The following is a 62,711-nucleotide window of genomic DNA, read 5'->3' as shown; positions in this document are numbered from 1 at the left end:
CAACTCTCCTTCTGTGGCCTCCAACTACTCTTAAATGCAAGTAAAACTAAATGCATGCTCTTCAACCGATCTCTGCCAGCACCTGCCCACCCATCCAGCATCACTACTCTGGACGGTTCTGACTTAGAATATGTGCACAACTACAAATACCTAGGACTAATACCTAGGACTCTCCTTCCAGACCCACATTAAGCATATCCAATCTAAAATTAAATCTCGAATTGGCTTCCTATTTCGCAACAAAGCATCCTTCACTCATGCTGCCAAACATACCCTTGTAAAACTGACTATCCTACCGATCCTCGACTTCGGCGATGTCATTTACAAAATACCTTCAACACTCTACTCAACAAATTGGATGCAGTCTGTTTTGTCACCAAACCCCCATATACTACCCACCACTGCGACCTGTACTCTCTCGTTGGCTGGCCCTCACTTCATACTCGTCGCCAAACCCACTGGCTCCAGGTCATCTACAAGTCTTTGCTAGGTAAAGCCCTAAGCCTTATGTCAGTTCACTGGTCACCATAGCAGCACCCACCTGCAGCACGCGCTCCAGCAGGTATATTTCACTGGTCACCCCCAAAGCCAATTCCTCCTTTGGCCGCCTTTCCTTCCAGTTCTCTGCTGCCAATGACTGGAACGAACTGCAAAAATCACTGAAGCTGGAGACTCATATCTCCCTCACTAACTTTAAGCACCAGCTGTCAGAGCAGCTCACAGATCATTGCACCTGTACATAGCCCATCTGTAAATAGCCCATCCAACTACCTCATCCCCATACTGCACCCAGTACCTCTACTTGCACATTCATCTTTTGCACATCTATCACCCCAATGTTTAATTGCTATATCGTAATTATCTCACCACTACGGCCTATTTATTGCCTTACCTCCCTTATCCTACCTCATTTGCACACTTTTTTTTCTACTGTATTATTTTTGTTTGTTTATTCCATGTGAAACTCTCTGTTGTTGTATGTGTCGAACTGCTTTTCTTTATCTTGGCCAGGTCGCAGTTGTAAATTAGAACTTGTTCTCAACTAGCCTACCTGGTTAAATAAAGGTGAAATAAAAATAAAAAATAAACATGGCCTATCTTCCCTGTAGGCCTACATTAAAATGCAGTTCTAAAAATGTAATACATTTTAGTTTCAATGCTGATGCTACATGTCAGTGTGAATAATTTATCATATTTCCCCCCTTTCAGAGGTATAACATTACAATTGTATAGCTAATAGGCTATGTGTTTGTAGATCGACTGAGGTGAATAAGCCTACAGCAGCCAAGGTGATAATGTCTGGGGTCATTTTTTCTTGTTTTTGATGTTCTCTAAATACAATTTTAAAGTTTTTTAATTGTATAGAAATGCAGTAAATGAGCTTCAACTTAAAAAATCCTCCCCCATCCCCTTCCAGACCTCATTAAAACTCAAACCCTGGTTACGGCCCTGCACCTGTTGTTGACAATGGATGCCACGTGAGGAGGAGGGTGTCACACAGCTTCTCCAGTCAAAACAAACAGTACTCATTACTATCTACCCGTAGGAACTGATTTAGGATCAGTTTTCCCCTCTCTGGTCCTGATCTTTCCACTGTAAGCTTCACAATAGCACTGGCCCTTTTCCAGCAGCTCAGGACATTTCTCGAAGCAGGGACACTGGCCAACTAACTTTTCCAGTTTTCCCAAATATTTGGAAAAAACTCCAGCAGCGTTAGTATTGTCCTAAAGCACTCAGACACAGTTATATTTACACACGCACACACTATTTCATTTAGTGATGTCTTAATTGCTTTTGCTGTTATACTCTCTCTTTGATCCGGCCCAAAGCGGAGAGTAGAATGTGGGTCTTGAATAGTTTCATGGAGGCAGTCTTGACAATACGGTAGGGGCAGTAGTGTTATATGGTGCCCCCAAGTGGCATAATATTGCCACACCACCACAAAGTTGGGGAAAGTGAAATGAAAGATGATACATTTCTTCCATTGCAGAATAATCCTTAATTTGACTCTACACGCTTTCTTTATATCTTAACAAACCTGGATAGATTCAAACTCTAGAGATGTGATTTAACAACTAAGACATTTGATCTTACTAAGCTAGTCAAGATCAAATTGTTCCATTAAACGAAAGATTAGTTGATCAAGCTATGTTTTTATTTAAGGTGTGGATAAGGTAGTACTTGAGTGATTAAAAACAGTACAAAATGTAATTCAAACTGAAAAACACAGATATGAGACATGAATGAGACATGTGAAACACACTTCAGTCCCACAACAATTCAGCATTGTGAAAAGCATGCTAATTCAATGTAAAGGCCATTCCAAGAAATATATCTTCGACCAAACTATAAACCTTTTCAAATAGAGCTGTTGTCCTTAGTAAAGCCAATGTGAGCTCAGTATCAGAGTCATTGTCAGTACTGTACTGTGCTGAGCTGAGAGAGCAAAGGGATGCAGGTGATTCTCTAACTGTCCATCAGAGGAAGTCAGAAAACTGAGATAGCAAGTTCACACTTGGATTCCACAGCTTTTATGTTCCATTCTCCAGGTGACAGTTAGATGTAATCCAGCCCCCAGGGTCCTCTTTCCTAAACATAACATAGAGGGAGACTTGTCACTGCACTATAAGGAAGTCTTCACATCACAAGATAGCTCAGCTCAGAAGAGCGGGGACCTGGAGGACAATCTCCATCTGCCTCCGTTCCATCTCTGTCTCAGCTCCTGTTTTGAGTGTTCCCCTCTCAGAAAAAAATCCCACACAGTGTGTGGCTTAGTCTAAATGAGAGTTCCCCCTGCTGGGCTGGAGTGTGAGGCGCTGTGGCGTTTTCTGCAGAGCTGCCTTGGCCGCGTGAAGACGCATAATGGCCGGCCTCCCTGGTGGTCTGCACAAGACGATTGGTTGAAGACCGTTGACAGACTGCACAGAAGCCCCACCTGTTGGTGACCTGAGCCCTCTGACCAGTGGGCCACTGGAGGCTGGCCTGTGGGGCATGTGGTAAGTAGCCTTGGGCAGCAGAGGAACTTTGGGCCTCACAGCCTCCTGGAGCCCCTGGTTCTCCAAGATGGGGACTCCTGTGATCATCTCTGAGTCTGTATGGTCTTCAGCAGGCCTTACAGCAGCCCCAGCCACCCCACCACTGAGCCTCAGTCTGTGTGCTCGCAGCACTGACAGCCTCCGGCTACCAGGGGTTGATGTGGCACTTTGAGGGGGAGAGGGCGACAGAGTGCAGTCAGGGGACAGGGAGAGCCGGGCCACTTCAGGGGATTTGGCTTCTCTCTGAAACACATCTATAAATTAAACATAGTTTATTAGAGAACATTTCAGACTGTGTTGTGGTAGTGTGATCTCAAGTTATTCTGTGTTCAAATCCCTGGATTTATATTTAGGTTTCTTGGTTTTAGATTTCATATACTGAGTAGGTTTGGCATGTTTGATGGCCTTCTTAACCAGAGATGAGAGAGACTCGCCTGGAGAGGGAGACTGGGAAGACGAGTCTGTCGAGTTAGTGTTTAACCAGTGACTCAAACCAGCACTATCTTTTTTCCCCTCCTCTTCTTCCTCCTTGCCACTGAAAATGCTGAGACTTTCATCATCTTCATCATCCTCCTCTTCATCTCCATTGAGAATGGTCAGTATCTGAGGCCCATCCCTCTCCATGGCTAATAGACGTCTGGAACACAAAGCAACAGAAAACAGTGAAAAGTCGGTTCAGTAATCTCTCACACAGACAGTGAGAGAGTAAGTGAGTGAGTGAGTGAGTGAGTAGGTGGATTAGGTGGTCAGTACTTGTTATGCTGTTCCCTCCAGGCCCTGAGCTCAGAGAACACATCACTGCGCTGGCATCCTTCTTGCTCCTCAAGGTCATAAGTGTGCTCTGGAACATGGAGGGGCGGGGTGCTAGGAGTGGACACAGGGGAGGGAGCCGCATTCTGCATAAGGAGGCAGTAAGGGAATTTGATTAAGCTGGCCCGGGCGCCTAGGTAGGTGGACTTTGCACCGGTTGAAAAGTGATTGCATTCATTTTTGAACCAGGCTGCCTTCCGGGCATGAGCCAGGTGCCCCGTTATGGCCAGCGGCGAAGTCGGCTCAAAACAAAATTGACGTAGTTTAAGCATATGGAGTAATCAGTAGCATTCTGTGTTTTCACATTCAAAAGTTATTGCTTTTCATGAAAATGTATTATCTGCATTCCCAATGAAAACTAGTTAGAAAATTCTAACATATATTTTATACTGTATGTTTCTCGGCTAAACCTGGTTGAATTAATGTTGTTTCCACATCATTTAACCAAAAAATACAATGTGTTGACGTTGAATCAACATGGAAAACTGATTGGATTTGCAAAAAGTCATCAACGTAAGGGAATTTTGTCTTTTTTTCAGATAACTTTTAACCTAAATCCAATGACATAGTGAAGTATTTTGTTGATTTTCCCTTGAATTCATGTTAGTTGACAACTCAACCAAATATAAATCAAAACTCGACGTTGAACAGACGTCTGTACCCAGTGGGATGCTACCTTGTTGACCAAATGACAGAGATAACTGTTCGATTTCCGCAGGGCGTGCCTGCCTCACCGGCTTTGCCCGATCACGTGACTGGCTATAGCCCGGGTCAACCCTGGCTTGCTTAATAAAATCCCCTCAGTGAGAGAGAAAGATGGATGAGGTTCGCGATAGAAGAGGGATAGAGAGACGGAGGGAGTCAGAGACTAATAGAGGGACTTCCTGACGAGCCGCCCCCAGGTGGTGAGGGTAGGTAACAACATCTCCACCCCGCTGATCCTCAACACTGGGTCCCCAACAAGGGTGCGCAGCAGAGCAGCGCCTCTTCAACCTCAGGAGGCTGAAGAAATTCGGCTTGTCACCAAAATCACTCACAAACTTTTACAGATGCACAATCGAGAGCATCCTGTCGGGCTGTATCACCGCCTGGTACAGCAGCTGCTCTGACCACAACCATAAGGCTCTCCAGAGGGTAGTGAAGTCTGCACAACGCATCACCCGGGGCAAACTACCTGCCCTCCAGGACACCTACACCACCCGATGTCACAGGAAGGCCAAAAAGATCATCAAGGACAACAACCACCCGAGCCACTGCCTGTTCACCCCGCTATCATTCAGAAGGTGAGGTCAGTACAGGTGCATCAAAGCGGGGACCGAGAGAGTGAAAAACAGCTTCTATCTCAAGGCCATCAGACTGTTAAACAGCCATCACTAACATTGAGTGGCTGCTGCCAACATACTGACTCAACTCTAGCCACTTAATAATGGAAAGATTGATGTAATCAATTTAACACTAGCCACTTTATATAATGCTTACATACCCTACATTACTCATCTCATATGTATATACTGTACTCTATACCATCTACTGCATCTTGCCTATGCCGTTTGGGCATCACTCATTCTTATATCTTTATGAACATATTCGTATTCATTCCTTTACACTTGTGTGCATAAGGTGTTGTTGTGAAATTGTTAGGTTATATTACTTGTTAGATATTACTGCATGGTCGGAACTAGGAGCACAAGCATTTCGCTACACTTGCATTAACATCTGCTAACCATGTATATGTGACAAATACATTTGAATTTGATTTGATTTGGATAGAGGGACAGGAATAGTAAGAGGGATGGAGAGATAGAAAAATGATACAGAGGGAGGCAAAATACAGAGAAGATCTGAAAGAGAAATTAGGGATAAAGATTACAGAGAGAGCATGATAGCTCAAGCGAGAGAAGAGTGTGACAGCAGTTTGAGAGTGAGTGACGGATGGCAGGTCTATAGAGATGACAGGGTGACAGATCGCCTGGCATTGGCAGTGCTCCATCTGTCATGTCACCATGGCAACAGCTGCATCCCTCTCACCCTCCCCTCCTCTCCCTGATAATTATCTCCTTCTGTTCATCCTGACATCACATTAGAGAGACGGGGAGATGTCACGTCACCCAGTCATAATGGCCTGTCACAAAGAGGGGTAACCGCAGGTAGCCTAATGGTTCAAGACAGTGTTGGGACAGTGCCATTCTAACCTTGATCAAGTGTGAGAGAAAAAGTACGTATTTACTTGATTTATTTGATATTAATGGTTAACAATTAATATTGAACTAATAGTATGACATTTCTGTCCTGCTAATGCTGTGTTTTTATGGTCTCCACTCTAGTTCCATGCAGCTAATCTGGGCATATGGTCACCAGAGATGGCTTGAGCTGACAAACGAGTTAAAAACTGCATTACATAGACAAGAATGTGTTTTACTAGAGATAGCTTAGGAGTAGAACAATCCCTCACTGGGGGGGGGGGGGGACGACGACGACGACGACGACGACGACCAACCACGACTAAGCATTTTTAGTGTCAGCTATATAAAGTCAGCTATATAAAGAACTCTGCATTTGTGTAAGGGTTAGGTTACTCGGTCCAACACTCGAGGGTTTTGGGTCAACCAGCCTCATTATTGCAATAATTCATCGATATTGAATAAAGATAATTGTTTGAAGAAATGACAAAGTCTCTTTCACTTGATTAGAATATTCCACGACACAAGGTAGTTGACCCCAACAACAACTGCTCCTCGGGTGACGCGGACGTCGATTAAGGCAGCTCCCAGCACTTCTCTGATTCAGAGGGATTTGGTTAAATGGGAAAGACAAATTTCGGTTGAATGCATTCAGTTGTGCAACTGACTACATATCCCCTTTCCCCAACACATAACTACTCCCCTTCACTCTGGGCCACTTTCCCCTGACGCTGGAAAACTGTGTCAAATCTCTGCTGTGGTCAATGTGCCAGAGAGGACTCAAGTTTGTCAAATAAGGATTGAGATGCTGCAGTTAATACGTTTTATGCTAATGATGGGTCAACAAACCCTCATCTTCTGTCGCCTGGCTCTGAGGGCCTGGACAGGGCTCCCACAGAACAAGACCTTCCCTGCACCTGGAGAGAAACAAAACCATTTCATTACTATGGAGGATAGCTAATCAGGGATGAGATTGTCACAATATAGGAATTTAGAAAAATTGCTAAAGGTATAAGGCATAGTATGCCTGTATTCTGGGGTTGGAAAATCAAAGATCTCTGATTTAAAAATACATAGTGAATCTTCAGACATTGTTACAAGATGTCCTCATGGTGGCAGTGTTGAATAATTATACAGGTGAATGGTACTTTTTCAAAATAAGTAAAAAATAAATCAGAAACTGCTAATTAACACAAAAAGGATACAAAACAATAAGCCTGATTCATTATATGGACCTATTCATGGACTTAAACTGAAACTGTATATGTGGAGATGGTAGGGCTTTCAGTGCCAAGGACACCAATACAGTGTCTCACCGTGTGTCAGAATGCTAGCGTCTGGGTCCACAGAGACTGGATCTGCATCAGCAGAACCAGATCTGGACCCGGGAGGGGAGAGGGCTCTGTACCCAGCCGCTGATAAGGGTCGCAACCCAGAGAGGGGTCTGGAGCCAGCTGCTGAGAGGGGCCTGGCAGTGACCGGTCGGCTGGAGGGACGGGAACTGGAGAGGCTGCTAGCTAGGCGCTGGCCAGAGCTGGGTCTGGAATAGGCACACACACTGGCTGCTCTCTTCTCTATGGCCAGACAGGGAAGAGGGAAAATAATGCATATCAAAACACAGAGTAGCAGAACTGGCCTGGTGGATCTACTGTCTTTGATGTTCAGATACAGTGCATTTGGAAAGTATTCAGACCCCTTGACCTTTTCCACATTCTGTTATGTTACAGCCTTATTCTAAAAATGATTCAACTGTTTTTATCCCTCATCAATCTACACACAATACCCCATAAGCAAAAGCAAAAACGTTTTAATTTTAAATGTTTGCAACAAATGTATAAAAAAAAAAAATGAAAATATTGCATTTACATAAGTATTCAGACCATTTACTCAGTACTTTGTTGATGCACCTTTGGCAGTGATTACAGCCTCGAGTCTTCTTGGGTATGACGCGACAAGCTTGGCACACCTGTATTTGGGGAGTTTCTCCCATTCTTCTCTGCACATCCTCTCAAGCTCTGTCAGGTTGGATGGGGAGCGTCGCTGCACAGCTATTTTCAGATCTCTCCAGAGATGTTAGATCGGGTTCAAGTCCGGGCTCTGGCTGGGCCACTCAAGGACATTCAAAGACTTGTCCCAAAGCCACTCCTGCATTGTCTTGGCTGTGTGTTTAGGGTCATTGTCCTGTTGAAAGGTGGAACTTCGCCCCAGTCTGAGGTCCATTCTGTACTTTGCCCCGTTCAGCTTTCCTTTGATCCTGACAAGTCTCCTAGTCCCTAACGCTGAAAAACATCCCCACAGCATGATGCTGCCACCACCATGCTTAGGGATGGTGCCAGGTTTCCTCCAGATGTGGTCAACTCAGGCCAAACAGGTCATTCAACAGAGAACCTTGTTTCTCATGGTCTGAAAGTCCTTTGGGTGCCTTTTGGCAAACTCCAAGCGGGCTGTCATGTGCCTTTTACTGAGGAGTGGCTTCCGTCTGGCCACTCTACCATAAAAGCCTGATTGGTGGAGTGCTGCAGAGATGGTTGTCCTTCTGCAAGGTTCTCCCATCTCCACAGAGGAACTCTGGATCTCTCAGAGTGACCATCGGGTATTTGGTCACCCCCTGACCAAGGCCCTTCTCCCCCAATTGCTCAGTTGGCCGGGCGACCAGCTCTAGGAAGAGTCTTGGTGGTTCCAAACTTCTTCCATTTAAGAATGATGGAGGCCACTGTGTTCTTGGGGACGTTCCATGCTGCAGACATTTTTTTGTACCCTTCCCCAGATCTGTGCCTCGACACAATCCTGTCTCGGAGCTCTACGGACAATTACTTCAACCTCATGGCTTTGTTTTTGCTCTGACATGCACTGTCAACTGTGGAACCTTATATAGACAGGTGTGTGCCTTTCCAAATATAATGTTTTCATAACCTACATTACTCATCTCATATGTATATACTGTACTCTATACCATTTACTGCATCTTGCCATCCTGATGTAATGTATCACTAGCCACCTTAAACAATGCTGCTTTATATGTTGTCATACCCTACAATACTCATCTCATATGTATATACTGTACTCCATACCATCTATTACATCTTGCCTATGCCGTTCGGCCATCACTCATTTATATATTTTTATGTACATATTCGTATTCCTTCTTTTACACTTGTGTGTACAAGGTAGTTGTTGTGGAATCGGTAGATTACTTGTTAGATATTACTGCATGGTCGGAACTAGAAGTACAAGCATTTCGCTACACTTGCATTAACACCTGCTAACCATGTGTATGTGACAAATACATTTGATTTGATTTGATTTGAAATCATGTCCAATCAATTACATTTACCACAGGTGGAATCCAATCAAGTTGTAGAAACATCTCAATGATGATCAATGGAAACAGGATGTACTTGAGCTCAATTTTGAGTCTCATAGCAAAGGGTCTGAATACTATGTAAATAACATTCTTCTGTTTTTTATTTTAAATACATTTGCAAACATTTCTAAAAACCTGTTTTCGCTTTTTCATTATGGGGTATTCCATGTAGATTGATGAGGGAAAAATATAATTTACTCTATTTTAGAATAAGGCTGTAACGTAACAAATGTGGAAAAAGTCAAGGGGTCTGAATACTGAATAGAAATGCACTGTACACACACAGACAGATATGGACACAAGCAGATGCAAGCACATAGAACCATAAACACACACACACACTTACACATGGGCACACACACACAGATGCACAGACGCGCACACACACACACACCCTCTGCTGTCTCTGTAGAGCTGCAGTCTTTAAAAGACTCTCTGAGCAGGGCCCAGTCTTCCCCCATGGAGCTGCTGCAGCGAGACCCCGCCTCCTCCCTGGCATGCATGTCGTCTAAGTAACGTAGCTGTGGGACCAGCTCCCTCACCGATGACCGGTAGCAGTACCCCTCCTCCTCCTCCTGGGAAAAGGAGAAGACAGCATCCACAAAAGAAAGGGGGAGGGGGGTGGTTGTATCTGGAAGGAAGAAAGCCCAGCCCACACCTCATTCAACAAATCATGTTTCAGATGAGAAGTTGAATTAGGCTAGGTTTGATAAAACAGGACCCACCCCTGGACGACTGTGATCAAGAACGATAGGTGATACAGTAATAGGACTGCATAAAAGGGTTCAAGGTTGTACCTTTAGTTGTGATTTGAATGGTTAATAAAGGCCAAGGTAAGTCCAACCTTTCAAAGTTAGCCTTTCAATGCCAAATACACAACACTTAACACCAGTATACCATAACACAGCATAACATAACATAACATAGAGCTTTAAGGCACAATGAATGTGTAACTTCTGTTCAAAGGAGGAGACAAAGAACTTGGTTCTGAGTGGGCCGATAACAGAGTACTAATAAAGGCAATAATCTGCACTTGTACTGTGCTTTGATCATTTATAAGCACTGAGAGACAGCTCAGAGAAGAAAGAGGAGAGATAGAGACCAGTAAGAGCACTATGCTGCTGCTGCTGCTGCTGCTGAGAGATCAAACCCACAGAGAGAGGGAAAGAGATGGGGGAAGAAGGGGTTAGAGAAGGGGGGAGAGAGGGAGAGAGAGAGAGAGAGAGAGAGAGAGAGAGAAACCCAAGGACCCCTCTCTCAGTGCTTGGACCAGGCCTAATGCATATTCAGATCAGCCTTCCCTCCCTCACTGCCCCAGTTTCCTAAGTCCTGCTGCTGGCTGGGTAGGTGAAAATAAACACATTCACTCTGTCCCAAAAACCCTACAAAGCACTGCGGCACATAGCCTCACAGGCCAAGCTCCTGGGCTCTCCCAAAAACCCACAATTGGTAAACAAGATAATATGTGGCACAGGAACTAGACTAAAACATGGAATGATATGGGCAGGAAGCATCGTCCAGTCATACCACTTCATCGTGTGATAGTAAAACCTTAATAAACCACTTTAATATGGGCTCAATCCCATCACTCAAAACATATATGCTAAAACCTTCCTACAGTATATTCTCCACCCTGCCCAGTTGAGCAAGGTTTATACTAACCATCACCACAGCTGGTACCATCCCTACTTACACAAGCAAAACAAAGTTAAGCCTAAATTAAATACAGTGTAGGATAAGAAACCCCAGGTGCATAGGCTCCCTAGGCCTTGACTTTGTCAAATGAGAGCAGCCTGTTTTGGTGTTTGTTTTGCTTTGAACAGCACTTCCCTGTTGCCTGCTCTCCAGTCCCATTCCATTCTGCCTGATGCAGACAGACAGATAGACAGACAGGGACAGACACACCGGTAGGTTTGTCAAACATTTGCCTGCCGATAGTACTAAGCACCTCTGAACAGAGTGTCGGCAATCTCTTTTGTTTACACACAGCAAAGACCTTGAAAGTTGTCAGCATCTCAGCCTTGTTAAAATACTACAAACCAGAAGGTGGCAGTAGCGTTGTTTGGCAATGCATATCTGTGCATATGGTCTAGATTCCAAGCTTTCTACACTATTGTTGCTATTTTGCAGAAAGCCCTTGATGATACTAGTCAGATGGCCTCAGCTAGTTAACTACCTAGCAAGAAGACGAAGGAACAATTTCATTCATAATCCCATACTGCCAGTGCCAGCCCATAGCCATAATGTTTAGCTAGCTAGCTAAGGTTAGCATATTCGCTAGCAAGCAAAACAGAGCTAGCTAGCTAAGGACACTGCACTAACTCAGCAGCTAACACAGGGTTCTGTTTTAAGGAAACTATCTAACCCGTTGTGATTTAATTATTATGTCAATACTAGCTATAGTGGTTAGCTAACTTGGTGGAAGTATTTTGTGTTGTGTGCATTGCGTCTGTGAACTTACAGTGCATTCGGAAAGTATTCAGAGCCCTTTCCTTTTTCCACATTTTGTTACGTTACAGCCTTATTCTAAAATGGATAAAATAAAAACTGAGCAATTGGGGGGAGAAGGGCCTTGATCAGGGAGGTAACCAAGAACACGATGGTCACTCTGACAGAGCTTCAGAGTTCCTCTGTGGAGATGGGAGAACCTTCCAGAAGGACAAGCGTCTCTGCAGCACTCCACCAATTAAGTCTTTATGGTAGAGTGGCCAGATGGAAGCCACTCCTCAGTAAAAGGCACATGACAGCCCGCTTGGAGTTTGCCAAAAGGCACCTAAAAGATTCTTAGACCACGAGAAACAAGATTCTCTGTTCTGATAAAACCAAGATTGAACTCTTTGGCCTGAATGCCAAGCGTCACATCTGGAGGAAACCTGGCACCATCCCTACAGTGAAGCATGGTGGTGGCAGCATCATGCTGCGGGGATGTTTTTCAGTGGCATCGACTCGGAGACTAGTCAGGATCAAGGGAAAGATGAACGGAGCAAAGTACAGAGAGATCCTTGATGAAAACCTGCTCCAGAGCACACAGGGCCTCAGACTGGGGCAAAGGTTCACCTTCCAACAGGACAACGACCCTAAGCACACAGCCAAGACAATGCAGGAGTGGCTTCAGAACAAGTCTTTTAATGTCCTTGAGTGGCCCAGCCAGAGCCCGGACTTGAACCCGATCGAACATCTCTGGAGAGACCTGAAAATAGCTGTGCAGCGACGCTCCCCATCCAACCTGACCGAGCTTGAGAGGATCTGCAAAGAAGAATGGGAGAACTCCCCAAATACAGGTGTGCCAAGCTTGTAGAGTCATACCCAAGAAGACTCGAGGCTGTAATCACTGCCAAAGGTGCTTCAACAAAGTACTGAATAAAGAGTCTGAATACTTATGTAAATATGATATTTCCATTTTTTTTATATACATTTGCAAAAATGTTGAAAAACCTGTTTTTGCTTTGTCATTATGGGGTATTGTGTGTAGATTGATGAGGGGGAAAAAAACTATTTTAACAATTTTAGAATAAGGCTGTAATGTAACATAATGTAGTTAGGCCCTACACCCAAACAAGGGCACTACGTTCATCCACCACTGGCCTGCTGGCCCCCCTACCTCTGAGGAAGCACAGTTCCCGCTCAGCCCAGTCAAAACTGTTCGCTGCTCTGGCACCCCAATGGTGGAACAAGCTCCCTCACGACGCCAGGACAGCGGAGTCAATCACCACCTTCCGGAGACACCTGAAACCCCACCTCTTTAAGGAATACCTAGGATAGGATAAAGTAATCCTTCGAACCCCCCCCCCCCCCTTAAAAGATTTAGATGCACTATTGTAAAGTGGTTGTTCCACTGGATATCATAAGGTGAATGCACCATTTTGTAAGTCGCTCTGGATAAGAGCGTCTGCTAAATGACTTAAATGTAATGTAAATGTAATGTGAAAAAAGTAACGGGTTCTGAATACTTCCCAATGCACTGTATCTAGCTACCATCCCATAGCCTGCATTGCACATGAAGTGTGACTAAGCTCATCCGTGGACATGCAGAGAAAATTACCATTTGTGCTCGCTGATTGGCTAAAAGTCAAGTTGTTGGCCACTGACGAGCATTGGTACACTGCTCAAAAAAATAAAGGGAACACTTAAACAACACAATGTAACTCCAAGTCAATCACACTTCTGTGAAATCAAACTGTCCACTTAGGAAGCAACACTGATTGACAATACATTTCACATGCTGTTGTGCAAATGGAATAGACAACAGGTGGAAATTATAGGCAATTAGCAAGACACCCCCAATAAAGGAGTGGTTCTGCAGGTGGTGACCACAGACCACTTCTCAGTTCCTATGCTTCCTGGCTGATGTTTTGGTCACTTTTGAATGCTGGCGGTGCTTTCACTCCAGTGGTAGAATGAGACGGAGTCTACAACCCACACAAGTGGCTCAGGTAGTGCAGCTCATCCAGGATGGCACATCAATGCGAGCTGTGGCAAGAAGGTTTGCTGTGTCTGTCAGCGTAGTGTCCAGAGCATGCAGGTGCTACCAGGAGACAGGCCAGTACATCAGGAGACGTGGAGGATGCCGTAGGAGGGCAACAACCCAACAGCAGGACCGCTACCTCCGCCTTTGTGCAAGGAGGACCAGGAGGAGCACTGCCAGAGCCCTGCAAAATGACCTCCAGCAGGCCACAAATGTGCATGTGTCTGCTCAAACGGTCAGAAACAGACTCCATGAGGGTGGTATGAGGGCCCGACGTCCACAGGTGGGGGTTGTGCTTACTGCTTAACACCGTGCAGGACATTTGGCATTTGCCAGAGAACACCAAGATTGGCAAATTCGCCACTGGCGCCCTGTGCTCTTCACAGATGAAAGCAGGTTCACACTGAGCACATGTGACAGACGTGACAGAGTCTGGAGACGCCGTGGAGAACGTTCTGCTGCCTGCAACATCCTCCAGCATGACCGGTTTGGCGGTGGGTCAGTCATGGTGTGGGGTGGAATTTCTTTGGGGGGCCGCACAGCCCTCCATGTGCTCGCCAGAGGTAGCCTGACTGCCATTAGGTACCAAGATGAGATCCTCAGACCCCTTGTGAGACCATATGCTGGTGCGGTTGGCCCTGGGTTCCTCCTAATGCAAGACAATGCTAGACCTCATGTGGCTGGAGTGTGTCAGCAGTTCCTGCAAGAGGAAGGCATTGATGCTATGGACTGGCCCGCCCGTTCCCCAGACCTGAATCCAATTGAGCACATCTGGGACATCATGTTTCGCTCCATCCACCAACGCCACGTTGCACCACAGACTGTCCAGTAGTTGGCGGATGCTTTAGTCCAGATCTGGGAGGAGATCCCTCAGGAGACCATCCGCCACCTCATCAGGAGCTGCCCAGGCATTGTAGGGAGGTCATACAGGCACGTGGAGGCCACACACACTACTGAGCCTCATTTTGACTTGTTTTAAGGACATTACATCAAAGTTGGATCAGCCTGTAGTGTGGTTTTCCACTTTAATTTTGAGTGTGACTCCAAATCCAGACCTCCATGGGTTGATAAATTGGATTTCCATTGATTATTTTTGTGTGATTTTGTTGTCAGCACATTCAACTATGTAAAGAAAAAAGTATTTAATAAGATTATTTCATTCATTCAGATCTAGGATGTGTTATTTTAGTGTTCCCTTTATTTTTTTGAGCAGTGTATATTCGTTGCTACCGGGTTGCATGCAGGTACCGCTTTTGTTCTAGCAAGAGAAGGAACGGCTTCCCACTGTGATAAGCAGCTATCGGCAGTGAGATTCTTGGTGTGTTTCATGCTTTAAAGCAGCCTGGGATCACAGTCAGACTCACTGCATTTTGGCCAATATCATCTGGGCCCATCGGAGAGAGCATGGCTCACAGCCTGAGCCAGGCATGGCTCACAGCCCCCCATACACACACATACACAACTTGGAGTATCTATGAGGATTCAGTAATGAATTCAATAATATACACGATTGTGGAATTGTGGTGAGGGTTAGGGTAAGAAGATACAGTAGGAGTGTGTATACGTACCTGTGTGCCTTTGGGGTGGGGGCACATACAGACGGGGTTTCCCTCCAGGGTAAGTGTGTGGAGCTGGGAGCAGAGGCCCAGGTACTGCACCTGCACCAGGTCATTCACATCATTCCCTTCCAGGTCCAACAGCTGTAGATTCTCCAGCATGCTCACCTGACTCAGGTCCGACACACTGTTGTAGGCCACATACAGCTCCTAGCGCAGGGAGAGGACATACCAACACAGGCTCAGGTTTAGTGTCGCTCAACTGTTATTTGCACATAGTCAAATGCATAAAACTTCAACTTTTGTTGAATTGTGAGATTTTCACAGGTGAGCAAGGTGGGTAGAAGCCAGGTGAATTAGGCAGGTGGAACAAGTCTATCCTCTAGTTGATGATGGTCCACTGCAAAAGTTTTCCAGTACCAACTCTACCTTGAGAGAGGAGAAGGAGGGAATCCCATCCAGGTCTGCTAGGTTGCAGCGAGACATCCACAGCACCTGCAGATGGGACAGCGTGGTTCCCAGGTCCCTGGGAGACATAGACAGCCATGATCCAGAGGCAAGGGTGGAATTGTATCAACAGAACCTTAGGTGCTGCGACATATGGTTTATGAATTTATAAAATGTGAACCGCAAATCCAGGATGGAAAGAAAATAAATTGCCCCGTAACATGAGTCCTAACTTTTGAACGGTTTAGGCTAGAGACGAGCAGTTTCCTGCAATGTAAAGGTACATCGTGGCGGTTTTTTTATGGTACACTACATGGCCGAAAGTATTTGGACACCTGCTCTTCGAACATCTCATTCCACAATCATGGGCATTAATATGGAGTTGGTCTTGTTGAATAGGTGGCACGTTGAAAGCCACTGAGCTCTTCAGTACAGGCCATTCTACTGCCAATGTTTGTCTATGGAGTTTGATTGGCTGTGTGCTCGATTTTATACACCTGTCAGCAACGGATGTGGCTGAAATAGCCGAATCCACATACTATTGGCAATGTTGTGTATCAAGAGGCTGTGGTACAGCGAATCCTAATCATACTTGCCCGAGCTCAGGGTTGGGTAGGTTACTTTCGAAATGTAATCCATTACAGTTACCTGTCCAAAATTGTAATCAGTAACGTAACTTTTGGATTACCCAAACTCAGTAATGTAATCTGATTCTATTCAGTTACTTTTAGATTACTTTCCCCTTAAGAGGCATTAGAAGAAGACAAAAATGTATGTTACCAGTTGAACGACATCTATTGCAGGATAAATCAATGTTAAAGTTTACATAGTTGGCCATATATGGATGTTAAATTTTGCTTTATGGGTTGGTTACGTAGGCTTCTTCAAAGTCATCGCTTAGTACTACATATAATAATACGATTAAATAATATATATTATATATATTAATGTAAAGATAAGTCACAAAATGGATGTAGCATCTACAGATTACCCCTTTAAGTCTATCAAAAGTTTACGAGTTTGAGCATGTGTCCATTAGGCCTATGGAAAAATTTTATCAGCATGAATTAGATTGAGCAATAAAAGCCTTAATTTTATTCCATAGTCTGGGATCTGCACTATGCAGCTTTTGCATTTTTCACTGGCTGTCCACTGGTTTCAAAAACAATGATTGATTGGCAGCATGTTGAATTCAACCATTATTGGGTTTAAATACACATTTAGATTTGTGAACAGCCATCCACAACAACCACAATATGTCAGGCGCAAATAGCTAAATGAGAGAGCAGCAGTGTGATTCACATCAATGTGCTATGTATATATCAATAATAAGTGATATCCGTATCGCCATAGACTACACTACTGCTGTCATCCTTACCTCTAAGCGTTTATTCAAGTTGGATAATCTTTGGATGCCGACAGCAGTCGCAGCATTGGAAGACATACAAAACGCATATTCTTGCTCTTTTCCCGCGATCCATCAATCACATTTGGTGTGTCATCATAGTGGTCTCTGACTTGTGGTCAGACTCGCTAAGGTGGAACAAACTTAAACATGCGCCTTTTTACAACGCCGATTTTAATGTCATTGAGAAAACAAAGAAGTGTCAAAGATTTCTTTTTCGCAAACATCCTTTCTGAATTTAAAAGTAATCCTCAAAGTAATCATCTAGTTTTTCAAAAGTATCTGTAATCTGAGTACAATATTTTAGCTGGTAACGTAACAGGTTTCAGTTACAGTTTTTTGTAATCCTTTACTGTACATGTAACGGATTACATGTCATCCGTTAGTCCCCAACCCTGCCCGCATCTCATGGTTGTCACAGGTGAAGTGCAAAGGAAAGTTACAGATGAAGGATGATTTTATATGAATTGAAATGGGTTCACTTGTTGTGATACTGATGGTTTCTTGGAACTGATGGCTTCTACAGTTGTGGCTAGTTGGTGGCTAGTTGGAGTACAGCTTCATGTAGTTGTCGCGTCAGGGATAGTGTTGTTAAGAAGGCAGAGCATCGCTTTATTATAGACAGACTTCTCTCCATCTTAGCTACTACTGCATCAATATGTTTTGACCATGACCGTTTACAATCTAGGGTTCCTCCAAGCAGTTTAGTCCTCTCAACTTACTTAATTTCCACATTATTTATTACAAGATTTATTTGAGGTTTAGGGTTTAGTAAGTGTTTTGTTCCAAATACAATGCTTTTAGTTTTAGAAATATTTAGGGCTAACTTATTCCTTGCCATCCACTCTGAAACTAACTGCAGCTCTTTGTTGAGTGTTGCAGTCATTTCAGTCGCTGTAGTAGCTGACATGTATAGTGTTGAGTCATCCGCATACATAGAAACTCTGGCTTTACTCAAAATCAGTGGCATGTCATTGGTAAAGATTGAAAAAAGCAAGGGGCCTAAACAGCTACCCTTGTGGATTCCTGACTCTAACTGGAATATATTTGATAGGCTTCCATTAAAGAACACCCTCTGTGTTCTGTTAGACAGGTAACTCTTTATCCACATTATAGCAGGGGGTGTAAAGCCATAACACATACGTTTTTCCAGCAGCAGACTATGATCGATAATGTCAAAAGCTGCACTGAAGTCTAACAAGACAGCCCCCACAATCATTTTATCATCAATTTCTCTCAGCCAATCATCAGTCATTTGTGTAAGTGCTGTGCTTGTTGAGTGTCCTTCCCTATAAGCATGCTGAAATTCTGTTGTCAATTTGTTTACTGTAAAATAGCATTGTATCTGGTCAAACAAAATTTTCCCCAGAAGTTTACTAAGGGTTGGTAACAGGCTGATTGGTCAGCTATTTGAGCCAGTAAAGGAGGGTAGCAGAATGACTTTAGCTTCCCTCCAGGCCTGAGGGCACACGCTCTCTAGTAGGCTTAAATTGAAGATGTGGCAAATAGGAGTGGCAATATCGTCTGCTATTATCCTCAGTAATTTTCCATCTAGACTGTCAGACCCTGGTGGCTTGTCATTGTTGATAGACAACAACCATTTTTTCACCTCTACCACACTGACTTTACGGAATTCAAAAGTACAATTCTTGTCTTTCATAATTTGGTCTGATATACTCGGATGTGTAGTGTCAGTGTTTGTTGCTGGCATGTCATCCCTAAGTTTGCTTATCTTGCTAATGAAGAAGTCATTAAAGTAGTTTTCAATATCAGTGGGCTTTGTGATGAATGAGCCATCTGATTCAATGAATGAAGGAGCCGAGTTGGCATTTTTCCCAAAATGTCATTTAAGGTGCCCCAAAGCTTTTTACTATGATTCTTTATATATTTTCTCATTGTTTCATAGTGTAGTTTATTTTTTATTTGTATTTAGTTTAGTCACATGATTTCTTAATTTGCAGTACATTTGCCAATAAATTGGGCTGCCAGACTTAACTGCCATACCTTTTGCCTCATCCCACTCAACCATACAATTTTTCAATTCCTCATCAATCCATGGGGATTTAACAGTTTTTACATATTCTTAATGGGTGCATGCTTATTAGTAACTGGAATAAGTAGTTTCATAAATGTGTCAAGTGCAGCGTCTGGTTGCTCCTCATTGCACACCACAGACCAGCAAATATTCATAAACATAAACATATGAATCACTACAAAACTTATTGCATGACCTCTTATACAGTATATTAGGCCCAGCCTTTGGAAGTTTGGTTTTCCTAGATATGGCTATTATATTGTGATCACTATATCCTATGGATTTGGAGACTGCTTTAATTAAAGCAAATATCTGCAGCGTTAGTAAAAATGTGATCAATACATGTTGATGATTTAATTCCTGTGCTGTTGGCCCCTCCATCTGCCACTGTCCCATCTCTCTCTCCCCTGCACTCTTTTCCCGCTCTACCCAGCCTCTGTTATCAGTCCCCCTGGACCTCCACTCAGCACACTCCTCACAGTCCCCCCCGACTGGCCTCCAGAACCCAGTCAGCACACGGCACTCTCAATAACCCCTCCAGCATTCCAATCCCAACTCTTCCCAGCCACCGCATTCACTCCCAGGGCCATAGATTACATTTCAATTGATCTGACTTCTGGTCAGTCCCCAACTTCAGCATACTCTCAAAAGCTCCCCAACCTTAGCCTCAGGAGGCACACTCCCCACTTTCTCACCTGACTTCTCACAACACCAGCAGCCCCAGTATCCAGTTGTCCCTGACCACCACCCTCCCTCCCCAACACTCTCTCCTCCTCAGCCCCCGCAGCCCAGAGCAGGAAATGCTATCAGGGGCTGTTCACGTCCAGCCGGCCCTTAGCTGCTCATCACAGGGTGGGTCACACAGTTCTCTATCTCCACTCTGCTCCTCTCCTCTCTTATCCCTTGTTCATGTACAGCTCTCTATCTTCCCTCTCCTCTCTTATACTTCACTCCCTCTACAGGACTCCCAGGGTGTGTTACACAGGTATATTTCTTCCCTCTGCTCCTGTTGTGTCCTCTTGCGTTCTCTGCTTCCTGTTCCCCAGATGCATCTGACTTCATCTTCATCCTACAACGACAGGCTTGTCCAGCAGCACCTTGTCAGTCTTGCCTGGTTCCCCGATCTGTGTGCATTGTACCACCATACATACGAATGAAAAAGGTTCTGGCTAAAGCAAAAACTGTTCTGGCAAGCAGGCTACTGTCTGTCTGCTGTGCAATTTACAGGTGGGGTGCATCCGCTCCACAGACAGAGGACCTCAGTCAAATTTGCTGCTCCCCCTCGTCCTACTGTTACAGCTCCCTACGGCCTGCCTAAGTGGAAATAAAGACCCTGCACCTGTACTGTGTGATGTTCCCATCCCATGCCCAACCAACAGGGTCTCAGTCTTCAAAGCACAGCTCTTAACCATATCCCTGTCCTCTAGAGCCTCCTGCTCCAGGGTGTTTCCTGATGCAGACAACCAGACCAGGCTGAAGCGTGACAGGGATCCCCATGGGGCGACACTAGCTCTGGTTCCAATTACGGCTCTCTTTGTGGGAGGCTGGGATTGTACCATCTGAGCCACTGGCTTAATCCTATTCTTTAACTTTTATTGTTGGTGACGCCTGCTGCTACAGTCTAGTTCCGCCCTCAACTTCTGGACTTGTCTCTGTGCTACTGTGCTGTTTGTTGCTCCTTGGCTATCTGCCAAACTTTTAGTTTTTTACTTTTAATACATTTACCTACGTTTTTTCCTCACTCTAATTTTGTTATTAAACTTTTTCACCCCGGACGCTTTATCTAGACATGGTTCTACAGGACCTCCACCAGGCAAAAAAGCTAAGTAGTAACATTAACACTATGCCATCTAATTGCAGTTGCTGTACTCATAATATACACGAGAACTATTGCCTTATGGTGAGGATAGCCGTGTTGCAAGCACAGCTTCATATGCAACCGTTAGGCAAGGGCAATTTAAGTTTAGGAAAGGATGAAACAGCGTCTGTGCCACCAGTAAATTCAGATTGTAGTATAAATCCCCCCGCACGGTCCCCGCAGCCGGAACATATTCTCTAGGCTTCTGGAAAGAAATGCTGTCGGCATGCTCAACCGGTGTTGCTCATTCAGCCGACAAACTTTCAATCGGTTCTCCCCATTAAGCAGCGAGTCGGACTCTGACAAATTGAAAACCTTAGTCTTTGGCGACTCCATTACCCACAATATTATTTAAAATAATTATCCAGCGATCATACACAGGGGGCAGTGCTACCGACAAAAAGACTAATCTGAAGATGGTGCTGGCTAAGGCTATTGTAGAGAGTATAGGGATATTGTTATCCACGTCAGCACCAACGATGTTAGGATGAAACAGTCAGAGGTCACCAAGCGCAACATAGCTAGAAAGATGTGTCGGCATCGAGTAATTGTCTCTGGCCCCCTCCCAGTTAGGGGGAGTGATGAGCTCTACAGCAGAGTCTCACAACTCAATTGCTGGTTGAAAACAGTTTTCTACCCCTCCCAAAAGATAGAATTTGTAGATAATTGGCCCTCGTTCTGGGACTCACCCAAAAACTGGACCAGGCCTCGCCTGCTGAGGAGTGACAGACTCCGTCCTAGCTGGAGGAGTGCTCTCATCTTATCTATCAACATAGACAGGGCTCCACAATGAGATAGGGTGGAGGCCGCAATCTGTTAGCCAGCCTGCAAGCTTAGTGGAGTCTGCCACTAGCACAGTCAGTGTAGTCAGCTCAGCTATCCCCATTGAGACCGTGTCTGTGCCTCAATTTAGGTTGAGCAAAACTAAACATGGCGGTGTTCGCCGAAGAAATCTCACTGGAATAAAGATCTCCTCCATTCCTGTCATGGAAAATTCCACAGACCCACTAGGTTTTGTCCAACATGTATCCGGACCTACTCATTGCCACAGTCATACCCTGGATCTAGTTTTGTACCGTGGAATAAATATTGTGGATCTAAATGTTTTTTCTCATAATCCTGGACTATCGGACCACCATTTTATTAAGTTTGCAATCGCAACAAATAATCTGCTCAGACCCCGACCAAGGATCATCAAAAGCCGTGCTATAAATTCTCGGACAACCAAAAGATTCCTAGATGCCCTTCCAGACTACCTCCACCTATCCAAGGACATCAGAGTACAAAAATCGGTTAACCACCTAACTGAGGATCTAAATGTAACCCTGTATAATACCCTAGATGCAGTCGCACCCCTAAAAACCAAAAACATTTGTCACAAGAAATTTGTTCCCTGGTATACAGAAAATACCCAAGCCCTGACTAGCTTGGAAAGACAGTACCGTGCAATATTGAAGAGCCCTCACCGCTGCTCCATCAACCTATTTTTCCAGCCTAATTGAAGAGAATAAGAAAAATCCTAAATGTATTTTTGATACTGTTGCAAAGCTAATTAAAAAACAGCATTCAACAAGAGAGGATGGCTTTCACTTCAACAGTGATGAATTCATGAACTTTTTCAACGAAAAGATCATGATAATTAGAAAGCAAATTACAGACTCCTCTTTGAACCTGCGTATTTCTCCAAAGCTCAGTTGTCCTGAGTGCCAGGACCTAGGATCAACGGAGACACAAGTTTATTTAATCCTGTATCTCGACACATTCATGAAAATAGTCATGGCCTCCAAACCGTCAAGCTGCATACTGAACCCTATTCCAACTAAACTACTGAAAGAGCTACTTCCTGTGCTTTGCCCTCCTATGTTGAACATAATAAATGGCTCCCTATCCACCGGATGTGTACCAAATTCACTAAAAGTGGCAGTAATAAAGCCTTTCTTGAAAAAGCCAAACTTTGACCCCTGAAAATGTAAAAAAACTAATCGTCCTATATCGAATCTCCCATTACTCTCACACATTTTAGAAAAAGCTGTTGCACAGCAACTCCCTGCCTTCCTGAAGACAAATAATGTCTATGAACTGCTTCAGTCTGGTTTTAGACCCCATCATAGCACTGAGAGGTGGTAAATGACCTTGTAATGGCGTCCGACCAAGGCTCTGCATCTGTCCTCATGCTCCTAGATCTTAGTGCTGCTTTTGACACCATCGATCACCACATTCTTTTGGAGAGATTAGAAACCCTAAATTGGTCTACACAGACAAGTTCTTGCATGGTTTAGATCTGATCTGTCGGAAAGATATCAGTTTGTCTTTGTGGATGGTTTGCCCTATGACAAATCAATTGTACGTTTTGGTGTTCCTCAAGGTTCCAGTTTAGGACCACTATTGTTTAAACTATATATTCTACCTCTTGGTGATGTCATTCGGAAACACAATGTCAACTTTCACTGCTATGCGGACGACACACAGCTGTACATTTAATCCCAAATCCATAAACATGGGCAACCTCTTAGATATCATCCAGACCAACATGCCCTCTAAATACACCTCTGCTGTTTTCAACAAGGATCTCAGCGATCACCGCCTCGTTGCCTGCGTCCGTTATGGGTCCGCAGTCAAACGACCACCCCTCATCACTGTCAAACACTCCCTAAAACACTTCTGCGAGCAGGCCTTTCTAATCAACCTGGCCCAGGTATCCTGGAAGGATATTGACCTCATCCCGTTAGTAGAGGATGCCTGGTTGTTCTTTAAAAGTGCTTTCCTCACCCTCTTAAATAAGCATTCCCCTTTCAAAAAATGTAGAACTAAGAACAGATATAGCACTCAGTTCACTCCAGACTTGACTGCCCTTGACCAGCACAAAAACACCCTGTGGCGTACTGCACTAGCATCAAATAGTCCCCGCGTTATGCAACTTTTCAGGGAAGTCAGGAACCAATACACACAGTCAGTTAGCGAAGCAAAGGCAAGTTTTTTCAAACAGAAATTTGCATCCTGCAGCACAAATTCCAAAAGGTTTTGGGACACTGTAAAGTCCATGGAGAACAAGACTACCTCCTCCCAGCTGCCCACTGCACTGAGACTAGGAAACACTGTCACCACTGATAAATCGAGAATTTCAAAAATCATTTCTCTACGGCTGGCCATGCTTTCCACCTGGCTACCCCAACCCCGGCCAACAGCTCTGCACCCCCCGCAGAAACTCACCTCAAGCCCCCCCCCCCCGCTTCTCCTTCACCCAAATCCAGATAGCTGATGTTCTGAAAGAGCGGCAAAATCTGGATCCCTACAAATCAGCTAAGCTAGACAATCTGGACCCTCTCTTCCTAAAATGATCCGCCGCCATTGTTGCAACCCCTATTACTAGTCTGTTCAACCTCTCTTTGCGTATCGTCTGAGATTCCTAAAGATTGGAAAGCGGCCGCGGTCATCCCCCTCTTCAAAGGGGGTGACACTCTAGACCCAAACTGTTATAGAGCTATATCCATCCTGCCCTGCCTTTCTAAAGTCTTCGAAAGCCAAGTTAACAAAACAGATCACCGACCTTTTTGAATCCCACCGTATCTTCTCCACTATGCAATCCGAGCTGGTCACGGGTGCACCTCAGCCACGCTCAAGGTCCTAAACGATATCATAACCACCATCGATAAAAGACAGTACTGTGCAGCCGTCTTCATCGACCTGGCCAAGGCTATCAACTCTGTCAATCACCATATTCTTATCGGCAGACTCAACAGCCTTGGCTTCTCTAATGACTGCCTCGCCTGGTTCACTAACTACTTCTCAGATAGAGTTCAGTGTGTCAAATCGGAGGGCCTGTTGTCCGGACCACTGGCAGTCTCTATGGGGGTGCCACAGGGTTCAATTCTCGGGCCGACTCTTTTCTCTGTATATATCAATGTTGCTCTTGCTGCGGGTGATTCTCTGATCCATCTCTACGCAGACAACACCATTCTGTATACATCTGGCCCTTCTTTGGACACTGTGTTAACAAACCTCCAAACGAGCTTCTATGCCATACAACACTCCTTATGTGGCCTCCAACTGCTCTTAAATGCTAGTAAAATTAAATGCATGTTCTTCAACTGATCGCTGCCCGCACCCACCTGCCCGACTAGCATCACTACTCTGGACGGTTCTTACTTAGAATATGTGGACAACTACAAATACCTAGGTGTCTGGCTAGACTGTAAACTCTCCTTCCAGACTCACATAAAGCATCTCCAATCCAAAGTTAAATCTAGAATCGGCTTCCTATTTCGCAACAAAGCCTCCTTCACTCATACTGCCAAACTTACCCTCGTAAAACTGACTCTCCTACCGATCCTACCGATCCTTGACTTCGGCTATGTCATTTACAAATTAGCCTCCAACACTCTACTCAGCAAATTGGATGCAGTCTATCGCAGTGCTATCTGTTTTGTCACCAAAGCCCCATATACTATCCACCATTGCGACCTGTATGCTCTCGTTGGCTGGTCCTTGCTACATATTCATCGCCTAACCCACTGGCTCCAGGTCATCTATAAGTCTTTGCTAGGTATAGCTCCGCCTTATGTCAGCTCACTGGTCACCATAGCAATACCCACCCGTAGCACACGCTCCAGCAGGTATATTTCACTGGTCATCCCCAAAGCCAACACCCGCTTTGGCCGCCTTTCCTTCCAGTTCTCTGCTGCCAATGACTGGAATGAATTGCAAAAATCACTGAAGTTGGAGACATACATCTCCCTCACTAACTTCGGTAGTGCTCTGACAGCTGACACTTAAAGTTAGTTACACAGCCCCTGTAAATAGCCCATTCAACCAACTACCTACCTCATCCCCATATTTCTTGTTAACAAACTATAGTTTTGGCAAGTCAGTTAGGACATCTACTTTGTGCATGACACAAGTCATTTTTCCAACAATTGTTTACAGACAGATTATTTCACTTATAATTCACTGTATCACAATTCCAGTGGGTAAGAAGTTTACATACACTAAGTTGACTGTGCCTTTAAACAGCTTGGAAAATTCCCGAAAATGATGTCATGGCCTTAGAAGCTTCTGTTAGGCTAATTGACATAATTTGAGTCAATTGGAGGTGTACCTGTGGATGTATTTCAAGGCCTACCTTCAAACTCAGTGCCTCTTTGCTTGACATCATGGGAAAATCAAAAGAAATCAGCCAAGACCTCAGAAAATAATTGTAGACCTCCACATGTCTGGTTCATCCTTGGGAGCAATTTTCAAACGCCTGAAGGTACCACGTTAATCTGTACAAACAATAGTACTCAAGTATAAACACCATGGGACCACACAGCCATCATACCGCTCAGGAGGAGACGCGTTCTGTCTGCTAGAGATGAACGTACTTTGGTGTGAAAAGTGCAAATCAATCCCAGAACAACAGCAAAGGACCTTGTGAAGATGCTGGAGGAAACAGGTGCAAAAGTATCTATATCCACAGTAAAACAAGTCTTATATCGACATAACCTGAAAGGCCACTCAGCAAGGAAGAAGCCACTGCTCCAAAACCGCCATGAAAAAGCCAGTCAACGGTTTGCAACTGCACATGGGGACAAAGATCGTACATTTTGGAGAAATGTCCTCTGGTCTGATGAAACAAAAATAGAAGTGTTTGGCCATAATGACCATCATTATGTTTGGAAGGAAAAGGAGGAGGCTTGCAAGCCAAAGAACACCATCCCAACCATGAAGCATGGGGGTGGCAGCATCATTTTGTGGGGGTGCTTTGCTGCAGGAGGGACTGGTGCACTTCACAAAATAGATGGCATCATGAGGAAAGAAAATTATGTGGATATATTGAAGCAACATCTCAAGACATCAGTCAGGAAGTTAAAGCTTGGTCGCAAATAGGTCTTCCAAATGGATAATGACCCAAGCATACTTCCAAAGTTGTGACAAAATGGCTTAAGGACGACAAAGTCAAGGTATTGGAGTGGCCATCACAAAGCCCTGACTTCAATCCTATAGAAAGGTTGTGGGCAGACCCACTGGGAATGTGATGAAAGAAATAAAAACTAAAATAAATAATTCTCTCTCCTATTATTCTGACATTTCACATTCTTAAAATAAAGTGGTGATCCTAACTGACCTAAGACAGGGCATTTTTACTAGGATTAAATGTCAGGAATTGTGAAAAACTGAGTTTAAATGTATTTGGCTAAAATGTATGTAAACTTCCGACTTCAACTGTACAGGGCTACCTGCCTTTTTACTGTGAAGTACTGCTAGCAGTAATATTTGTAGTACTTGGAATGCAGAAAGTGCTTTGTTTTACCTAGTCAAAGAGAAGTAAAAAACTACAACACATAACTATAATAGACATACAGAGACAGAGCACTATAGTGGAACTTTCCACTTACCTCACTGACATTATCATACTGTTGTTCATTTTCAGCTGCACCAGCTTGGGCAAGTAGGCACCTGCAAGATGATAAGATAGAGAGACGTTCCTCACACGTCACAGAGGGCCGATGACTTGATTTGATTGGGTCTTAAACAGATGGCTGGCTCCCTCCCAGCCATGCCTCAACAGGCCTATAAACTCCATTAATTAGCAGAGATTGAGAGTGAGATGGACTCTGCTGCTAGTGCACTAGCCAGACGCACGTGATTCACCCCTGTGCAGACAAACTTCAGTCATGCCTGCACACGTTGTGCAACTGAGGTTTTCCTAAGGACATAGGTGAGCATGATGGTGCGGTTCTTTCTGGCCTTATCTTTTAAACCAGTGAGAAGAGAGAGGGAGGGAGTTGTGCCCAGTGAGAGAGCTTTGGTACAGTACAAACCTGAGGGTGAATTTGGCATGTTCTGTGTTGTGTGTCACACAGCTAGTGTTTTTTGTCTGGCCTTTATCTATGTCTGACAAGAAACCATGTCTGTATAGATTGTGACTGTCTTCATTTATCTATGCTATAAGTCATTACATGAACTCATCAAGTGTGAGTCGATCAACCCTGTACATTTCCACATTTGCAGTAGGTATGGCATAATGCCCACTTCGTGTTTGATTAAAAACGAGGATTCACATACAGTACTATTGATATACACTTCATATACAGTACATAGTCCCCTATAAATTCAAATACTGCAAGCAAAAATATGTATATATCTATTTGTAATACAATACAAATACAGTATGGTAGTACACATGTAGTGGACTGAAAGGGTAGTGTGTGCTGCTTGACCAGTGATTGTCTCTCACCAAAGTTGCCCAGAGTGCTCTCCTGAGTGTCCACACACATTTCCAGGGAAGTGACCCGAACGAGGTCTTCTGTTCCCGACAAGGCTTTCTATGGGGTCAGAGATAAATATGTATTGATTCTCTTAGCCTACATTATGTAACAGCACACTGGTTGAATGAATGTTGTTTCAACGTCATTTGTCATCCTATTGTGATGTGGAATCTACGTGGAAAGCATTAGGATTTGCAAAAAGTTATCAACCAGTACTGTTTATCTAATTTCAACCAGTGTTGCAAACATTGAAATTAGTGTAAAACTTAACTTAAATACAATGACTTAACCTGACTAACAGGTTGTTACGTCAATCTAATTTCAACATAGTCATCAGAACTATGTATACGTTGAAAGTGCATAGAAACTTCCATGTAGAAACGTAAACAATATTTTTCATCCTATATATAATATACTTTATATTGGGTGGTTGAAAGTATGTAGAATTTCATATGATTAGATTTATGTTTACCTTGTTTCAATGTTGATAGTAAAATGATATGTTTGAATCAACGTCATTGCTTCAACATCATGCCATCAACCTAAATAAAGAGGTGTATTGAAACAAAATTTGAAGCCACAGTCAAACGATTCCAGCCTGAACAGTGACTTGTGCTGGTCTATGAGGGATAATGCACTTCATTGAGAACTAGTCTTCCATCCAGATGCCTACCTCTATGTATAACCTGGTCTCAGAGCCTTTTCGTATTATTCTGTACGTAAATGAGACACTCCTTTTAGCATGATATGTTACTTTTCGTATGGTATGTATTAAATTGTGGATGTCCATTATGTATTAATCTGTGGATGTCCATTATGCATTTGCATGATACAGTATTATACGAATTCTAGCTAGCTGGCTAAGCTAGGCTAGGGGTTAGGGGTTGGGTTAAGGTTAAGTTTAGGAGTTACAGTGCATTCGGAAAGTATTCAGACCCCTTGACTTTTTCCACATTTTGTTACGTTGTAGACCTTATTCTAAAATTGATTAAATTGTTTTTTCCCTCATCAGTCTACACACAATACCCCATAATGACAAAGCAAAAACAGGTTTTTAGAATTTTAGGTAAATGTATAAAAATAAAAAATGAATATTACATTTACATAAGTATTCAGACACTTTACAAATACTTACTTACAAGCCCTTGACCAACAATGCAGTTTTAAGAAAAACATACTTAAAATAAAAGTAACAAATAATTAAAGAGCAGCAGGTAAATAACAATAGCGAGGCTATATACAGGGGGTATCGGTACAGAGTCAATGTGCGGGGGCACCGGTTAGTCGAGGTAATATGTACACGTCGGTAGAGTTATTAAAGTGACTATGCAAGAAAAAGTATGGCAAGAAAAAGTATGTGAACCCTTTGGAAATACCTGGATTTCTGCATAAATTGGTCATAAAATTTTAGCTGATCTTCATCTAGGTCACATCAACAGACAAACCCAGTCTACTTAAACTAATAACATACAAACAATTATAAGTTTTCTTGTCTTTATTGAACACACCGTGTATCTGAGGAGCCCCCGTGTTGAGGATCAGCCTGGCGGATGTGTTGTTACCAATCCTTACCACCTGGGGCTTGCCCGTCAGGAAGTCCAGGATCCAGTTGCAGAGGGAGGTGTTTAGTCCCAGGGTCCTTAGCTTAGTGATGAGCTTTGAGGGCACTATGGTGTTGAACGCTGAGCTGTAGTCAATGAATAACATTTTCACATCGGTGTTCCTTTCGTCCAGGTGTGAAAGGGCAGTGTGGAGTGCAATACAGATTGCATCATCGGTGGATCTGTTTGGGTGGTATGCTAATTGGAGTGGGTCTAGGGTTTCTGGGATAATGGTGTTGATGTGAGCCATGACCAGCCTTTCAAAGCACTTCATGGCTACAGACGTGAGTGCTACGGGTCGGTAGTCATTAAGGCAGGTTACCTTAGCGTTCTTGGCACAGGCACTATGGTGGTCTGCTTGAAACATGTTTGTAATACCGACTCAGACAGGGAGAGGTTAAAAATGTCAGTGAAGACACTTTCCAGTTGGTCAGTGCATGCTCGGAGTACGCGTCCTGGTAATCCTTCTGGCCCTGCGGATGTGTGAATGTTCAGGCTCCCAAGTGGCGCAGCGGTCTAAATCACTGCATCTCAGTGCTTGAGGTGTCACTACAGACACCCTGGTTTGAATCCAGGCTGTAATCTATAAGAAAAAGAAGCGCACACCTATTAAGGCGAGGTGCTGGCTAGCGGAGTAGAAAACTTGAAAATAAGGGAGAGCCGCACACTCCAGGAGCTCAGATGCAAAAATGTAATATCCAACGTTTCGAAAGCCAGCTGTCTTCATCAGGGTATAATCAAACACTGCGGGATGACTCGTTTATATAGTGTCAAAAGAAACACAGGTGTCTGTAATCATGGCCAAGTGTGGACTAATATCATTGGTTAATTCTCAAATATAAAAATGGCATACAAAGAACAGCATACAAAAAACAAATGGATAGCATACGATCATAGATTCATTTTGGACTACACAAGCTTACAAACAATTACAATGGCAAAGTCACAATAATCACAAGAATGGCTTCAGATCAAAGTCTATGTTGAGACCGAAGGGAGCAAGGGTCTTTAAGTTAAAGATCCAAGCAGCCTCTCGTTTTAACAATAAATTATCAAGGTCACCCCCTCTCCTAGGGAGGGTGACATGTTCGATACAAATATAACGCAGAGACAAAATCGAGTGGTTTGCTTCCAAAAAGTGGGCCGCAACTGGGTAAGTCAAGTTTTTAGGCTGTCATTGAAAATAAGTATTTGTTCTTAACTGACTTGCCTAGATAAATAAAGGTTCAAAAAAAGTGTACTTGTTGAAAAGGTCTTACTCACATCGGCTACAGAGAGCGTAATCACACAGTTGTCCGGATCAGCTGATGCTCTCATGCATGTTTCATTATTACTTACCTCAAAGCGAGCATAGAAGTAATTTAGCTGAATTGAAGCTTGGCCTGTTTGATGGTTTGTTGAAGGGCATAGCGGGATTTCTTATAAGCTTCCGGGTTAGAGTCGCGCTCCTTGAAAGCGCCAGCTCTAGCCTTTAGCTCAGTGCAGATGTTGCCTGTAATCCATGGCTTCTGGTTGGGATATGTACGTACGGTCACTGTGGGGACGACGTCATCGATGCACTTATTGATGAAGCCAGTGACTGATGTGGTGTACTCCTCAATGCCATCGGAGGAATCCCGAAACATATTCCAGTCTGTGCTAGCAAAACAGTCCTGTAGCTTAGCATCTGCTTCATCTGACCACTTTCTTATTGACTGAGTCACTGGTGCTTCCTGCTTTAGTTTTTGTTTGTAAGCAGGAATCAGGAGGATAGAAATATAGTCAGATTTGCCAAATGGAGGGCGAAGGAGAGCTTTGTACACATCTGTGTGTGGAGTAAAGGTGGTCTAGTGTTTTTTCCCTCTGGTTACACATTTGACATGCTGGTAGAAATTAGGTAAAACGGACTTAAGTTTTCCTGCATTAAAGTCCCCGGCCACCTGTGGTTGAGCGTTTCCCTGTTTACTTATGGCCGTATATAGCTCATTGAGTGCAGTCTTAGTGCCAGCATCGGTTTGTGGTGGTATGTAGACAGCTACGAAAAATACAGATAAATTCTCTTGGTAGATAGAGTATCTCATGATAAGCTGTAGACCACACTATCTCAAGTGAGCAAAACCTTGAGACTTCCTTAGAATTCGTGCACCAGCTGTTTTTACAAGTATACATAGACTGCCAACCCTTGTCTTACCAGAGGCCGCTGTTCTATCCTACCGAAAAAGCTTAAAACCCACCAGCTGTATATTATTCATGTCGTCATTCAGCCACAACTCAGTGAAACACAAGATATCACAGTTTTTAATGTCTCTTTGGTAGGATATACGTGATCTTATTTCGTCTAATTTATTATCGATTGATTGTACGTTGGCAAATAGGACCGATGGTAAAGGTAGATTACCGTCTCGGCGATGGATCCTAACAAGGCACCCGGATCTTCGTCCACGATACCTTTCTGCTGCGGATTAAGGGGATGAGGACCTTGTCGGGAGTCTGAAGTAAATCCTTCCCGTCCGACTCGTTGAAGAAAAAGTATTCCTCCAGTATGGGGTGAGTAATCGCTGTCCTGATATCTAGAAGCTCTTTTCTGTCATAAGACACGGTGGCAGAAACATTATGTACAAAATAACGTGAAAAAACATACACAATAGCACAATTGGTTACAGGATTGTAAAACGGCAGCCATCTCCTTCGGCGCCATTGCTTGATCTGGAGGCTTCTTGGGTTTGACGCTACAAGCTTAGCACACCTGTATTTGGGGAGTTTCTCCCATTCTTCTCTGCACATTCTGTCCAGCTCTGTCAGGTTGGATGGGGAGTGTCGCTGCACAGCTATTTTCAGGTCTCTCCAGAGATGTTCAAGTCCGGACTCTGGCTGGGCCACTCAAGGACATTCAGAGACTTGTCCAGAAGCAACTCCTGCATTGTCTTGGCTGTGTGCTTAGGGTTGTTGTCCTGTTGGAAGGTGAACCTTCGCCCCAGTCAGAGGTCCTGAGTGCTCCGGGGCAGGTTTTCATCAAAGATCCCTCTGTACTTTGCTCTGTTCATCTTTCCCTCAGCCTGACTAGCTTTTTGGAAAACTCCAAGCAGGCTGTCATATGCCTTTTACTGAGGAGTGGCTTCTGTCTCGCCACTCTACCATAAAGGCCTGATTGGTGGAGTGCTGAAGAGACGGTTTTCATTCTGGAAGTTTCTCCCACCTCCACAGAGGAACTCTGGAGCTCTGTCAGAGTGACCATCAGGTCTTTGGTAACCTCCCTGACCAAGGCCCTTCTCCTCCAATTGTTCAGTTTGGCCAGGCAGCCAGCTCTAGGAAGAGTCTTGGTGGTTCCAAACTTCTTCCATTTAAAAATGATGGTGGCCACTGTGTTCTTGGAGACCTTCAATGCTGCAGACATTTTTGGTACCCTTCCCCAGATCTGTGCCTCAACACAATCCTGTCTCGGTACTCTACAGACAATTCCTTCGACCTCATGGCTTGGTTTTTGCTCTGACATGCACTGTCAACTGTGGCACCTTATATAGACAGGTGTGTTCCTTTCCAAATCAAGTTGAATTACCATCTCAAGGAGGATAAATGGAAAAATTCTAAAAACCGGTTTTCGCTTTGTCATTATGGGTTATTGTGTGTAGATTGACGAGGAAAAAAACAATAAGGTATACATGTAACAAAATGTGGAAAAAGTCAACGGGTCTGAATACTTTCCGAATGCACTGTAGGTTAAAGGGTTAAGGTAAGGACTAGGGGAAGGATTTAGCTAAAAGGGTTAGGGTTAGGGGAAGTGTTAGCTAACATGCTCAGTAGTTGCAAAATAGCTAAAAAGTTGTAAGTAGTTGGAAAGTTGCTAATTAGCTAAAGTTGATGAGATTCGAACTCGCAACCTTTGGAAACAAGCTGGGCTATCATGTCAACACATTTAGACATTGATCAGCTTCCATACTCATTTGTGTAGACCAGCTAAATAACATTGAATATTTGAAAGTAACTAACTTTCCTTCACAAGCTGTATGTGAATGTAAATTCAGAGTGAGGTTGGGTTTATGTAGGCAACATTGACATCCGATTTGCCCAAATGACACCATTTCAAAGAGTAGCTAGGTATACTATCATTCATTCATGGTTGATTGCATCTTTAGAAGTAATTATCATTAGCCATATAAATAGGATGCCAAATTAATGATATTAATAATAAACTTTCACCTTTGGATATTGTCTTTTATATGAAGGATGGTTGGTTAGATTTTTGGTTGAGAAGGAGACATGAATCCATCTTATCAATCAACTGGATATTGAATTGGGAACGCAACCAAATATCAACGTTTCATACTTGGATAATATATTTATATATACACTACCATTCAAAGGTTTGGGGTCACTTAGAAATGTCCTTGATTTTGAAAGAAAAGCTATTTTTTGTCCATTAAAATAACATACAATTGAATCAGAAATACACTGTAGACATTGTTAATGTTGTAAATGACTATTGTAGCTGGAAACGGCTGATTTTGAATTGAATATCTACATAGGCGTACAGAGCCCATTATCAGCAACCATCACTCCTGTGTTTCAATGGTGGTTGTGATGGTAGTGTTAGCTACAGTGAGGGAAAAAAGTATTGGATCTCCTGCTGATTTTGTACGTTTGCCCACTGGCAAAGAAATGATCAGTCTATAATTTTAATGGTAGGTTTATTTGAACAGTGAAAGACAGAATAACAACAAAAAAATCCAGAAAAACGCATGCCAAATCCAGAAAAACGCATCGAATCAACAAATGCTGATGCTCCAGATGCTCAACTAGTCTAAAGGCCAATTTTATTGCTTCTTTAATCAGAACAACAGTTTCCAGCTGTGCTAACATTATTGCAAAAGGGTTTTCTAATGATCAATTAGCCTTTTAAAATGCTAAACTTGAATTACAGTGAGGGGAAAAAAGTATTTGATCCCCTGCTGATTTTGTACATTTTCCCACTGACAAAGAAATGATCAGTCTATAATTTTAATGGTAGGTTTATTTGAACAGTGAAAGACAGAATAACAACAAAAAAATCCAGAAAAACGCATCTCAAAAATGTTTTAAATTGATTTGCATTTTAATGAGGGAAATAAGTATTTGACCCCTCTGCAAAACATGACTTAGTACTTGGTGGCAAAACCCTTGTTGGCAATCACAGAGGTCAGACGTTTCTTGTAGTTGGCCACCAGGTTTGCACACATCTCAGGAGGGATTTTGTCCCACTCCTCTTTGCAGATCTTCTCCAAGTCATTAAGGTTTCGAGGCTGACGTTTGGCAACTCGAACCTTCAGCTCCCTCCACAGATTTTCTATGGGATTAAGGTCTGGAGACTGGCTAGGCCACTCCAGGACCTTAATGTGCTTCTTCTTGAGCCACTCCTTTGTTGCCTTGGCCGTGTGTTTTGGGTCATTGTCATGCTGGAATACCCATCCACGACCCATTTTCAATGCCCTGGCTGAGGGAAGGAGGTTCTCACCCAAGATTTGAGGGTACATGGCCCCGTCCATCATCCCTTTGAAGCGGTGAAGTTGTCCTGTCCCCTTAGCAGAAAAACACCCCCAAAGCATAATGTTTGGCCGATTAATTAGGGCCGATTTCAAGTTTTCATAACAATTGGTAATTGCCATTTTTGGACACCGATTATGGCCGATTACATTGCACTCCACGAGGAGACTGTGTGGCAGGCTGACTACCTGTTACGCGAGTGCAGCAAGGATCCAAGGTAAGTTGCTAGCTTGATTAAACTTATCTTATAAAAAAAAATCAATCTTAACATAATCACTAGTTAACTACACATGGTTGATGATATTACTAGTTTATCTAGCTTGTCCTGCGTTGCATATAATCGATGCGGTGCCTGTTAATTTATCATCGAATCACAGCCTACTTCGCTAAACGGGTGATGATTTAACAAGCGCATTCGCGAAAAAAAGCACTGTCATTGCACCAATGTGAACCTAACCATAAACATCAATGCCTTTCTTAAAATCAATACACAAGTATATATTTTTAAACCTGCATATTTAGTTAATATTGCCTGCTAACATGAATTTCTTTTAACTAGGGAAATTGTGTCACTTCTCTTGCATTCAGTGCAAGCAGAGTCAGGGTATATGCAGCAGTTTGGGCTGCCTGGCTCGTTACGAACTGTGTGAAGACCATTTCTTCCTAACAAAGACCGTAATTAATTTGCCAGAATTGTACATAATTATGACATAACATTTAAGGTTGTGCAATGTAACAGCAATATTTAGACTTAGGGATGCCACCCGTTAGATAAAATACGGAACGGTTCCGTATTTCACTGAAAGAATAAACATTTTGTTTTCTAAATAATAGTTTCCGGATTTGACCATATTAATGACCTAAGGCTCGTATTTCTGTGTGTTATTATATTATAATTAAGTCTATGATTTGATATTTGATAGAGCAGTCTGACTGAGCGGTGGTAGGCAGCAGCAGGCTCGTAAGCATTCATTCAAACAGCACTTTCCTGCGTTTGCCAGCAGCTCTTCGTTGTGCTTCAAGCATTGCACTGTTTATGACTTCAAGCTTATCAACTCCCGAGATTAGGCTGGCAATACTATAGTGCCTATAAGAACATCCAATAGTCAAAGTTATATGAAATACAAATGGTATAGAGAGAAATAGTCCTATAATTCCTATAATAACTACAACCTAAAACTTCTTACCTGGGAATATTGAAGACTCATGTTAAAAGGAACCACCAGCTTTCATATATTCTCATGTTCTGAGCAAGGAACTTAAACGTTAGCTTTTTAACATGGCAAATATTGCACTTTTACTTTCTTCTCTAACACTTTGATTTTGCATTATTTAAACCAAATTGAACATGTTTCATTGTTTATTTGAGACTAAATAGATTTTATTGATGTATTATATTAAGTTAAAATAAAGTGTTCATTCAGTATTGTTGTAATTGTCATTATTAAAAATATATAAAAATCGGCCGATTAATCGGTACAAGCTTTTTTTGGTCCTCCAATAATCGGTATCGGCGTTGGAACATCATAATTGGTTGACCTCTAATTCACACCCTTTAACTTTTTCCACATTTTGTTGTGTTACAGACTGAATTTAAAATAGATTACATTTAGATCTGTTTGTCACTGGCCTACACACAATACCCCATAATATAAAAGTGTAATTATGGTTTTTGAAACGTTTCAAATTAAAAGCTGAAATGTCGAGTCAATAAGTATTCAACCCCTTTGTTATGGAAAGCCTAAATAAGTTGAGGAGTAAACATTTGCTTAACAAGTCACATAAGTTGCATGGACTCCGTGTGCAATAATAGTGTTTAACCTGATTTTTGAATGACTACCTCGTCTCTGTACCCACACAATTATCTGTAAGGTCCCACAGACGAGCAGTGAATTTCAAACAGATTCAACCACAAAGACCAGGGAGGTTTTGTAATGCCTCGCAAAGAAGGGCACCTATTGGTAGATGGGTAACAAAACAAAAAAAAGCAAACATTGAATATCCATTTGAACACGGTGAAGTTATTAATACACTTTGGATGGTGTATCAATACACCCAGTCACTACAAAGACACAGGCGTCCTTCCTAACTCAGTTGCCAGAAAGGAAGGAAACCACTTCAAGATTTCACCATGAGGCCAATGATGACTTTAAAACAGTTAAAGAGTTTAATGTCTTTGATAGGAGAAAACTGAGGATGGATCAACAACATTGTATTTACTCCACAACACTAACCTAATTGACAGAGTGAAAAGAAGGAAGCCTATAAAAAAAAATATTCCAAAACATGCATACTGTTTGCAACAAGGCACTAAAGTAATTCTGCAAAGAATGTGGCAGATTGTTAATTCTTTGTCCTGAATACAAAGTGTTATGTTTGGGGCAAATCCAATACAACACAGTACGGAGTACCACTCTCCATATTTTCATGCACAGAGGTGGCTGCATCATGTTATGGGTATGCTTGTAATTGTTAAGAACTGGGCAGTTTTTCAGGATAAAAAATAAAATGGCATGGCAAAATCCTAGAGAAAAACCTGGTTCAGTCTGCTTTCCGCTAGACACTGTGAGATGAATTCACCTTTCAGCAGGACAAGAACCTAAAACACAAGGCCAAATCTACACTGGAGTTGCTTATCAAGAAGACAGTGAATGGACGAGTTACAGTTTTGACTTAAAATCGGCTTGAAAATGTATGGCAAGATCTGAAAATGGCTGTCTATTAATAATCAACAACCAACTTGAAAGAGTTTGAAAGATTTTGAAAAGTATAATGGGCAAATGTTGCACAATCCAGGTGTGGAATGGTCTTAGAGAATGAAAAGTGTATGCACTCATTACTGTAAGTTGCTCTGCATAAGAGTGTCTGCTAAATGACTAAAATGTAAAATGTTACCCAGAAAAACTCACAGCTGTAATCTTCGCCAAAGGTGTTTCTACAAAGTATTGACTCAGGGGTGTGAATACTTCTGTAAATTAGTATTTCTGTATTTAATTTGTCAATAAATTTCAAAACATTTCAAAAAAGGTGTTCACTTTGTCATTATGGGGTATTACAGTATGTGTATATGGGTGTGGGGGAAAAAACGATTTAATCCATTTTGAATTTAGGCTGTAATACAACACAATGTGGAATAAGTCAAGAGGTATGAATACTTTCTGAAGGTACTGTACTTTATACATGACTCCTATAAGACCTAATGGTCCGTGAACAGTACATGATACAGACAACATATTGGTGTCATTATACTCCTTATAGTGTGCTCTAGCATATGGAGTATGTATAGATTCTGAAATAGAAATTTTCACATTAATTCATTCAACATTAAAAATCAAAATACCTTTTTTAATTTAGTTCATTTTAAGACATATTGTTTGGAATAATAGGCCTATACACTACGATAACATAAAATGTCCAGATTGGGCTCTCTGCTAATTCTGAAGTTATGATAAATGTTATGAGCACCACCAACACAGTGAATGGGAAAATTGACTCAAAGGGAACTACCTCTGCTGGTGATTTGCTGCATATGCAAACCTAAAGGAAGGCTGTGATTGGGTTAATGATCAATAGTGTCAATTTCTATGTATAAAATGGGTAATTTCATTAAAAGTACCAGAGAGCCCACTCTGGAAATTGTATGTGTTTGAAAAGTATATTGTTCAAAACAATACGTCAAAACATTTGCCAATTCAAAAAGGGTACTTTTGAGATATTCATATTATACTTTTGTATATGGAATAAATTAATGTGAAATATGTATTTCAGAATCTAGACATAGTAGATATTTGAGTGCACACTAATAGGAGTATAATGACACCAAGATGTTGTCTGCATCATGTAGGGTTCACAGATCATAGGGTCTTACAGGAGTCATGTATAGGTCTTAAAGGGGCCTAAAATGGCCACTTTCATCATGATTTTCTCATAAATGTTTTGTGATACAAATGTAAAAAGCATGTCAAACATAAACTTCATTGGGAGGAAGGATACGTTAGAATCTGAGATAGCAAAAATATTTTAGGGCTACGCTGGCATGGAATTGCCCAATTATAGAATTGTGTTGATGCACTACATTCAGTCAAGCATGATTCCACATCTATAATTAGCCTATAGAAAGGGCCACACCCCTCCCTTTACCAATAGGAGCCCCACCAGCTTTTCTGGAGAGAGGTAGAGCTCCACCTGCATGTCAGAGTCCTCATAAGCAGCAGGGGTTGGGTTCATCTGACCAGACCCACTCAGCTCAGTCACCAGTACCCTCGCTGAGTCCTGGGAACAAATCATCACTCACAGACACCTGGAAGTGGTCAAATAATGGTAAATAATAATAGGTTAGTGAAAAAAGTAACATTATTCTGTGCAGGGGGGGACTGGCCCATCTGGCATTTACATGAAATTCCAGATGGGCCCGTCCAGTTTTAGCCCAGTGGGTCTGTCTAACCTGGGTTTTTTTGCACAAAGGGATCATTAATCGCTAATAATGGGGGCCTGGAGGAAAAAATAAAATAATAGGTCAGTGTGGGGGGCCTCAAGGAAATAAATACAGAAATGCCAGGGCCGATTTCTGGTCCCAGTCTGCCCCTGTTTCTGTGTGTCAGAAGGCTGGTAGCCTATGTGGAAATTCAGGGTGATGATGTAGCTCCTGTTATTGCAATAGAAACCATGGAAGAGTATAGCTAGCTTTAACAACTCAAAGCATAGAATATTTGGCTTATGGCTGGCTAGCTGTCATTATCAACTTCTGATTACAATACTGTATCTAACGTATGTTGTATCAATTCCTAAACAAGACATTCTGAGGCACTGTCAGAAGAAGTAACTAAACTGGTTATCTGGCTATTTGGTTAGTTAGCCTAGCTAGCTAGTTGACGTCCCACACTTAAAGCTAGGATATGAAAACAAGCGGTCTAACATCTCAATTGCATACAAGTTTGTTGACGTTTTGATTGGCTTCAGATAACAAATGAATGTAAAAGGCTAAATGTAACCACAAATAACTCTTCATTATGATGATCAAATATCCAATGTCGTATTTTTTCTTACCTTATTTAGTGCACATTCTTCAGAGCATTTACAAAGACACGCACAAGTTTGCTTGACAACGCACCCAACTTCCTGGATACGATGATAAATGAGGCTTTGCCCCTTGGGATATGTAGTCAATATGTTTTTATCGTATTGATTGATTACAACACAACGATGATACATGACCATACATGTTCGTTTCAAAGTTTATTGGTCGCAGTTTAGCATATGTTATAGTTGGTGCAGCTAAATGCTTATGTTAGTATCTCCATTAAACTGTCAAAAAAGTAGGCCTACACACATATATTCAAAATTACATTTGTATGTCATCTATGCATATATACACCGGATGAATTTACACAACATATAGGCCTATTAAGAATGATATGTAGGCTACAGCAGTAGGTATAGGCTATTGCAGTGAGCTATGTCAAGAGTCCAGAATATAAATAAATATGTGGTGTGTATAAACAGTGCAATGTACAGTAGTACAAATATTAGAATGAGATGTGTAGAGAATAAAGTAGGCCTATATAAATACACAGTACAAAACCCCATGGCAAAATAGATAGAATTGCAAGAATTAGCTTCCGGTCCAGAGTCTGGAATATAAAAATGTACTGTATGTATGTGAATGCTGTGTATAGACAGTATGGACAGTAGACCTATGTGAATAGAAAAGGTGTGTAAAGCAGTAGTTATATAGGATGAGCCATGACTAGAATACAGTATATACAGTGCCTTCTGAAAGTATTCATACTTCCACATTTTGTTGTTCCAGTCTGAATTTCAAATGGATTAAAGATACAAATTCACACAATACCCCATGACAAAGTGAAAACAAGTTTAGATATTTTATTTTTAAAACATTTGCATAAACATAAGTATCTAATTTACATAAGTATTCACACCCCTGAGTTAGAATCAACTTTGGCAGCGATTACAGCTGTAATTCTTTCCGGGTAAATCTCTAAGAGCTTTGCACACCTGGATTGTACAATATTTGCACATTATTCTTTTTAAAATTCTTCAATCTCTTGTCAAGTTGGTTGTTGATCATTGCTAGACAGCCATTTTCAAGTTTTTGCAATAGATATTCAAGCCGATTTAAGTCAAAACTGTACCTAGGCCACTCAAATCAAATTGTATTTGTCACGTGCTGAAAACAACAGGTACATTTCACCTTACCGTGAAATGCTTACTTACGAGCCCTTAACCAACAATGCAGATTTTTAAAAAGTAAGTAAGAAAAATATTCTAAATAAACAAAAGGAAAAATAGTATACAATAAAAATAACGAGGCTATATACACAAGGGGTACCGGTACCAAGTCGATGTGCAAGGGTACAGGGTAGTTGAGGTAATATGTACCTCAATTGTAGGTAGGGGTAAAGTACTATGCATAGATAATAAACAGAGTAGCAGCAGCATATGTGAAGATTGTGAAGGAATGTTAATGTGTGTGTGTGTGTGTGTGTGTGTGTGTGTGTGTGTGTGTGTGTGTGTGTGTGTGTGTGTGTGTGTGTGTGTGTGGAGTATCAGTGTAATATGTGTGAGCGTGTGGTTAGAGTCCAATACGTGTACATCGAGCCTGTGCAAGAGAGTCAGTGTAAACAAATAAGAATAAATCTAAATTGCAAATCGTCCAGGTAGCCATTTGATTAACTGCTCAGCAGTCTTATGGCTTTGGGGTAGCCCTGGTATATGGCCCTGGTTCCTGATGGCAGAGAGCTCAGCCCCAGTGATGTAAAGGGCCATACTCACTATCCTCTGTAGCGCCTTGCGGTCGGATGCAGAGCAGTTGCCATACCAAGTGTTGATGCAACCCGTCAGGATGCTCGCAATGTGGTTAACCACTCGGCTATGGGGAGCCTGATTACACAATCGTCCGGAACATCTGGAGCTCTCATGCATGGTTCAGTGTTGCTTGCCTCGAAGCAAACATAGAAGGCACTTAGCTCAGGAACATTCAATGTCGTCTTGGTAAGCAACTCCAGTGTACATTTGGCCTTTTTTGTATTTATTTTTTGCTGAAAAGTGAACTTGTCTCCCAGTGTCCGTTGGAAAGCAGAATTAACCAAGGTTTTCCTCTAGGATTTTGCCTTTGCTTAGCTCTATTCTCGTTTTTTTTTGTGTACATTTTTGTTGTAATTTTTACCCCCTTTTCTCCCCAATTTCTTGATTATTATCTTGTCTCATCGCTGCAACTCCACAACAGGCTTGGGAGTGGCGAAGGGCAAGTCATGCATCCTCCGAAACATGACCCGCCAAGCTGCGCTTCTTAACACCGGCTCGCTTAACCCAGAAGCAAGCTGCACCAATGTGTCAGAGGAAACACTGTTCAACTGATGACCGAAGTCAGCCTGCAGGCACCCGGCCCTACACAAGGAGTCACTAGAGCACGATGAGCCAAGTAAAGCCCCCCTGGCCAAACCCTCCCCTAACCTGGATGACGCTGGGCCAATTTTGCACCGCCCTATGGGACTTCCGTATTCCGTTTCTTTTTATCCAAATTTTTTTTTTTTAATTTAAAAAAACAACTCTGTAGTCCTTGCCGATGACAAGCATACCAATAACATGATGCAGCCACCACCATGCTTCAAAATATGTTGGATTTGTCCCAAACATCACGCTTTGTATTCAGGACATAAAGATAATTTCTTTGCCAATTATTTTGCAGTTTTACCTTAGTGCATTATTCCAAACAGGATGCATGTTTTGGAATATTTGTATTCCTTCTTTTCACCCTGTCATTTAGGTTAGTATTGTAGAGTAACTACAATGTTGATCAATCTTCAATTTTCTCCTATCACAGCCATTAAACTCTGTAATTGTTTTGAAAAGTCACCATTGGCCTCATGGTGAAATCCCAGAGTGGTTTCCTTACTCTCTGGCAACGGAGTTAGAAAAGATGCCTGTATCTTTTGATAGACCATCCAAAGTGTAATTAATAACTTCACCATGCTCAAAGGGATATTCAATGTCTGCTTCAAAATTCTACCAATAGGTGCCCTTTGGAAAACCTCCCTGGTCTTTGTGGTTGAAATTCACTGCTCGGCTGAGGGACCTCACAATTATCTGTATGTGTGGGGTAGAGTCATTCAAAAATCATTGTAAACACTATTATTGCACAGAGTGAGTCCATGCAAGTTATGAGACTTATTAAGCACATTTTTACTCCTGAACGCATCTAGGCTTGCCATAACAAAGGGGTTGAATACTTTTTGACTCAAGACCTTTCAGCTCAATTTTTTTTAATGAATTTGTTAAAATCTAAAAACATAATTCCACTTTGACATAATGGGGTATTGTGTTTATGCCAGTGACACAAAATCTAAATTCAGGCTGTAACACAACAAAATGCAGAAAAAGTCAAGGGGTGTGAATACTTTCTGAAGGCACTGTAGATATAATGTGGGTAAACTCTATGTTGCCTAAACATTATTAAAGTGACCCCTGTTAAATAACTATGCACATAGGGCAGTAGTCTCTAAAGAGCAAGGTAGAATACAGAGTGATAGCCGGCTAGTGACAGTGTCTAAAAGGTTCAGGGCAGGGTACAGTGATGACTGTTTAACAGTCTGATGGCCTGGAGATAGAAGCTGTTTATCAGTCTCTCAGTCCCAGCTTTGATGCACCTGTACAGTCTCCAGCTTCCAGATGGTAGTGGGGTGAACATGCTGTGGCTCGGGTGGCTGAGGTCCTTGATGATCTACTTCTTGGCCTTCCTGTGACACCAGGTGCTGTAGATGTCCTGGAGGCCGGCTGCAACCATGTTTCAGATCATTTTGTATTATTCTGTACATAAATCCGAGACACTCCATTTAATATATGTTACGATTCGTTGGTATGCATTAATTAGTGGATGTCCATCATCCATTTCATTAGACATGTTAAGAATTCACAAATTGTGAAATATGTTACGATTTGTGCAAAACGTATGATATGTTACGAATTCCAATTAGTTGTTGCTAACTTTAGCTAGGTGGCTAATGCTAACGTTAGCTAGGTGGCTAATGCTAACGTTAGCTAGCTGGCTAAAGTTAGCTGGGTTAGGAGTTAGGTTAAAGGGTTAGGGGAAGGGATAGCTAACATGCTAAGTAGTTGAAAAAAAGCAAGTAATTGCAAAGTTGCCCGTGATGAAATTCAAACACTCAACCTTTGGGTTGCTAGATGTTCTCGTTACACACCCACCCTCCTTTTGTTTTTTTCTTCAGTAACCTTCTGTCTTATGTAACCGTACCAAACATAATTTACACTACACGACCAAAAGTATGTGGAGACCTTCTAGTCAAACACCTCATTCCAAAATCATGGGAATTAATATGGTGTTGGTCCCCCCTTTGCTGCTATAACAGCCTCTACTTTCTTGGAAGGCTTTCCACTACATGTTGGAACATTACGGCGGGGACTTGCTTCCATTCAGCCACAAGAGCATTAGTGAGGTCGGGCACTGATGTTGGGCGATTAGGCCTCGCTCGCAGTCAGCGTTCCAATTCATCTCAAAGGTGTTTGATGGGGTTGATGTCAGGGCTCAGTGCAGGACAGTCAAGTTCTTCCACACCGATCTCGACAAACTATTTCTAGATGGACCTTGCTTTGTGCACACTGGAATTGTCATCCTGAAACAGGAAAGGGCCTTCCTCTAACTGTTGCCACAAAGTTGGAAGCACAGAATCGTCTAGAATGTCATTGCATGCTGTAGCGTTAAGATTTCCCTTCACTGGAACTAAGGGGCCGAGCCCAAACCATGAAAAACAGTCCCAGACCATTATTCCTCCTCCACCAAACTTAACAGTTGGTACTATGCCTTCGGGCAGGTAGTATTCTCCTGGCATCTGCTAAACCCAGATTCGTCCGTCAGACTGAATGAAGTGTGAGAACACGTTTCCACTGCTCCAGAGTCCAATGGCAGCGAGATTTACACTCAATCAAATGTATTTATAAAGCCCTTTTTACATAAGCCGATGTCACAAAGTGATATACAGAAACCCAGCCTAAAACCCCAAACAGCAGACAATGCAGATGTAGAAGCACGGTGGCTAGGAAAAACTCCCTAGAAAGGCCAGAACCTAGGAAGAAACCTAGAGAGGAACCAGGCTCTGAGGGGTGTCCAGTCCTCTTCTGGCTGTGCCGGGTGGAGATAACAGAACATGGCCAAGATGTTCAAACATTCCTAGATGACCTGCTGGGTCAGATAATAATAATCACAGTGGTTGTAGAGAGTGCAACAGGTCAGCACCTCAGGAGTAAATGTCAGTTGGCTTTTCATAGCCGATCATTCAGAGTCAGAGACAGCAGGTGGGGTAGAGAGAGGGTCCAAAACAGCAGGTCCGGGACAAAGTAGCACATCCAGTGAACAGGTCAGGGTTCCATAGCCGCAGGCAGAACAGTTGAAACTGGAGCAGCAGCATGACCAGGTGGACTGGGGACAGCAAGAAGTCATCAGGCCAGGTAGTCCTGAGGCATGGTCCTAGGGCTCAGGTCCTCCGTGAGAAGAGAAAGAGAGAGCATACTTAAAATTCACACAGGACACCGGATGAGACAGGAAAAATACTCCAGATATAACAGACTGACCCTAGTCCCCCGACACAAACTATTGCTGCATAAATACTGGAGGCTGAGACAGGAAGTGTCACGAGACACTGTGGCCCTGTCCAACGATACCACAGGACAGGGCCAAACAGGCAGGATATAACCCCACCCACTTTGCCAAAGCACAGCCCCCACACCACTAGAGGGATATCTTCAACTGCCAACCTACTACCCTGAGACAAGGCCAAGTGTCGCCCATGAAGATCTCCCCCACGGCACGAACCCGAGGAGGGCACCAACCCGGGACAGGAAGATCACGTCAGTGACTCAACCCACTCAAGTGATGCACCCCTCCTAGGGACGGCATGGAAGAGCACCAGTAAGCCAGTGACTCAGCCACCGTAATAGGGTTAGAGGCAGAGAATCCCAGTGGAGAGAGGGGAACCGGCCAGGCAGAGACAGCAAGGGCGGTTCGTCGCTCCAGTGCCTTTCCGTTCACCCTCACACCCCTGTGCCAGACTACACTCAATCATAGGACCTACTGTAGAGATGAGTCTTCAATAAAGACTTAAAGGTTGAGACCGAGTCTGCGTCTCTCACATGGATAGGCAGACCCTTCCATAAAAATGTAGCTTTATAGGAGAAAGCCCTGCCTCCAGCTGTTTGCTTAGAAATTCTAGGGACAGTAATGAGGCCTGTGTCTTGTGACTGTAGCGTACGTGTTGGTATGTACGGCAGGACCAAATCGGAAAGATAGGTAGGAGCAAGCCCATGTAATGCTTTGTAGGTTAGCAGTAAAACCTTGAAATCAGCCCTAGCCTTAACAGGAAGCCAGTGTAGAGAGGCTAGCACTAGAGTAATATGATCAAATTTTGGGGTTCTAGTCAAGATTCTAGCAGCCGTGTTTAGCACTAACTGAAGTTTATTTTGTGCTCTATCCAGGTAGCCGGAAAGTAAAGCATTGCAGTAGTCTAATCTAGAAATGACAAAAGCATGGATTAATTTTTCTGGATCATTTTTGGACAGAAAGTTTGATTTTTGCAATGTTACAAAGATGGAAAAAAGCTGTCCTTGAAATATTCTTGATATGTTCGACAAAAGAGAGATCAGGGTAAAGAGTAACGCCGAGGTCCTTCAGTTTTATTTGAGATGACTGTACAACCATCAAGATTAATTGTCAGATTCAACAGAAGATCTCTTTGTTTCTTGGGACCTAGAACTAGCATCCCTGTTTTGTCCGAGTTTAAAAGTAAAACATTTGACGCTATCCACTTCTTTATATCTGAAACACAGGCTTCCAGGGAGGGCAATTTTGGGGCTTCACCATGTTTCATCTAAATGTACAGCTGTGTATCATCCGCATAGCAGTGAACGTTAACATTATGTTTCCAAATGACATCACAAAGAGGTAGAATATACAGTGACAACAATAGTGGTCCTAAACTGGGACCTTGAGGAACACCGACATTTACAGTTGATTTGTCTCAAACCATCCACAGAGACAAACTGATATTCCCGACAGATAAGATCTAAACCATGCTAGAACTTGTCCATGTAGACCAATTTAGGTTTCCAATCTCTCCAAAAGAATGTGGTGATCGATGGTATCAAAAGCAGCACTTAGGTCTACACCACTCCAGCCGACGCTTGGCAGTTCTTGTGCTGACGTTGCTTCCAGAGGCAGTTTTGAACTCGGTAGTGAGTGTTGCAACCGAGGACAGACGATTTTTACTCGCTACACGCTTCAGCACTCAGAGGTCTCGTTCTATGAGCTTGTGTGGCCTACCACTTCACAGCTGAGCCTTTGTTGCTCCTAGACATTTCCACTTTACAATAACAGCACTTACAGTTGACCGGGGAAGCTATAGCAGGGCAGAAATTTGACAAACTGACTTATTGGAAAGGTGGCATCTTATGACAGTGCCACATTGACATCGAAAGTTACTGAGCTCTTCAGTAAGGCCATTCTACTGCCACTGTTTGTCTATGGAGATTGCATGGCTGTGTGCTCGATTTTATACACCTGTCAGCAACGGTTTGGGCTGAAATAGCCAAATCCATTCATTTGATGGGGTGTCCACATACTTTTTTATATATAGTGTATTGTACTAATTGGAGTCTCCCGGATTTACGTTTACCATGTTATATCTAGTCTATGAGACTAGGCTGGGAGGGTAGGCAGTGTGCCCAATGATACGTTGGGCTGACCGCACCACCACGTTGGTACAGCTGTTGAAGTTTGTGAGGGTCTAAAAGAGGATTTATACTTACCGGAGGCTTTCCGAAATGCGATCCGGAGGCTCCGTAAAGTGAGTTTTATGCAATTGCGGAGCCTCCAGAGGCTTGCTGAGGGCAAATCAAGCTCTGTACCGCATCGCTGTGTGCAACCAAAATGTTTTAACAATGTGGAGGGCTCATTATAGCTCATGATTGGTTGATGGTAGGTGAGGGTGGAAGGTCCTGTTTAAATACAAGTTTACTTCCTTGACAACTTCCTTCACAACAGCTCTACTCTGTTCGCGAAGAAGTATGAACGCTCTGACTTCAGTGGAGGCTGCATCACAGTAAATGCTGTACTGCCACTGCAGATGTCAGATTGACCATGCAGAGCCTTTAAGCCAATTTTTGCTTGCTCCGTTTGCAATCCGGAGACTCCGTACAGAGGGTTAGACGCAATTGCATAGCCTCTAGAGGTTTGTGGAGTCCAAATTGAACTTCGTACCGCATCACCGTGCACCTCCTAAATGTTGTAACAATGTGGAGGGCTCGCTCCGCATTGACATGATTGGTTGACGGTAGGTGCTGTATAAACACAAACTCATTTCCTTGACAACTTCCTTCATAGCAGCTCTGCTCCACGAAGTGCAAGAAGTATGAATGCCCTGACTTCTGCAAAGGCCATACACAGTAAACACTGTACAGCCACTGCAGAGCCTTTTAAAGGCGTTGCATAGTCAATCCGATGTCTGCATTGGCCATGCAGCCTTTTTGGGCATTCATACTTACTGTGCTTCGCTGAGCAGCTCAGAGCTGTTGTGAAGGAAGTTGTCAAGGAAATTAGTTTGTGTTTATACAGGACCTTCCATCAACCAATCATGTCAATGCGGAGCTATATGGCGCCCTCTTCATTGTTACAAAATTTGAGAGGCACATGGCGATGCGGTATGGAGCTCAATCTGGCCTCTGCTTGCCTCTTGAGGCTCCACAATTGCGTTACACCATCCATATGGTGCCTCTGACCACATTTTCGGATCAAACATAAATTGGCTCTTAGCATAGCCTCGGGAAGTAGGGGTGCTGAGGGTGCTGCAGCACCCCCTGAAAAATCGGAATAATTATAATTTAAAAATCATTGTATTTTTTTCCACAAAAGTTGTGCACTGGGCCTTTAATTGTCCTGTATTAGCTGACTGACATACGATATAGCAGAGCCAACGCAAGAAAAACCTTTCAATCCCCCCAGTCTGCCCCCCCCAAAAATCGCAGCGCCCTCACCAACTACTTACTGTCGCAATGGCTCTTAGGGACCAAGCCGAATTTCTTCAGCCTTCTGAGGTTGAAGAAGCGTTGTTGCTCCTTCGTTACAACGATGTCGGTGTGGAGGGGATCTTTTCATGTCCTCGGTGATGTGCACGCCGAACAGGAACATGAAGCGTTTGACCCTCTACTGCGGCCCCATCGATGTGGATGGGGCGTGCTCTCTCTGTTGTCTCTTGTAGTCCACGATCAGCTCCTTTGTTTTGTTGAGGGAGAGGTTTCATTTTGGTCTACACATCAGGCCTATATTAAAATTAAAACAAAGCTAAATTTCTAATTTAACTCCCAGGTTGACTTTATCTAGGATTAGGCTAAATTTAGAGAATAAAAAATGCATAAATCACGTGAAGATACTCCGGCGTTTGTAATTGTACTGCGATATGCCCACACTGCCGCTTTATATTTTGCAGTTTTACAGATAGGCCTACCGACCAATGTATTAACGATGGTCAAAACAGGCAACTAAACAGCGGTGTATTCATTACGGAAACCGTTTAAGAAAGGAAACAAACAGAGCAAAACGAGAGTTTCTATTTAACAATTTCAGGTAATTTCCTCACCGTTTGGTTCTGATTGTTTCCGTTTAAGAAACGTTTTGTTACAGAATCGGCGGAATGAATACACCCCTGTGCTCACCGGGGCGGTTCATACTGGGCTGGGCGTGGGCTCCAGCAGACTTGTCTTCATCCTCTCCCTCTTCGAAGCACATTGTTCGCTATGACTTAACCTCGCGTACAACATTGAACGAATGCTGTAAAAATTGGCCTGAAAAGTATCAGTTCTGGAATAATAACATATTTCTGTTGTCAGACATTCGTTGAGGAAACGGGCCACCATTGTATTTCTATTCTTGGAACACTCAGAAGCTACTGAGTTGAAACATTGTTTCCAGTAGACCAAGTCACGCTCCTGATTATTGGGTAGAGCTCTGCTTGTAAGTATTGCGTGCACGTTTTTCATCTATTACACACATGTAGGCTATTTGAACTGTCGCTCAATGTTATTTTGTGTGCTTTGTCCAGGGAACCCATACAGGGGACCAACAGTAGTGTTTACAGCTCGAGCTCGTTCACACGGCCACTGCTGCGGCGCACCTTTTTATTTTTTTATGACATTCACGCGTACATCAGGCTGAATCTCGTTGGCGAGCACAACATTGGGAGGTGTAGCCTAACGTTTTGCAAGACAAATTGCTATTCGCGTGATCATTGACCCAAACCATAGGCATATTGGTAGGCCTATTGAATCAGTTTGTGTATATTATTTCTCAAATATAGGAATTTAGTTCGTAGGCTAAATCCCCTGGTCAGCCCATAAACTTCACGGACAGGGGGTCATCTGCTGCTGGTATATAGGCTAAGCTAAACCAAGGAAGGCATACTAGAAAATGAACCCCCTGATATTTTCATTGGCATTGTCAAGACATTCAAGTATTAAACTGTTGCCATTTTGTATGGCCAGGCCATTCAATGAGCGCTCCAACAGCCGAGCTGCAATAGTGGCTGTAGCTTGTAGACCACACAGACAAGGGTGACGCCCCGTCTTGTAGGCTACACCGAATTGTAGCACTGCGGAAGTTGCAGTTAATTACTAGGCGGTTGATTAAGAACCCGATTCTACACTGATATGCTTGGTCAAGGATCAGGAATAGATTATTTTTGTAGTCTAGAGACAGCCGACTAGTATCGGCTCACCAGACCACAACGTCACAAGTTTGTCTATGTCGCATGCCTTACATTCGAAGCTGATGCTTGGAATAACATGCGATTTTGTTGTTGAGTAGCCTGAAGTTTAAAAAAAGAAAAGCATGGGAGGCCTGGTATTTCCGGTAGAATATCTCACATAAGGCTAATTCAACAGCATTGCTATTCTAGCTACCTATACCTACCACGGTGTAGCGACTCTCATTGCTCCTCAGTGGGCTATGACATCATACATGCGGTGTTGACCAAGAGACAGACCTATGACCCATGATGTAGCCTAAAAGCATGATATATTTTCAGTCTTTATATGCCTCCATTTCATTCATTGCAGGTCAGTTTCACCCATCGTCAGTCATTAGGTGTTTTCATAACTTCATCTATTTGTTTATGATGATGACCATGAATATTGGTAGTAGGTAATAATACAGAATAGACCAGTGCTTAGTAATACAGTAGACTATTATGAGTGTATGCAAAATGGCACAACATAAGTGAAGCATGATTCATGTCAACAATAGCCTGTGAGAGCAATACCGTTTTATACAAAAAGTAATCATGCTGATCAAGATCTCTACAGATTTACACTCAAGCTAGATATACCATTGATTTGGACACTTTTAGATTTAGAAAGGGTTCTATTCGCGTAAAGGGCATGATGGTGGTACACTTGATAATGGTTAGCTGAAGCTACATGAGGGACACAGCACTTCTCTAATTCTTGGGAAGAGTGGCTTTGTGTTGGGGATTGTTTACTAATAGTTGGTTTTCCAGTTGCTTTCTATTGTCATGGAGCTGAATAGAAATAGACTTTGTCCACTGATGGTCCTGGCTGTGTGTGTGTGTGTGTGTGTGTCTGCAGGTCTCTTCTCAGCCTGTGTTCTTGGGGAGGACTATAGATCAGAGGATTCTGGGTGGGATCTTCCTTGTCCAGGAAGGCCTTTGTTTACGCAGCTCTCAAGATGCTCTTTGTTGGTGGGGGTTGTCTGATGAATCATCTCACCTGATCTCTCTCTCACACAAAAACACACTTATTTAGTCACCATGAAATGCTTAAATGTCACAAACCTGACAGTTAACGGTATATGTTTCTCATATTTCTTGATCAGTTATTTATTTTGGTTCTCATTTTATGTTGCATTGCAACTTAAGTGGGCCCTTCCCGCTGCACAGCTTACATGCCAGTGGCCCACAGTTGTCAGAGGCTATCAGGTTGGCAGTGTTTAGTGTGTACATCTGTCCTTTTCATCTCACCACCTGGCTCCATCACCTGATCCCTGGTTAACAACCTGAAAGGATGACCCAGTGGGAAAATGTCACATTTTGCTAAGAGGCTGTTTTGAGGCTAGGGCCCTCACCTCTTCTCTCCCTCTGCACACAGTGTCACTATTGGGGAGAGCAGAGGGAGCACTGCACTTCCACTCATTACCACCCGTCCTGCTTTCTGATAAGATGCTACATCTCGATTCCAAGTATCTTAATTAGTTGACAGACTGAACTGTTTTGTTCTGTGATCCTATTCATATGATGTGCGGGCTTCTGTCTTCACATTGTGTTCTGATGGATGAGCCATGGATGTAATGGGGTTAGTCCTGAAGGCCTCTGTATTTACCTCATCTTGTAAATGTATGGATTTTCTGATGCTGAATTGTGTCAAGGCTGGGCTACATTGTGTTGTAGCATTGCAGCTGAGTTTTGTGTAGTGGTGGTGCACTGTGGGGGGGGGGGCCTTGGTCTAGGCTCCATGATGGTTTCTCAGTGTTCGATTGTGATCCGTCCCTAGAGAGGTTTCTTTTACCATCATCGCTCCATTAAAAATCTATCCCTGCAATGGGCTTGTGGCTCTGCCAATATGGATCCTTTAACCTATTAAGTGTTTTAGTTGAGAGAGTGGCGACGTAGGAGGTCCACTCTTCAGTTCTTCATCCTCGATAGAGGATGTGTGGGGCCGAGAGCGGGACACTTATTTGTGTGGAAAGGTGGTCTACCTTTCCTCAAAAGAGTGACAAAGAGTAGCATACTACTATCAACTCAATGCCGAATAAAATGCGTTGTGTTCTACCCCAAGGTACAGTATACAAAAAATTAGGAACACCTGCACTTTCCATGACTGACCAAGCAAAAGCTATGATCCCGTATTGATGTCACTTGTTAAATCCCTATAAATCAGTGTAGATGAAGGGGAGGAGACATGTTAAAGAAGGATTTTTAATCCTTGAGGCAATTGAGACATGTATTGTGTATGTGTGCTATGGAGTGGGTGAATGGGCAATACAAAAGATTTAAGTGCCTTTGAACAGGGTATGGTAGTAGGTGCCAGGTGCACCGGTTTGAGTTTGCAAAGAACTGCAACGCTGCTGGGTTTTCCAGCCTGCGCCCTCAGTGAGATGTCATGTAAGATTATCCTCATGGTCCAGGCAGAGCTCTAGAGTTTCAAAAGGAACTGTTAATTTCCCCAGCTCGAGGTGGCCGTGAGCTATATATAACCCTACACATGTTCATGTACCACCCCTTGAGCAAAAGGGCACAGCCATACAGAGATTTAGTGGAGTAGGTCATCAGACAGGGCTGTGGCCGAAGACTGAGAGTGTTTAAGGCTTTTTAATATGCGTCACCATTTCAAAAGTGCTTACACAAGGGGTTGACTCCTCCATTCTTGACCTCTTATGTTAGAATTCTGCATCAATTCATTAATTTAAAAAAAATCCAGACTATATGTGTTTACTGTAGTGGTGGTGTTTTGGAGACTGTGTATGACTGCCGTAGCGGTGTGGTGTGTGCGCTTTAACCGTGTGTGTGCACTGTAACAGTGTTGGTGTGTGTGTACACTTAAGGGGCTAATTAAGACTGGTAGAGAGACTCAATGTGCTCTGGCCCTAATTACCAAACTGAAAGTCAGAAAGAGTGGAGAGGGTATGGCTGGCACTGGGCACTGCCACAAGGAGAACTCTGCTGTGTGTGTGCATCCCGTGTGATGGTGTCCTCCTTCGGTAGTAGCTAGACAAACACCACAGGACTGATCCCTACAGACAACAAGTGGTCCTGGAGTCAGCAGACAGGGCTGCATCAAACATTCATCTGCCTATGTATGTCTGGATTATTAATCAGCCTCTGACAGTCTAGATTGTCAGTGAATGGCATGGCTATGTCTCCCCTCAACCATAGAGGAGTGTGTAAAAAGCTCCTCTTACCAATAACAATTCAAATCTGCCTAGACTGCCGCTATTGGAAGGAGATGTCATATGATGTGACTTGCATGTAATGGCACATTAGAGTTGAACTGTTATTTTCATGATAATTCAACCATCCATGATACGACGTGGAAACTATGTACTGTACTTGGTGGTGCTGTTTGAAGCTATTGTCTCAAAGCATTCCTTTCTGTTGAACTCTGACGCCTTTCACTTTCACTTCTTTGCCACAGAAACTAGTTTCCCTCCCTGGAATCCCAGGGGTTTTCTTTAAGACTGCTACTACTCTCTTCTGCCCTTGGCTTTGTCAGAGGAAAGAATCTCAGGAACCACATTGGTGTGATGTATGTCTATCTTCTGAGATGCACAGCATAAGTAAAAAGATGTCCTAGAAAGTGCCAATTGTAACTGTAAGATATTGATTGATGGGCAGCTGGTGGGGAGACTGGAGAGTCTGGCTACAGGGTCATTCAGCTAGATGGGCAGTGTAATGGGGGAGTAGGAACAGGTGAGGAGAGGGGGAGCACTAAGGGGCTGGGATGGTTTGGACGGGAGGAGGAGTAATCGTTACCGTCTCCCGGATTGGCCCACCTTGAGCTGGGCGATTTATATTGTGGATACCGGTTTGCAGGTATGGATCCAAATCCCGTCTTTAACAATATTTTGATACAGTGCTAAATTATAAGTTCTACAAATTGAACTACTTCACTGTCCGTTTTGTTCTAGTTTGGTTGAGTATAAAGCCATTGAAACCACTTAGAACTAATTTGTTGCCATTCAAGGGTCATGCTCTATATATTTAGAACTTTAATTATTCAGTAGGAGAAAATACCGCCATATTGTCAAAACATTTGAGAAATATTGTGATATCGCTTAGGCCCACCCTGTCCATTCTGTTGATTTGGTTGTGCCTCTCATTTCCTATGATGTTGTCCACCTTTATTCCAGGACACACAGCCCAGTAAGAATGATCTGCCTGCCACTAAATCTCCATTTGAAAAGACAACAACGACCTGTGTGCAAGAAGTCATCTCCCCTGTTTACTCAGAGGGATAGATCAAAGCTGCAGCTTTTCTCTCTGGGCCAGACCTCTTATCACTGTAGAATGTATCACTTATTTTTATTCTGTTACAGCCTTCTGCTGCAGAGATAACACTACAGTAGCCCAGGGTATGTCCAGGCTCAGCCAAGAGACACCTCAAAACATGACCTCCACCTCAGCTGCTCTATTAGCTAGTATATGCCCAGTATCTGGCTATGTTAGAGCACAGTGTGTGCATAAACGAGAAGTGTGTTTATTTTTTACTGAATTAATTTACAGGGAAGAAGGAAGCTAAATGTTTGCCCACACGATTGAGAGGTTGTGGTAATCCCCTCCTGTTGTGTTAGAATTATAGCCATTGGGTTTTTCGCAAGCCTGTGAGTGTTGGCTCAGTTAGTAGAGCATGGTGTTTGCAATGCCAGGGTTGTGGGTTCAATTCCCACGGGGGACCAGTACGGGGATTTTTTTTAATGAAATGTATGCATTCACTACTGTAAGTCGCTCTGGATAAGAGCGTCTGCTAAATGACTAAAATGTAAAAATGTTGACATTGGTGATGGTCTAGCCGATCTAGAGAGCTACCTGTTTTCATGAAACCCCTTGGCAGTCTGGTATAGAGCCTGTTGGAACAGCTGTGCAGGAGAAGCCCTGAGGGGTTTGGAGCAGTGTAGAACAGACCAGAGGGCAGTTGCTCTTTCAGCAAGCAAAAAGCCTTCCTTCAATCATTAACATCAGTGACCCAACAGTCCACTCATCAACAAGGCACTCTGGTCTCTCTTTCTCTCTCTCTCTCTCTCACACACACACACAGAGGTGCATGACGTTCTATTAATACACTACCACATCAAGAGACAAATATAGGAGTTTACTTGGAGTGTTTCTGTTGCCTTTGACTCCCTGCCACTGCATTAGCCTTGTAAATGTGGTGTTTTTTTGATGGTGTGTATCCTGCTGTCATCAAACTGTCCAGAGTCCAGGTTGGTGTCACTAGTTACTCCTCTCGGAACACTGCAGCACCTGTGCAGGCATATTAGTGTGTGTGTGTGTGTGTGGGGACTGTACACACAGGGCGTGTGTGTACAGTTTTTTAGCACATTAAGGAGTAACAGGGCTTCATGGAGCTAAAACTGTAAAGGAGGACAGGAGGTTAGTGTAGGCTAGGGGATGCTGTGTTTGACTGTGTGAGGGAATACAAAAAGCACCTGACCTGTAAGGGATATTTCTGAGAGCAGTGAAGAGGTAGGGTGGGTCAGTCCGGTGGCTGTTTGGTCAAGAAGGTTGTAGTGTATTAAAGGAGTAGGATGCTTACATCCGGTAGAAGATCCAGGGTCTGTTTGTTAGCAAGTCATCTGTGGGCAGTGTTCCCGCAAATTTTTTCCGGCACTGAGCAAATTTCAGGTCCGCTAAGCGCACACTTGAACATTGTGACAGTCGCCAAGTAGGCTGCTGTGGCTATTTGATCATGATGTAGGTCTACCAGAGTTGCCTACCATAAACAATGGAGACTAATGCATCCCATAACATTTTAACACGGAAATAGCTGTTCTGTCAGTAGCAGCAAATGTGTGGTGTTCAATGTAAACCTATATTCCAGGAGACTTTTGGGGGAAAAAACATGCAGGGATTGATATTAACCGGTTTATCGACTTGTCCTTCAGACAAGGAGACATGGCCTTCCCTGTAGCTCAGTTGGTAGAGCATGGTGTTTGCAACGCCAGGGTTGTGGGTTCGATTCCCATGGGGGGCCAGCACAGAAAAAAAATGTATGAAATGTATGCATTCACTACTGTAAGTCGCTCTGGATAAGAGCGTCTGCTAAATGACTAAAATGTAAATGTAAAATGAGACGACTGAAAATGTTGTGGTGGTTGATGCAAGAAAACACTTTACAAAATAAAGTCATTATTATTTGCATACCATTATTAGAGAGAATCAGACAAGTTATGCTACCCTCTGCCTATTGGCTACTTAGCTTATTCAAGACCGTCTCAATGCAACACTGCCCCTTTAAGACAAAAAAAGCTTTTTACCGGACTCATTTTTCAAAGATGGTTAGAAATGCACACATTTTGTGCTCCTGTTGAAAGCAACAAATTGTTGACAAGAAAATGGCTAACTGGGCTAATAACTCACTAATTAGCAAACAATATGAACAAATGTGCACAGGTGGCTACATGCAGCTCTCACTTTGATATCAAAACAAGCGCATCTACTCACCGCTAATGCTTTAAATACAGTCCAGTTCAAAGTGAATGGCACAGATCCATATATGGCAATGGCAATTTGCAAATAGGCCTACTGCAGCTCTGATTGGTTATGGCGCACCGGTCTGTGTAGAGTACTGCCTGAGTCGTGCCCGTCAATACAATAGACTTCTACTCCGATGTGCTCTCTTGCACAGATAGTTTTGCATACTAAATCTTGTATAGTTCGTTTTCTTTTGCTATGTTACGTTGAAAGTGGCTAATATTTTGTTGATTCGAGCACAATTCCCACAGTAGAGTGAAATGTTGATAGTCTTAACTAAAGTGGAAAATTCTAAAAAGTTGAGTGAAGTTCATTCTCGTGCTTTTCTGCGTTGTCTGATATTTCTTCTGCGCAGCAGTCTGAGGGGAGCTGTGCATGTGCGCAGCTTAGAGGAATGTGTGTGTGGGTACAGTAGAAGATAAAGGGTAGGGCAGATCCATACACTGGGTTGCAGTGGGAGGACGTGTGAGTTGGTTGGCTGTCCCATATCTTAAAAAGAAATCTCAGTCGAGCTATTGGACAAGGGAGGCTCTTCTATAAACCTGTCATGATAAATTACAGGGGCAAAGAATAGTCCTTCTTATTGAGGTCAGTTTACCCTTTCACTGACTCGTCATCACTGTATCATGTCCTGCCATAGAGAAGTGGTCATGAGAAGGATATGTAGGCTAACTGACTGATGGTAAGCTGCTGAGTATATACCACCAACATCGCCCTTATGACTCCTCGCTGCTGTTTGGCTCATGCCCTCTGGAATTTCACTGGCCAGCGTGTGTGCGTATGTATGGTTCGTGCAGCTTACTTGACAGTTGACACCCTGCCCCAGCCTGTCAGCCACGAGAGAGAGTACAGTGGCTGGACTTCAGCTGAGTGTCTCTTTTAGCCACGCAACACTACCCAGTTCACTGGGGTAGGGGGTTTTACCTTGTCAAATCAGAAGCCTACTGGTTGGCAACATTTACTGAGGCTGCACCTGTGACTCGTGCTGAGATCTTATGGGAAAATTACAAGTTGATAGCTTTCTGTTAGCTGTTTTTGTTTTAGGGCACTGATGTCCTATGAGTGAACCACTGTAGTCTGACACTGTTCTGTAGGTTTAGGTGACACACTAACTGTGTGTTGTGACACATGGAGCAATACCATCACCAGTATGTTCTCTGTGCCATCTAGGCTACATTCATATCGGATGAGCTTTTGGGATAACTTAGTGTCCATGGTTATCTCTGAATCTCTGACACGCTCCATTCTGCAATCTGTTGCAGTGAGAGACTGGATGTGTACATACCGTTCAACTCAACACCTCACTGTGTCAGGGTCTCAATACTGTTACATTGCTCCCTCCCTCTCCTTCATCTTCACTGATCGGTGATGTGATTGGATTGGATATGGTAGATTTCCACCAGAACAGGCTGAAGGATGCATTCTAAAGGATTCCCACAGACCGCCTGTGTTTTGAGTGACTCTTTCCAGTAATGTCAGATAAGTGATTTTTATTTTATTTACATTTAACCTTTATTTAGCTAGGCAAGTCCGTTAAGAACAAATTCTTATTTACAATGATGGCTTACCCCGGCCACCCTATGGGACTCCCAATCACGGCCAGGTGTGATACAGTCGGGATGGGATGAGGAAAGGATGTGTTCTGGAAGAGAACAGGGCCTGGTCCAACTGGATCATATTCACTAGGAGATATGTAGGTAGGTAGGTACCTACCGTGTCCAATAACAAGCGCTTGTTTTTGTTGAAGAAACATTTTCCGTTGCAGAACGAATGAATACTGCCCGGGTTGTTTAATGAGAGCCCCTGATTTATGACAGGGTAGCCCTGTGTAATGGCTGCGCCGGACCCAACCACCGAGGGGGGTGATGAGGTACACCTGGGAGTCCTAAAACCCTCTGACTGACTGCACGGCTTCCCCTTCTCTGTCCTCTCCTCTAAACTCACTGACCCCAGTGGCTATCACTGCTGCAGTGCCACAAAGTACACTCAACACAGTGTGCAGATATCTATTTTCTACGGAACATATCAGAGAAATTATGGATGTTAGTTCGATTTTTTTTTTTGCATTCGTTGTCCATTTTAACGTTTGCCATTATTTAATGCATCTAGAATTTGTATTTTATTAGGATCCCTATTAGCCGCTGAGAAAGAACCAGCAACTTTTACTGGGGTTCATTGACGTCACCAGATCCGGGCTTTCGGGGCTTTAACCCCAAATTATTTTCTCAGCCCGAGTCTTTTGCCCTGCTGGGATGCTGTAAAACAAACTAGGATACACTGCATTACACACTGCAATGAATACTCCAATCATGAGCCCTTGTCTGCCCTGTGTCATGTAAAAACTCTTTCCAGCGTGGAGTAGTTCCCAATCGTTCTGATTGTGACATCATGTTGTAAAATTTCTCAGTGTGAAAATGTTCCCAGTTCAATAATTGCACGTGCGTCTCTTTATGTGGATAGCTGAGCCCGTGTGGATGTTTCATGATTTTCAATCATGTTAGGCGCCTGTATTTGTACATATCTGCATATAATCCCCCCCACTCTACAGTTAAAACAAGCCTACTGCTAATGTGAGTTTACGCAGTTCCAACATAATCCAAGGGATAGCAGCCTAAAATCCCAATCCTGCTATATTGCAAATACCTAGAACATTATTTATGCAAAACATAAATTTGTGGTCTAGGCTGACACCCTTTGGATTATTTTGGAACTGCACAGTGCGCGCAGCATGACTAGCTACACAAACGGCACTCTAAGGAGACAAAGCCATTTTATGTATTGTAATTTGCACTGTATGTATTTGACCTAGATATTGTATGTATGAATATGTAGGCTGTGTGACATTTAAATGTATGTAGTTCTGTCATTGAGCTGTTCTTGTCTATTAATGTTCTGTATTATGTAATGTTTCATATTTTGTGTGGACCCCAGCAGGGACGTCACAGAATCTCCGGGACTCAGCCCTGAAGTCCTGGGGCGAACTGGGGAAGGGGGGAGTTTGATCCCCGCGCGACCGAAATGAAGCGCCCCGCACTCTTTGCATCACAGGCTAGCCATGAACGTTTTGCAGAAACATAACAATGTTGCATATCTCACTGCTTTCTTCCATGCGCTGTGCTCTCCTGATGCCAAATAATCAACACTTAATATTAATTCAATGGGTTGTGGTCAGTAAACCCATTTTAATAGTATTTATAAAAATCTATTAGCAAGTACAAATTACAAGTGCATAACTATATGGTAATTTTCATGCCTCATGTTGATGTCGGTCACATTACTGCTAACTAATGTGTAGTAAGGTGTTTTATCTGGGTTTTTTTTATCTGTTTTTATTGCTATCTTGTCTTACATGGGATTGCAGAGTTCCATGTAGTCATGGCTCTATTTAATACTGTGTGTTTCCCAGCCTCTGTTCTGGACCTGAGGACTGTGAAGAGACCTCTGATTGCATGTCGATGAGTGTGCTAACTTTTTGAACAGACAGTTCAGTACCCTTAACACCTCGCACAAAGATGAATTTGAGATGCAGTCAATCTCTCCTCAACTTTGAGGCAGGAGAGATTGACATGCATGTCAAAGTGCAATACGTGCTGCGTTGTTACAGACCAACTGCAAAATACCTATGTCCCTCTTTGCCGCACATGACCACACAGCTGGGAAGTAGTCCAGGTGCGACAAAACTAAGTCCTGTAGGACATGTCTGGTCGACTGAGATGTGAAGAAGGCAGAGCAATGTCCTATCATGAACAGACCTCTTCCCATTTTAGCAACCATGGAGTCTATCATTTTTGACCATGACAGCTTGCTATCTAGGGTTGCACCCAGCAGTTTAGTCTCTTCAACTGGCTCAATCGCAACATTTATTCAAGAATCTAAAAAAATAAATGTAGCACCAGCCTATTGCTAGTTACCATTCTAAATCTTACTGGAGCTCTATGTTAAGGGTTTCAGTTATTTATTTTACTGTTGCAGCCGATGTGTATACTGTTGAGTCGTCAGCGTACATAGACGCCCAGGCTTTATTCAAGGTCAGTGGAAGGCCTTTAGTAAAAACAGAAAACAATAATGGCCCTAGCCAGCTGCCCTGTGGTACACTAGAACACTATTAAAATGTTCCTAATAAAACAAAAGTATTTGCAAGCAAAACTAGCCAAGATTACCGTTTGTACAACAACTGCATTCTCACGCATAATGCAACAGATGTCATCAGCACACGCAACAGATCAGTGTACAGTCGTGGCCAAAAGTTTTGAGAATGACACAAATATTAATTTCCACAAAGTTTGCTGTTTCAGTGTCTTTAGACATTTTTGTCAGATGTTACTATGGAATACTGAAGTATAATTACAAGCATTTCATAAGTGTGAAAGGCTTCTATTGACAATTACATGAAGTTGATGCAAAGAGTCAATATTTGCAGAGTTGACCCTTCTTTTTGAAGACCTCTGCAATCCACCCTGGCATGCTGTTAATTAACTTCTGGGCCACATCCTGACTGATGGCAGCCCATTCTTGCATAATCAATGCTTGGAATTTGTCAGAATTTGTGGGTTTGTGTTTGATCACAAGATCTCCATGGGATTAAGGTCTGGGGAGTTTCCTGGCCATGGACCCAAAATATCAATGTTTTGTTCCCCGAGCCACTTAGTTATCACTTTTGCCTTATGGCAAGGTGCTCCATCATGCTGGAAAAGGCATTGTCCGTCACCAAACTGTTCCTGCATGGTTGGGAGAAGTTGCTCTCGGAGGATGTGTTGGTACCATTCTTTATTCATGGCTGTGTTAGGCAAACTTGTGAGTGAGCCCACTCCCTTGGCTGAGAAGCAACCCCACACATGAATGGTCACAGGATGCTTTAATGTTGGCATGACACAGGACTGATAGTAGCGCTCACCTTGTCTTCTCCGGACAAGCTTTTTTCCGGATGCCCCA

The 62,711-nt window shown here is 43.0% G+C and overlaps 2 protein-coding genes across 6 annotated transcripts in view; one reads left to right on the top strand and one right to left on the bottom strand.

The window, feature by feature from the left end:
- Positions 1 to 2,137: 2,137 nt before the first annotated feature.
- Positions 2,138 to 40,630, bottom strand: lrrc56 (leucine rich repeat containing 56). 3 transcript variants are annotated; one of them, XM_014125150.3, is made up of 12 exons: positions 40,546 to 40,630; positions 39,640 to 39,799; positions 28,372 to 28,459; positions 27,530 to 27,590; positions 15,840 to 15,936; positions 15,423 to 15,620; positions 9,784 to 9,964; positions 7,342 to 7,599; positions 6,875 to 6,942; positions 3,789 to 3,931; positions 3,470 to 3,672; positions 2,138 to 3,289 (listed from the first exon to the last, which is right to left on the bottom strand). In XM_014125150.3, exons 2-12 carry the CDS (start codon positions 39,784 to 39,786, stop codon positions 2,772 to 2,774), a joined length of 1,962 nt encoding a protein of 653 aa, XP_013980625.3. In that variant the 5' UTR covers positions 39,787 to 39,799; positions 40,546 to 40,630; the 3' UTR covers positions 2,138 to 2,771. The 3 variants fall into 3 exon arrangements, with proteins under 3 accessions (XP_013980625.3, XP_082813407.1, XP_082813408.1); XM_082957281.1 differs by having other exon boundaries at positions 39,655 to 39,799; XM_082957282.1 differs by lacking the exons at positions 39,640 to 39,799; positions 40,546 to 40,630 and adding an exon at positions 28,875 to 28,978.
- Positions 40,631 to 50,256: 9,626 nt separating this feature from the next.
- The window catches only part of rash (GTPase HRas), a 25,016-nt gene continuing 12,561 nt past the window's right edge, over positions 50,257 to 62,711 (top strand). The window contains exon 1 of one of the 3 annotated variants that reach the window (XM_045687174.2): positions 50,257 to 50,533. Coding sequence is in view for 1 of the 3 variants with exons in the window: in XM_045687173.2 (XP_045543129.1) it covers positions 56,469 to 56,509 (41 nt within the window). In the remaining 2 variants the exon portion in view is untranslated. 3 annotated transcript variants of the gene reach the window in all.

Source organism: Salmo salar, chromosome 10 (genome assembly GCF_965601325.2).
Source record: "Salmo salar chromosome 10, fSalSal1, whole genome shotgun sequence".
NCBI lineage: Eukaryota > Metazoa > Chordata > Actinopteri > Salmoniformes > Salmonidae > Salmo > Salmo salar.
The sequence above is the reverse complement of the archived record's forward strand: the minus strand, read 5'-3'. Positions and strand labels throughout refer to the sequence as shown.

Coding starts and splice junctions, on each gene's coding strand:
- lrrc56 (XM_014125150.3), bottom strand. CDS start 39,786: ATGATTTGTTCCCAGGACTCAGCGAGGGTACTGGTGACTGAGCTGAGT. Junction 15,937..27,529: donor AGTATGATAATGTCAGTGAG/GTAAGTGGAAAG, acceptor TATGTCTCCCAG/GGACCTGGGAACCACGCTGT. Junction 9,965..15,422: donor CCCACCCCAAAGGCACACAG/GTACGTATACAC, acceptor TCCTTTTCCCAG/GAGGAGGAGGAGGGGTACTG.